Genomic DNA, 72089 nt, shown 5'->3' on the forward strand with positions numbered 1-72089 from the left:
GCCCTACTAACCCTATATACTTACCTTATATATATATCCCACTTACCTGTTTTGTTATCCTCCTTTCTATTTCTTTGGAGAGCCGGGCCCCTGACGAAGAGGAGGACCGGAGACCTTCCCAAGGCTGGACCGCGTTACTCACGGACTACCACCAAAACCCTGAAAGAGAAAAACAAGGGGGAACTTTTTTGTTAATTATTTCTGGATTGCAAGTGCGTTATCCGTGTGAACAAAACAAGGGATAAAAAGCCATCCTTAAAACCAAAACACGAATAAAATAACTAAAACCTACCTTCTGCGCCTGTTATCTTATTCCTATATCCCTTTTATGTGCTTCAGGGATAAAGAACCCATTACAGTGATGTCAGAAGTGGGATATTGGAATAACTACAGGTAACCAAAGACGATGGAGGGCACACCCAGCCTATCGGAGATGATGCAGCAGCTAGCCGCAGGGCAGAGGCATCTGCAAGTAGTATGGGAAGAGCAACAGAAGGAGGCTAAAGTGGAAAGGGAGGCCCTACAAAGCGCTCTGAAAAGTCAGGCCACTATCATGGCCAACAATCAGTTGGTCCATGAGACTGCAATCAAAAACCTCACGGACACTATTGCCGCTACCCGGGTACATCCGAACGTACCCAGTTCGGTCCTGCAGCGATATCAGGAAGGCGAAGACCCGGATGCCTTTTTCACGAATTTCGAGCGGGTTGCTACTTCCGCCACCTGGCCCCCGGATAGGTGGGGCCAATACATCGCCCCGTTATTGACAGGAACTCTCCAAGCGGCTTATCAAGCGGTAAACCCCGGCGGAACGACACCCTATCAGGATATTAAGAAGAGTATCCTGGAGCGGGTGGGGTTTGATACAGAACATTATAGGGTCCGGTTTAGGAAAGCCAAGTGGGGACCCTCTGAGAATCCCCGGGCCCTATATTTTCGAATTAAGGACTTAGGACTCAAATGGCTAGGTCCCATTGGGACCAATAGGGAGGATATCATTGAGGTTGTTCTCCTAGAACAATATCTAGATGCTCTACCTACCAATACCCGTAATTGGATCAAGCAACACCCAAATCCAGATACTAACACCACTATTGAATTAGCCTGCTCCCTCGAGTTCAAAATCCCTCCCGTACGGCCAACACTTAACCCCCTCCGACAGAACCTCGGACCCTCCCCATCCCTAGGGCGAAAACCAACCGAGGATCCGGGAAAATTACGAGGTCCAGAAAGACCCTATATGCAACAACCACAGTGTTTTAGCTGTGGAGAGTGGGGACATATCGCCCGGGTTTGCCCACTGAAATCAGAAAAGTCAGAGCCGATGGAAATAGGAGTCACCAGGGGGAGAGTCTTCTATACAGGGGGAAAGGAAACCCGATACAAGAAGAGACTTGTTATCAATGGAAGAACCACAGTAGCGCTCATCGACTCAGGGTGCAGCCAATCTGTAATTCGTGCTGATTTATTGGAAAAAACCCTTTTTGCTTCAGGGCTTACAGTATCCATATGTTGTATTCATGGAGATACAAGAGAATACCCCCTAATCTGGACAACTTTGTCCTGGGATGGAAAAGAAGTCCCCATAAGGATGGGGGTGGTGGAACGATTAGTCGAAGAAGCTATCATAGGAACCGACTTCCCTGACTTTTCGGAACTTCTTGACAGTACAAAAGACTCTGAAAACATGAGCACATGGTGGAAAAGAGCTCCTTTTTCTAGTACACCAATAACACCACCGGTGCTTAAATACCGACCCTCCCGAAAAGAAAAGAGAGAAACCCGAAGAGTCTTTGCCCAAGGAAACATGAGTCCAGATAGGGTAATTACAAAGGTCCTTACTCTTACTGACCTTCCCCCATTCCGTAGTTGTCAAAGGGAAGATCCGAGTTTGATCCATGCCTGGAAAAATGCCCGACCCCGGGAACCCCAAGACAAAAGCCCCTCTTTTACCATAATCAGAAACCTGTTGTACCGTGTCACTGGTAATAACCGAGAAGAAAAGAAGCAGCTATTAGTCCCCGAACCTTATAGACCACAAGTCCTACACCTAGCCCATAGCCAGCCAGGGGGGGGTCACTATGGCAGGGAAAAAACGGAAGAATATCTGTTGAGGAAGTTTTACTGGCCGGGGGTCTTTTCACAGATTAGGAGGTTTTGTCAGCAATGTCCCAAATGCCAAATGATTGATCCTGGTCCCAAAAGAAGAGCCCCCTTACAACCGTTGCCCATTATAGACATCCCTTTTTCAAGAATAGGAATGGACATTGTAGGTCCTCTCCTACCTTCTTCTAGAGGATACCGTTATATACTGGTATTGGTGGATTATGCCACCAGATACCCAGAAGCCATCCCACTCAGCAGTATTAACTCCAAGAGCGTAGCTCATGCAATGATAGGGTTCTTCTCCCGAATAGGCTTTCCCCGAGAAATTTTAACAGACCAAGGTACCCAGTTCATGTCCAACTTGATGTCACAAATATGTCAACTTCTGGGGATCAAACAGTTACGGACAGCGGTTTATCATCCTCAAACGGATGGTTTGGTAGAAAGGTATAACCGCACTCTGAAAACTCTACTAAAGAAATCTATTTCAGAGACAGGTAAGGACTGGGATAGAAAACTCCCCTTAGTGTTATACGCTATCAGGACCCATGAACAAGCTTCCACGGGCCATAGTCCATTTGAATTATTGTTCGGACGACAGCCCAGGACCTTGTTAGATATGGCTGCCGAGTTATGGGAGGAGGAGGACGGAGAAAAATCCCTCTTAGAATATACCCAGGAGTTAAAAACCAACATCCAAAATGTGTGGGAAAATGTAAGGGAGCATATGGAAAAGGCTCAAGAAAAGCAGAAAAGATATTACGACAGGAATACCCAATTAAGGACCTTTACCATAGGTGATAAGGTGTTAGTGCTTCTCCCTAGCTCAGACAACAAGTTGCTGGCAAAGTGGCAGGGACCTTATAAAGTGATAGGGGTAATAACCCCCGTGACCTATAAGATCCAGCTCACAGATAGTTCCAACCGGTCCCAGATCTTTCATGTCAATCTATTGAAAAAGTGGGAAGAGCCACAGGGAGAACCAACCAGGGGATGCCTAGTTAACACCGTTAAGGAGTTGGAGATAGGGTGGTGTCCCACTGAGCATCCTAGCGGAAACGAGGTGCCTCCCATAAATAGCAAAATCTCGATCCAACAGAGTGAGCAATTAAATCAGCTCCTCCATGTTCATGCCCATGTGTTCTCCTCGATACCAGGCAAGACCAAGCTGGTGCATCATCAAATCATAACCCCACCTGGCAAGGTCATACGCTTACGGCCATATCGTATCCCAGAAGCTAGAAAGATCCTGGTAGAAAACGAAATAGAAAAGATGTTAGACCTAGGCGTTATAGAGCCTTCCCAGAGTCCCTGGTGTTCCCCGGTGGTATTAGTGCCAAAGCCAGATGGGTCCATACGTTTCTGTATTGACTTTAGACAAGTCAATTCTATATCCCACTTTGATACTTATCCCCTTCCAAGGGTAGACGAACTCTTAGAGAAGTTGGGAAAAGCTAGGTACATGTCTACACTCGACTTGACCAAAGGCTATTGGCAGATTCCTTTGACGCCAGAAGATAAAGAGAAAACGGCCTTCTCTACCCCCTCTGGGTTATACCATTTTAAGGTTCTCCCTTTCGGGTTACATGGGGCACCCGCCACCTTCCAACGTCTCATCGACACCATTCTACGACCTCATACCAGATACGCTGCCGCGTATCTGGATGATATCGTTATCCACAGCGAGACTTGGGAGGACCACTTGACACATTTAACCAAAATCTTTACAGCGTTACGAGGGGCTGGGTTAACAGCCAATGCCTCCAAAAGCCGGTTGGCGTTCAATGAGATCTCTTATCTAGGATATCATATAGGGAAAGGTATACTTAGACCACAAATGAGTAAAGTTGAAGCCATCCTACGGATAGAGGCACCCACAACGAAAAAGGAGGTCCGCTCATTCTTAGGCTTAGTAGGCTACTACCGAAGATTTATACCCCATTATTCCACCGTGGCCGCTCCCCTAACCGATCTCCTGAGGAAAGGACAAAAAAAAAATATCACGAATTTAAACCCCGTACAATCCCATAGTTACCGTACCCTCCAAAGATACCTCACTACCCAACCGATTTTAAAATGTCCTGACTTCACTGTCCCCTTTCACCTCCAAACGGATGCCTCAGACGTGGGTCTGGGGGCCGTGCTTTTTCAGAAAGATGGGGAAGGTATTAGTCACCCCGTGGTCTTTATTAGCCGTAAACTGTTTCCCAGGGAGCGAAACTATCCCATTATTGAGCGAGAATGTCTCGCCATCAAGTGGGCACTTGAGAGCCTCCAATATTACCTCCTGGGAAGATCCTTTCTATTATATACGGACCACGCTCCCCTCACCTGGCTATCGAGGTATAAAGATACTAACAGTCGCATATTGAGATGGTTTATGGAGCTTCAACCTTTCTCCTTCCAGGTTTGCCATCTCCCTGGTGATCTTATGGGACAGGCTGACTATTTATCCCGGTTCCCGGGACCTTTGGGTCTCGAACAGCCCCATTCAAGGGAGGGGATGTGTAACCGGACGTCTCCGGACGCCGGTTTCCAGGACATTGTGCGGAACGGACGCGAGCCTGTGACGTCAGACGCCTTCGGCGTCTGGACGACAACCGAAAGAAAAGACGGACAAAAAGAGGACGAAGAGAGAGAGGAGACGGAAGTGGTATCTCGACGTGCGCGGCCGGAGGAGAAGGAGACCGGGACGCCGACGACAGAGAAGAAGAAACCCGCCGAAGGAACCGAGACCCCGAGAGAGAGAGGAGAGCCCCGGGGCTCTCCCGCCCCCGTCGGAGAGAAGCCGGGAGGCTGCCAAAGTGCCGGCCACGTCCCAGGAGGGGCGTGGCCACCTCAGGTACGTTCGTACAGCAGCTGGGGGTTTGCTAGAGGGTGGTTGTTAGGGAAAAGGGGAGGCAAGGGAAAGGAAGGGAGGTCCTGCCGGGAAGGGGAGGCCATATAACAAAGACCCCTAAAATAAAACCTAACCTCACAAAAACCAACCACCAGAGGATTTCTACAAGGAGGAGAAGGTCTGAGAACACCCATAGGGGGGAACCACAAACCAACGGGCAGTTAAACCCTCACTTCCCTTCACTTATACCTACCCCCCCCCCTCACCGCCCTACTAACCCTATATACTTACCTTATATATATATCCCACTTACCTGTTTTGTTATCCTCCTTTCTATTTCTTTGGAGAGCCGGGCCCCTGACGAAGAGGAGGACCGGAGACCTTCCCAAGGCTGGACCGCATTACTCACGGACTACCACCAAAACCCTGAAAGAGAAAAACAAGGGGGAACTTTTTTGTTAATTATTTCTGGATTGCAAGTGCGTTATCCGTGTGAACAAAACAAGGGATAAAAAGCCATCCTTAAAACCAAAACACGAATAAAATAACTAAAACCTACCTTCTGCGCCTGTTATCTTATTCCAATATCCCTTTTATGTGCTTCAGGGATAAAGAACCCATTACAGAGACTTTATTTTAATTAACAAAGTCCACATAAGAGACAGATACCTTGAGTTTGGTATCAAATTCCCTATTACAATAAATCCCACAATTTGCCATTTTTGAATTTAATATAACTAGTTCAGGAAAGGAGTTTTAAAACATCTACCTGAAAGTTGCCAACTTCAGCTCTGTAGTGCCCTTCTCTGATTGGCCAGCTTCTGGCAGCCTGTCCGGGCTGCCTTGATGACGCGTGAAGTGGCCTGGGCTGAAAACAAAAGATGTGCCTGGGGGAGGAGATTTGCCTCAGCAGATGGTGAAACAGGATGGGGGAGAGCAGCCAAACTGTTCTTCAAAGGCAGGGAAGGACATTTGGAGCAGCTCAGGACCTCCCCCATTTCCTGCAACCCCAGACAATAAGGTGCCCTCTTGATTATATTAGGCGAGGGCAGGAGAGGGGTATGTTTATGATTTTTTCCCACACCAGTGGATGGGCTCAGCCATATCTAACCTCCAAAAATCAGTTTCAGCCATGTTTGATTTTTGAAGAATGTTGCTCCCTGGGATTGGTTATTGCCACACTTCCCAGGAAGTGGTCATCCAAGTGGGAAGTGGCTTGCCTGTGATTCAACAGTCAGGGACCCCTGCTTTTCACCCCAAGAGCAAGGATAAATATGGCAGAGCTGCACCAATACCTCAGATCCCTACAAGGAAGAACATCAGAACAAGAAGGACTACCCTGCTGGACCCCTAACCTGCACCTGGACACTGCACTCTGAAGGACTGCACCAGCTACACACTTGGGCTTCACAACTAAAAGGAATTTGCCTGCCTTCAACTGATTTAAGAAGGCTTGCTACAGGTGAAAAATAGCTAACAAGAGTCCCCTGCATCAAATTCTGAAGAAATTGACCAACTGACCACTGTCCTTTTGGAGTTTGAGCTAGGTGCATTCTGGGAGTTGGAGTCCCAACCCTCAAAGAGCAACTCAGAGCTTTTGTAACCTTGGGGTGAGCTGTGGACTCCTGAAGGACCTTCAAAGACCTTCTGGAAGAAAATCCAGAAGTCTGGAGAACATTTGGAAAAAACCTCCATAAAGGGACTGACCCACCGTCGAGAGTCAAGCTGCAACCCGTCCTGACTTGCAGGTTCGTCCTGCTGTAAAGCACCGGAGCCCCAGACTTCCAGGATATCACCAGGGGCTCCTGGAAAGGCAATCAGATGACGTTGACTCAAAATCAGCTTGCTATGGAGGGTTGTTCGGAGAGACAAAACTCCAAAAATGTAACTAAGTCCAAAGGTAAAAAGTTGACTCGGTCTTCCCTCACAGCATATCCGGAGAGGGCTCTAGGGACGTCGGATCATGATTCAGCTTTCACCTGGATGAAGATTTTCATCCCGGAAAATCATCTAAGTCCGAACATAGAAATCTTCACCGAGACCTCCTGCAACACGTACCTGAAGAGGGCTCCAGGGAGGTTAGATCGGATTGGTACTTTGCCGAAGTCCTAATGGGCAGGTTGTAGCCAGTGCGGCTGTCCTCCTGCAGCATTTCCTCATAATAGAGCCGATGTCAACGCTGTAGTGTTTAGTATGTACCCGCACCCGTCGCGATGTTCACTGTTTGCAAGGCAACAGGATGGTCAGGGGGGCTCCTGCACTGCCCATGCCAACAGCATGGGCAATGCAGGGCCCCCCCCGAGGCCCTCTGCATCCTGTCTCCACCAGCCTTTACATGGCATAGAAGGGACTCGTAATCCCCAGGGCAGCGCTGCCCTGGCGGTCCGACTGTGGTGCTACTGCCGAGGTCGGAATTTGGCGGTCGGAAACTTGTTCATTGATAACAATGTTTCATTATTTGCCCTAGCTGTCAAACAGTACAAGAATCTCATGATTTGTATGTGAAACAGGTTTAGTTCTGTGAGAGAAGAACCCAATGTTGCCGGTTGCTAGAGAATGTAATATTTTGTCGGAACTGCATGAAATCACTGAATTGACAATGAACTTTTGCTAAGAAGATTTGGAATATTATCACAGTTGATGATACCATCTGCAGCCATTGGTCACTGAATTTGACCATGGATATTTTTAATTAGGGAGAAACCTTGAGATTTGAAGTTAGTTCCACTTCTGCCTTGAAGTTGTTTAGAACTCTGTCGGAGTCTGTCTATTCTTGTTATCACCCTCTGATTTTCTAAGTACCCAGATGAGTTTTCTCATCTTAGTCTGTGATGTGGTTCAGTACTAATAAGCCCAACTAATTCTGAACTGCTAAATTGCCCTATGCGCAGACCATGTTCTGCACTGCCTCGATGCTGCTCTCAACTGGCGCTGGAAGAAGGTGACCGTCCTGCCTGACAAATTGCTCTTGTCTGCTGTCCCATGAGGAGAGGTATAACTAAATGTGGTTTCTTGTTTCCTTTTCAGTCAGATAACAACTGCAGCGTAATATTTTTATAGTGAGTTTTCCTAGTTTAGATATTTTCTAAAATTATTTTTATCCTTCGTTTATTTTTGCTTTGTCCGCATGTGTTAGCCCCTTCCCACACATGCAAGTCCAAATTCATGTTAGTGATAGGAATGGCCGAGCCCTGAAATCTGAAAATGAATTTTGAACTATATTTTGGTGATTTACTAATGTCATCTTCATCTGCTTTGAAATTTATTGATAATTTACATATTGTGAAGTTGCTAATCTATATCATTCTTTTGGAGTGTTTAACAGGGTTGTTTAGTAGATGAAATCTTTTAAGATGTTTTGGTCAACCTATGGTTTTCATGCATGTTTATAATTTAGTTTTGAGAATCATATGTGTATGATTGATTTTGAGATTGTAATAAAGCTTTGGTTCAGTTTGGTGTTTCATTTAGAGTTAAATTGTTCATGGTGTTTAGAGTTGTTTATTCTATAATGTCACTGATTTGTGATTGAATGATTCTGACTACTTCACTCTTCACCAAGTCCAAAGATCTAGTCGACATTGTTAGGTGAGAATAGTGATGTGTCTCTCTTGCCCCCGTGTGATTTATGAACCAGAAGTGGGCCGTGAATCTTCCCGGCACAGCACGCCAACCGTTTTTGGTAGCAGAGTCATGGTTCTGCCTTGTGAGGAGGAGAGTCAGAATTTGCCCACATTGTGAGTTGTTCTTGTTGTGGTATAAGGGTTGATGAAATCTCAGCTTTGTGTTACTATTGTACAGTATGTGTTTTGAGTAGTGTTTGCACTTGCAGTGCTTTGGGTAAATCACAGTGAAGTGTGATGCATGAAGTGAGTAGGGAGTTTGCATACTCCAAGGTAACTGAGCAGAGAGTTTCCATAATGCAAGTAAGAGAGTGGGGAGTTGGTGTACTCCAAATGAATGTTGTATTTTGTGCTCAAACATCCCCCTGGTTGATGTTGTTAACGGGCTCTGTGACACCTGAGACTCCAAAGTATTGTACAAGTGTCTGGAGACACTTGGTTAATTTATTATCTGCAGGAAAGGTGTTGGCCGATTTAGCGCTGTCCACAATGCCAGTAGATTTCCTTTGAGTGTATGGGTTGTTAGTTGGTATTAGGTGAATCCTGAGTGGACAGGGAGAATCTGCACCAATCAGAGTGAGGTTTGCGTGTCAAATCTTACTCGCATTTGTGAGAAAGCTATAGCCGGAAGAGTAGCTTTTTGTGCAACAGGCCACAGTCGAAAGTTCTGTACAGCTTTCAAAACATTGGAATCCTACCCATAGTTAGCAGACAGGTTTTGTGTTTAGTTCTCGCAATATTTGCATTTAGGCTTTGCGTGAGAGGTGTATGAGACAGCTCTGAAGTGAGTCGCAGCTGCTGAGTGAAAAGAGTGTGACATTGTTTTGCCCACACTGTGATAGTTCGGTTGGTGAGAAAATTGGCACATGGATTGTTGAACAAGACTGCGCTGCCATAGGTTAAGAACAACTGGTGAAAAGGATTCTGGGGCTGACAAGTACTTCTTGGTTTTGTATATTTTGTGTTTCTGAATTTGATTTGTGTAAAAATGAAGTGTTTCAAAGCTTCGAGGAGTGGATTGAGAAGACATGTTTTTATTCCAGATAGGGAGGATGAGCCTACTCCACCTGAGGGTACATCCACATTCAAGGTAATGGAGGAGTTTCAGCATGTCTAGGGGTAAATCAATAGCACAACATAAGTGAGAAGGATTTCCTTTAGCTTTCCCTTGTTGCAGATCTTTTAATTTGAGAATTCTGGAGAATTTTAGGAGGGTGTTGTATGAACAAAAGTCCCTCCCTACACCTGGACAATTTGAAGCACTTGCCGTTTGGGAGTTAGTTGCGAGATTGTAGGAGGCTGGCTTGGTGTGTTGGGGTACCTATGGTACTTACATCTTATACCAGGTCCAGTTATCCCTTATTAGTGTATTGTAGGCAGTGTCTACACGCCAGGCTCTCAAGAGGTAGCTGTGGATGAGCAGACAATGCTTATCTAGGAGACATGCAATGCTCTTGCTTTTCCACTATAGTCACACACTACTCACACACACGAAGGAAATACTTAGGCCCTCATTACAACATTGGCAGTAAAAGCCGCTTACCGCCGTGCAAAAGGCCACCAACACACCGCCATGGAATTCCGCCACAGCTATTATGAGCCACATCTCAGAATCCGCCAAAATACAGACACCCACACAAGTCTGCCACACCAAAGGTCAGTGATAAACTGGCAAAAACAAAACCTCCACCGCCACGCCAACAGAAATACGCCCACACTATCACGACACACGAATCTACGCGGCAGTCTTTCAACCGCGGTATTCCATTGTCGGTACACACCGCCGCGCTCAAAATACACACACTCTTACAAAACACAGCCATATTGGACAATTCCAAATACACACACCTGATACACATACACACACCACTCCCACACACCCATTACAATATAAAACACACACCCACATCACCCACAAACCCCTGCGACAAATTTACAGAGAGAAGGCCAGAGAGAAACACCACCAGCAAGAACAACAGCATCCATAGGCACACAACACCATCACCCACAGAACTTCCACACACCTCACACAACACACCACTACATATCACCACACTTATCACCACACACTCCACCCCACACATCACCCACACCTCCCCATGGCACGGCAAAGACACCTCAGGTTCTCGGAGGAGGAGCTCAGGGTCATGGTGGAGGAAAGCATCCGGGTAGAGCCCATCTATTCGGATCACAGGTGCAGCACACCTCCATTGCAAGGAAGATGGAGCTATGGCAAAGAATAGTGGACAGGGTCAATGCAGTGGGACAACACCCAAGAAATCGGTAGGACATCAGGAAGAGGTGGAACGACCTATGGGGGAAGGTGAGTTCCGTGGTCTCAAGACACCACCAGGCGGTTCAGCGGACTGGCGGTGGACCCCCACCTCCTCCCCCACAACTAACAACATGGGAGGAGCAGGTCTTGGAGATTCTGCATCCTGAGGAATGGACTCTGGTAAGTCAAAGCTTTACTATTACATCCCCCACCCTACCTGCATGCTATCACATACCCCCACCCTCACCCTCACCCCCAGCACCCCTACTCCTCACAAATGTCCCAACATCCCAACACCAAGCCCTGCATGCAACAACAAAGCATGGACACACATCACCAAAGCATGCCCACTGCACATACCCATACACCCCTCTAAACCATCATCACACAAGCTCCCACACAGGAATGCTAGCACTGGGGTACACGGTCACCCACCCATTGCACACCATTACACACACAGATGTAATAAACATCCTTTTATACCCCTGCAGGACCCCTACCCAACGTCACCGGACAGGAGGGTCCACACATGTCCACACCACCAACAGAAGAGGCCCACAGTGATGACACCACCTCTGTCCAAATGGATCTAGATGACCAGCCCGGACAATCGGGGACCTCTGGACAGTCGGTTCCCCTCACACAGGCACAGGCCACCACAGACCTTCCCCCCTCTGGAAACACCAGCACAGCACCCACCCAGCGGGCCCATACCTCCGTCCCCAGGACACGTCAATCAGCTGTGTGTCCACCACTACAGGGAACCCAGGATAACCCACCACCCCAACAACACCAGGGACCTGGGGGCAGTGGTAGTGGGCACACGGTCCAGGGGACGGAGGCACAGGAACACAGGGGAACTGGGAGGGCTGCCATGCGACAGGGGGCGGACAGGCCAAGGGAACCCACTCTCCACAAGGCCCTCTCCTCCATCATGGGAGCGTACCACCACTCCCAGGAGACGATGGCAACGGTACTGGCCAAGTTTCAGGAGACCCAGCGCATGCAGGAGGAACAGTATATGGGCTTCAGGGAGGAACTCAGAACCATCAGCTCCACCCTGGGCACCATCGTAGGGGTGCTGAAGGAAGTACTCAACACCAGGAGGGACACTGTAGCACAACAAAGGGCCCCTGACACTAGCCTGGACGATGAACTGCCCACCACCTCCGCCGGCGCTAGTGGACAGGACGCCCCGCCACAGGACCACCACACCAGCACCCCACACCCTGCAGAGGGAGAACCACCCCGCAAACGGTCCCTGAGATCCAGGACAAAGACAGAGAACGATGCCAAGACCCCCGCCAAGAAATGAGACCCCCTTGATTGTCATCTTTTTGTCCCACTTTGTCACCCTGTCTATCCTCAAACTGACCCAGCTCCACTTCCTATGATCATTTGTGCAATGCACCTGTGAGACTAATAGACTGGACTCTGCCATGGACATTGCTTTGCCATCACCCCTCACCATTTCACTACCCCCTCCAATTTTGAGCATTTAAATAACCACACCTAAAGCACAAAATGATTTGGAGTCTGTCTTTGATTTCGAAATAGTGTATTAGCAATTACAGTGACAAAATGTTTTTTAAAATAGTAATGTCAACATACCTATGTCATACAGTTCTAGTCCATGAGGAATCTAAGCAGATGTCACATAGTGGGACCCAAATCTGTGAAACCGTAAGGGAAAGTGACAATTCAGTGACCATACACTGGGTGAAAACAACAGACAGTAGAGAGGTAGTAGTGTTAAAATACATGTAGTAGGCAGGTTTGTATTCTTACCTGTGTCTCTCTGGAAATATTGCAGGATCACTGAGTCCCTGTTGTGCATGTCTTCTTCCTCTGCTTCCTCCTCATCACTGTCCACAGGCTCCAAAGCTGCAATAACACCTCTATCTGGACCATCCTCCTGCAGAAAAGGCACCTGGCGTCGCAAAGCCAAGTTGTGAAGCATACAGCAGGCCACGATGATCTGGAACACTTTCTTTGGTGAGTAGAATAGGGATCCACCTGTCATATGGAGGCACCGGAACCTGGCCTTCGGGAGGCCGACGGTCCGCTTGATCACACTCCTAGTTTGCCCATGGGCCTCATTGTAGCGTTCCCCTGCCCTGGTCCTGGGATTCCTCACTGGGGTCAGTAGCCATGACAGGTTGGGGTAACCAGAGTCACCTGCAAGTGGTGAGGGGCAACTGTTAGACACACACTAACCTGGAGGGATAACCCCAGACCCAGACAACCACTCCCACTGACTTGCTTCCAGGTGCTCACACAATAGCCACACACGGTGCCTCTGGAGTTGACCCATCACATAAGGGATGCTGCTATTCCGCAGGATGTAGGCATCATGCACTGAGCCAGGGAACATGGCATTCACATGGGAGATGTACTGGTCTGCCAAACATAACATCTGTACATTCATAGAATGATAACTCTTCCGGTTTCTGTACATCTGTTCACTCCTGTGGGGGGGACCAAAGCCACATGTGTCCCATCAATGGCACCTATGTTGTTGGGGATATGTCCCTGGGCATAGCAATCACCTTTCACTGTAGGCAAATCCTACACCTGAGGGAAAACGATGTAGCTCCGCATGTGTTTTAGTAGGGCAGACAATACTCTGGACAATACGTTGGAAAATATAGGCTGGGACATCCCTGATGCCATGGCCACAGTTGTTTGAAAAGAGCCACTTGCAAGGAAATGGAGCACTGACAGCACCTGCACTTGAGGGGGGATTCCTGTGGGATGACGGATTGCTGACATCAGGTCTGGCTCCAACTTCCTGGATTGTGGCACGGTCAAGCCTGTAGGTGATTATCAAATGTCGCTCCTCCATTGTCGACAGGTCTACCAACGGTCGGTACACCGGAGGATGCCGCCATCTCCTCACATGTCCCAGCGGACTGTGCCTATGAAGGACAACAGCAAGCACAGAGTCAAACAACTCAGAGTTACGTACCCACAGTTTACCCAGAAGACCAATCATACACAAAGGGTGGCCTGTATATGTGTTGAGTCTAGGCTGAGGTATGTGTGACGCAGTTGAAAATGAAGCCATGTGGGCCCCTGAAATGGCGGCTGCCTGACCTCTGAAGTGGGACAATGGGATGTGAGGTAACTGCGCTGGCGTTGTACACCGTTGCGGTAGGCGGTCAAAGACCACGGCGTAATGCTGCATTGGTTAACATTGGACCCTATGGGTCCCAGGAGCCAATGCCGATGTACGCCGGCAGTGACGGTACGCACCGCCGCGGACGTGACCGCCATTTTCTATCTGTTCAATCACTCAATACCTGATCTTCGACAGGAGAGGACCTACACTGCAAGTGCTACTGTGACCTCGGTCTGGAAGAGACAATGGCTCGTGCGTCTGGGGAAAGGGCCCCTGCCTTCACATCGGAGGAGTTGGAGAAGCTCGTTGATGGGGTCCTCCCCAGTACACGCTACTCAACGGTCCTCCAGACAAACAGGTAAGTACACAGGGAGCATGTTGTATGGGTTATGCCTGTGTGGAGAGGGCTGGATGTAAGAAGGAAGGGGGCAGAGTGCTGCGTGCATGAAAGACGGTGAATGCGTGTGCCACATGGCAAGGGTAGGGATGGGGGCCACTCACTTTGACGGTGCAGTTGGTAATGACTTCTCTTCTTCCCCTGTACATTTCATGTAGGTCAGCGCCCACCAGAAGAAAGATAGGGTCTACCACAGACGGAGCACCCACTGCCGGAAAAAAATGGGAGGACATTCGCCGCTAGAGCAAGAAGACGGCGGAGGCTCAGCTGGGGATGGCCTCCCAACGTGGGAGGGGTGCCCGTCGCACCATGACCCCCATGATGTTCAGGATCCTGGCGGTGGCCTACCTGGAGTTGGATGGGCACTTGAGGGCATGACAGCAGACACAAGGGGGAGAGTACACTTTCATTCTCCTGACTTTGCGCGCAGTGGAGTTGTCTGGGTGGGGGAGGAGGGCTGTGGGTTTCCCTAGGCCAGGGCGAGTTCCGTAGGCTAGGCCCCTCCGTAAGGCAGGCCCTGTGGCACCCCACCCCACCTCTGTAGAGTGCCAACTACAGCTATTCATGCCCCTGTGTCATCTATGTGGGCCATTTCCCAGGAATTGAACTGTGGAGCCCAAGAGCGCGGCGTAGTGCAGGGGGCTTCTGTGTCTGTCTTGTCCGCCAACGGTAGCGGTAATCCATGCACTCAACATGTCTTTCTTCTGTCTCCCCCCCCTTTTTGTGGTTTTCCTGTTCTTGTGTGCATTAGCATTATCAGGCAGAGGAGCAGTGGCACCGGAGCACGAGGGAGCTGCATCCCACATGGCCCTGGAGGGCGAGACTACAGACTCACCAATGGGACAGAGGGCGAGGGGAGCTCCACGGCGGGGACAGGAGCTGAGACCAGCGAAACTGACTCGTCCTATGATGGGAGCTCCCTCGTGGTGGTGGCAACATCTGTGCCCCCCCATCTACAGGTACAGCCGCCACCCCCCCACCAGCACCGCCCTCTCTGCAGCCCCTCAGCCTTTGCCCCGTGCCCACCCAGGAGGGTGGGCATCACCTTCGCCCCAGGCACCTCAGGCCCTGCCCCAGTCACCCCTGCGGCCCTTAGTGAGGAGGCCATTGACCTCCTCAGGTCACTCACTGTTGGGCAGTCTACCATTTTGAATACCATCCAGGGTGTAGAAAGGCAGTTGCAACAAACTAATGCATTCCTGGAGGGCATTCATTCTGGTCAGGCGACCCTTCACCGAGCCTTTCAAACTCTGGCCTCAGCACTAATGGCAGCCATTGTCCCCGTCTCTAGCCTCCCCCCTCCAACTTCCTCCACCCAGAACCAATCCCCTGTACCTCTGCCTATCCCAAGCACACCATCAAACCAGCCTGCATACACCTCACCACACAAGGGAAGCTCAGGCAAACATAAGCACCACACATCACACAGGCACTCACACAAGCAACACACACATGCAGACACACCAACATCCACTGCCTCCACTGTGTCCCCCTCCTCGTCGTCTCCCTCCTCCCTCCCAGTTTTGTCTACACTAACACCTGCATGTACTACCTCTACAGCCACTACGTCCCTCACCAGCACACCCACCAGCACACCCTGCACACGTGCAGTCACCACCCCCACTACCATTCACACGTCCCCTGTGACCTCTCCCAGTATGTCTGTGACGCCCTCTCCCAAGATACACAAACGCAGGCACACACCCACCCAACAGCCATCCACCTCACGACAGCCTCCAGCGCATGCACCTGCACCCAAAGTCACCAAACGTACACCTCCTACTACCACCACCTCTTCCTCCACTCCCAAACCCCCTCCAGCTACCCGTCCCAGTGTCTCCAAAAGAATTTTCCTGTCCAGCCTTGACCTTTTTCCCACACCTCCCCCACCCTGTCCATCTCATAGGTCCCGAAGTAGCACCTCAGCCACAACATCTCCGGTACCAGTGGTGCCTGTAGTCACAGGTATGTGGAGTGCACCGGCCACCAGGACAGCCAGTGTGGCACGGAGCCACAGCACAGCCAGTCCCCCACCTGTGAAGCATCAGAAGTTGGCCAGTGCCCGTCGGGAGAGGGGGAAGACTCCAGCCACCAAAGCAGCTCCCAAGGGTAACGTTGGGAGTGTGGAGTCAGCTGTGACACCTTCCAAGGTGGGGAAGGGCCACAAGAAACCCTTCAAGTCTGGGAAGGGCTGCACGGCGGAGAAGACCGCCATCATCCCCGCTGCCCAGGAGGCCACAGCCAGCCCAAGCCCAGCTGCCCAGGAGGCCACCGCCAGCCCCAGCCCAGCTGCCCAGGAGGCCCCCGCCAGCCCCAGCCCAGCTGCCCAGGAGGCCACCGCCAGCCCCAGCCCAGCTGCCCAGGAGGCCACCGCCAGCCCCAGCCCAGCTGATCCATGAAGGACCGCCAGCACAAGCCCTGCTGGGCCATGAAGGACCGCCAGTACAAGCCCCGCTGGGCCATGAAGGACCGCCAGCACAAGCCCCGCTGGGCCATGAAGGACCGCCAGTACAAGCCCCGCTGGGCCACGAAGGACCGCCAGCACAAGCCCCGCTGGGCCATGAAGGACCGCCAGCACAAGCCCCGCTGGCCCATGAAGGACCGCCAACTCAAGCACCACCGAACAGGGCTCCGCCAACTCAAGCACCGCTGAACAGGGTACCGCCTACTCAAGCACCGCTGAACAGGGCACCGCCAACTCAAGCACCGCTGAACAGGGCACCGCCAACACAAGCACTGCTGAACAGGGCACAGCCAACTCAAGCACCGCTGAACAGGGCACTGCCAAATCAAGCACCGCTAGCCCATGAGCGGCAGGGGCACTGACACAACTGGGTCAGTCACGGGGTGAGTAATGCACTCTGGGCACCAGTCCCCATCCAGAACCAGTGGGGACATCCATCCACTACCTCTGTCCTTCACAGGATGAAGCACTCTGGGCACCAGTCCCCCTCCAGAACCAGTGGAGACATCCATCCACTACCTCTGTCCTTCACAGGATAAAGCACTCTGGGCACCAGTCCCCCTCCAGAACCAGTGGAGACTGTTATCCACTTGTGAGACTGTGGCTTTGCACTCCCCAGGATGTTACAGTGGGCAACCCACCCACTGTAGAGACTTGAGAGACTGTGGCTTTGCACTCCCCAGGATTGAACAGTGGGCAACCCACCCACTGTAGAGACTTGAGAGACTGTGGCTTTGCACTCCCCAGGATGTTACAGTGGGCATCCCATCCACTGTAGAGACTTGAGAGACTGTGGCTTTGCAATCCCCAGGATGTTACAGTGGGCATCCCATCCACTGTAGAGACTTGAGAGACTGTGGCTTTGCACTCCCCAGGATGGAACAGTGGGCATGTGGCCCCCTCGTGGATTTGGCGTTGTGCACTCAAGCGGCTGAGGTGCCCCCCCTTTCCCTCCCCCTGAGGTGCCTGTTTTCTTGGTATCTGATGCCCCTGCAGTGTTCTCTCAGTCATGGTCAGGGATCTTGTGTGGGCCTCGCCCATACCGTGTGGTCCCAGTGTTCCACTGACTTTCTTTGTGCAGTACCTGGACTTCTATGCCTGGTATATATTTTGTACATGGTGTATATATATATTTCTGCCTACTTGTTTGTAATATATTCCGATGGTTACACTCATTTTCTTTGGTCTTTGCATTCTTCCGGGGGGTGTTCGGGGGGTGTAACTGTGATGTATTGATATGCATTAGTGTGTGTGTTGTAGTGGGTGAGGGTGGGGTGGGGGAGGGGGTGTTGCGTGTGTGTGTCCCTGTTTTTTGCCTCCCCCCTCCCCTGTGTCGCCCCTGGCGTTCGTGCTCCTGGTAGAGGAGCAGGAAGACTATCGCAGGTAGGATTTGGAGTTCCGGTTCCATGGCGTCCTCGTGGAGTGTGTAGAGGTGAGCGTTTTCCCTTCGAAATTCCTGTTTCCGCTGTGTTTTTATCCACGGTCTATCCGCCCCAGAAAAGGTGGCGGATTGGCCTGTCAAAATAGTGTGGGCGGTACATTGTCTCCCGTCTGTATGTTGGCGGTGACCGCCGCGCTGTTAGTTTGTACCGCCATGGCGGTTGGAGTGTTAAAGTGGCTGTCTTTGTTGGCGGTTTCCGCCACGGTCGTAATTGCTATTTTTTTACCGCCAGCCTGTTGGCAGTCTTACCGCCGCTTTAACACCGTCCGCCAGGGTTGTAATGACCACCTTAGTGTTACAGAAATAAAGGTACTTTATTTTTGGTGACACAAATACCAAAAATACCATGTATGCCAGATAGAGTCTATACTTCCTTAGGAGGTAAGTAATACACAAATGATATACACTAGTATGCAGAAATATGCATAAAACAGTTAGAAAACAGTGCAATTAGTGAAAATAACAATAGTTAGAAATGGGCCTGGGGGAGCAAAAACCATATAGTAAGAAAGTGGAATGCGAAAGTCAGTCCCCCACCTAGGCAAGTGTAGTGTGTAGAGGGGAACTGGGACTACTAGAAAAACCCAAAGGTAAGTACCACAACCCATCCCAGCAACCAGGAAAACAGGAGTAAATCACAGTAAGTTTCCCAGATCACATAGGAACGAGAAGAAGAATTATAAAAAGCCCAGAAGAGACTGCAAGACTCCAACAGTGGATTCCTGGACAAGAAGACCTGTGGAAGAAGAGGACCAAGTCCAAGAAGCACAGAATGGTCCAGGAAGAGCAGGAACCCCTGCTAACGTGGATGAAGGTGCAAAAGTTGAACCACCGGTGAAGAAGAAAAGTCAGCACTGCACCCAAGAAGATGAAGTCGGGTTCCAGGATGGTGAAAGTGATGTCCCACGCCAGATGGAGGATTTCAGTTGACTTTGCATTGTTGGAGTCCGCCAACAAGACTTGGCACACGCAAAGCTCACGGTTAGTGGAAAATGGCGCTGCCAGGGACCAGGAAGGACCAGGTGGACTCTACCCAGGAGGGGGAACCAGAGGGGGCTCTCAGCGACACAGAGGGCCCACAGAGCACCACGCAGTGCACACAGGACTTCCATGGAATGGAGACAAGAAAGTTGCAGAAGAGGCCCATGCAGCACTATGACAAAGGCTCCTATGCCGCTGGGGAACCACTCAGGAAGCTATGCCTAGCAGGACAGAGTGCTGGGGGCCAGGGCTACAATATGCATAAAAGACTTGGAGGAAGGATGCCTACAAGCCTTGGCAGCTGCAAAAGATGCAGTGCGCTGGGATACTGTCTTGCGTGGGGAGGCGAGGTCTTACCTCCACCAAAGTGGGACAGCTGAAGAGAGGACCATCAAGACCACTTCAGTCCACCATCCGTGATGCAGGATCCACTCAGCTCAGAAGGAGAGGGGATCCATGCAGCCAGTCATGGTCACAGTTGGTGCCTTTACCCCAAGGGAAATTCCTTCATCCTTCTGATGCAGGCTGAACACGGGCTGTCTTCAAAGAATGCACAACCGGGAAACTGTTGCAGTTGCTTCTGTGTTGCAGCTTGTAGGTTCCTGGAAGGTCCAGATGCAGTTTCTTCAGTGAGAAGACAAAGTGGAGGATGCAGAGGATTTCTGCTGGAGTCTTGCAATCCAAATCTGAGGAACCATCCAAAGGAGAGACCCTTAATAGCTCTGAAAGGGGGATTGGTCACCCAACCAGGCAAGCACCTATCAGGGAAGGGCTCTGAAATCACCTGCTGGCACTGGCCACTCAGATGCTTCCAGAGTTCCCTGCCAACCTTGAATCCAAGATGGCAAAACCCAGAGACCATCTGGAGGAACTCTGAGCACCACCCCTGGGGTGGTGATGGGCAGGGTAGTGGTCACTCCCCTTTCATATGTCCAGTTTCACCCCAGGGCAGGGACTGGGGGTCCCTGAACCGGTGTAGACTGGTTTGTGCAAGGAGAGCACCAAATGTGCCCTTCAAAGCCAACGTTCCCCAGCCTGTAACGCCTATTTCCAAAGGGCGAGGGTGTATCACCCCCCTCCCAAAGGAAGTCTTTTGTTCTGCCTTCATGAGATCGAACTTCTCAAGCAACAGGAGGGCAGAAACCTGTCTGTGAGGTGGCAGCAGCTGGGGCTATCTGGAAAACCTCAGAAGGCTGAAATGGCAATACTGGGGTCCTGTAAAGGAGCCGCCAGAGTTAATGGAATCATACAACCAATGCCTGCAAAAGCCTTTGGTTATGATTCCAAGATGTTTGATACCAAACATGCCTATGTTCAGAGTTACCATTATGTAGCTGGACATAGGTAGTGACCTATGCCCAGTACACGTGTAAAATGCTGTCCCCCACTCATGAAGCCAGGGAAATGGACCTGGAGTTTGTTGGGGCACCTCTGCTAGTGCAGGGGTGCCCTCCCACACAGGCACTTTGCACCCTGCCTTCTGGGCTGGAAGGCCTGCCATAGGAGTGACTTATAAGTGACCTGGTGCAGTGAAAATGGCAGTGAAAGAGTGCTTGTACCTTTTCACGCAGGCTGCAAAGGCAATTCTGCAGAAGCCTTTGCATGGGCTCCCTATGGGTGTCAAAATATATGCTGCAGCCCAGAGGGATCCACTGGAACCCGAATACCCTGAGTACCTAGGTACCATTTATTAGGGACTTATAAGGGGGCACCAGTATGCCAATTGTAGGTTAAATACAGACTTTTGGGAGAGAGAGAGCATAATCACTCGGTCATGGTTAGCAGGATCCCAGTGAACAAAGTCAAATACACTGACATCAGGCAGAAAATGGGGGTAACCATGTCAAGAAAGAAGGTACTTTCCTACAGAGATAAAAAGAGGCTCAGAAATTTAAGAGCAGAATGAGGAAAGCAGAAAAGTCATTGGCAGAAGCTAGATGGGATGCAGAGCAGAGAATGTGGAGAACAGATACATTACACACAGTAATGCTGTTTCCAGCAATTACACAGGAAGCTGATAGAAGTGTTAAACATAAAGCCAAAATGAAACCTGAGGAAGATACAGAATAGAAATTAGGTGAAAAGAAAAAGGTAGCAGATGTCTAGAGTGATTCAGATGATTAATTTATAACTCAGCTGTTGCAAAATCGAACCCCACCATATAATGCAGTTGCATCAGTAATCCATAATGTAGTTTAGATTGTCGCCACATTCCAGGTTATACTGAGCCAGGCTCAGGAAATTCCAAATGTGCCCTTTGCCAATGTTGCACAGGTGCCAGTTATTTATCCAACAGTATCAATGTTATTACATTTCAGAATGTTCCAGTTCCATTTATGTCACAGCCAATTCAGAATGCAACTTGACTCAATTTGAGTCAACACCTGCTGCACAGACACCTGCACAATTTGTGAATCAGAGACAGACAATGCCTATGTATATGTCCCCCATGCTCAGAGGGATTATCTGTGATGACTCAAGAGTAGGCTAGGAGAGCCCCATGTAATATATCACAGTTTGTGCCCCAAAACGATGGTAATAAAATGCGTTTACAAGGATTGACAGCCCAGCAATTGACTGAATGGCTAGATAGCTGAAGTGGAGCACCGGTCCTAGGAAACAGTCCAGAGGGAGAAAAGACATTGAACATTGCCAGAATAAAATTGGAATTAAATGAAATGATTGAGAGAACACTTGAATTAAATCGATTTGATTCTTATAATGAGAATGAATTGTAATTTATGTGCAAGGATTTTACTCTTCGAACAGGACAGCTGTATGAGAAATTTACTAATTTAGCTGAGAAATAATGAATTTGAGATGAATAAATCAAAACAGTTGAAGAATAGTCACAGGTTAAAATTGACTCAAGAAACATAAGATCACCTGGAATGAAAATTCAAATTAAGGAGTTGATTCAAAGGCACATATTTATACCTGGTTTGCGCTGAATTAGCGTAATTTTTTTAAAGCTCGAATTCAGCGCAAACCTAACTTCATATTTATACTTTGGCGCTAGACACGTCTAGCGCCAAAGTAATGGAGTTTAAGTCATGTTCTGGAGGGGAAAACCTACCTTGCATCAATGAGATGCAAGGTAGGCGTTTCCGACCAGAAATGGACGATGTGGCCTTTGCACCATATCTATCCCCGTGTGCTAAAATCCAGCGCAGGGGACGGGGCCTTAAGTAATGGCGCTAAGTTTTCTGAGCACCATTATTTAACACCTGCATCTGGGCAGGTGTAAGGGGACCTGTAGGTAGATTTCCATGGTCAGAGGCCATGGAAATTGCCCACAGGTGCCCTTCCCTAGCCCCAGGGACACCCCCATCGATCCCACACCCACACCAGGAGGACACCTAAGGATGGTGGGCCCATCCCAGGTAAGTCCAGGTGAGTGTTTGTATTTTTGTTCCACAACACCGCTCCGGGGCCCTGACTTGGGGCCCCTGCACGGCGCTGTCCCCTCGTCCCCTGGGCATGGCCATTGGGGTGGTGGACATGGCTCCTGTCTTTACGAAGGCAGGAGCCATGTCCATGGGGGTTGTGCGCCAGAAAATGGTGCTACACAGCTAAGAGGCAATTTATTTGCTTTTAAACAGTGTAGCGCCATAATTTGGTGCACAAGCCCTGGTTTCCCCTACGCCTCCCCGGCCTTAGCACCAGCTAGCACCAGTCTATATATATGTCGCCCGGCCGGCGTCTTGGAATGGCGCTAACAGGCGCTATATGTTTTGTCACAAACCTGTGCTAACACAGGCTTGCATCAAAAAGTATAAATATGGGCCAAAGTATTCAAACATGGGGAACATTAGATAAATGGGGTGGCAGATTGGCAAAGAAAAGAGATCCGAAGAAGAAGCCCACTACATCTTCAAATGATGTACAGCAGTCTGAGGGAGCTGTACAAATTATGCCAATGAGAGAAATTCTTGAAGGCAATTTTGTTCATGTTCCTTGGAGCATAAGTGACATACTATCATTTACAAATGATTGCCCAAAGTATATGGAGAAACCAATGGAATGGTACCAGCACACAGAAAGGTTTGTCAAGCTTGCGAAGTGCTTGTGGGAAGATCCAAATACTTTATTTGAGATTGTGGTTCCAGCAGATTTGTGGGTTGAGTGCAAGCGGAGTGCTGATTGGCCAACATGTGAACTGTCAAAGGACACAGTAATAGGTGCAGCATCTGAAGAGGTGACGAAGAGCTATTACAAGGTGATTGATTTCCTGAAAACTAGAGTTTCCCCTAAAGATATTGACTGGCAAAGGATTGACAGGACATCTCAGGAGTCAAAGGAGTTTTTTCATGTTTATTATGAGAGATTGTTGCATGCATTCAAGCAATAAAGTGGCACAGGCATTATTGAGAAGAGAGACATAGTTCATTTTGTGTTTAGATTTGTTCAAGGATTGAAGCCTGAAATTAGTATTATGATTTGGAATCATTTGATTTGTTGGTAAGGAAAGCCGATTGATGAAGTATGCATTATGCAAAACACTGTAGTGATGAAATTGAGTTGAAGCAGAAAAGGTTGAGGGAAAAGGCAATGGTGATGCAAATTAAGTCTGCCAAGCATCAGGTATGCAGGGTTCACAAGCAATGGTGAATGCAGGAGGAATGCAGGGAACACAGCAGCAAGGAAATATGCTGCCTCAGTTCAAAGGTAGAGGTCGTGGGATTCGATTAGATGCAAATGCGAATGTGGCGGATGTTCAGAACATGGAAAAAATACTTCCTTGTCATGCGTGCGGCAACATCGGACATTGGAAACAGGAGTGTTCATTTGGTAATGGAAATAAATTGGTGCAAGGTGGTAGTGTTGCCCAGATGGTTGACAGTAGTCAGTTCTAAAATCAGAGAGTTCAAAGGCCTCAAAATCAAGGCATGAATGTTCCTACAGGAGCAGTCCAAATGCAAGCACCCCAGCAAAAGGTCAATTTTCCCAACAGCAAATTCATGCCCCGCTGCAAATACAGATACCATAAACTCCAATAGCACAGCAACAGGTAATAGTTCCCAGTAGAACATGAATCAATGAACTAATGAAATGTAAATCAGTTAATCACACAATACCCGTTGATTGATTTTAGTGATGATGAGACGAGTGAAGAATACATGAGTGAGCGTTCAGAAGAGGAGGAATGTGTGTTGGCTGCCTCATTGGAGATAGATGAGTGTGGTCCTCATGTGAATGCAAGGGTTGTGGGTCATGATGTTTCATTCATGGATGACAATGGAGCAACTCGTTCCACTGTTAGATCTGCAGAAGTCCCTAATGTGCCCCTTTCAGGAAGGGCAATCCAGGTTATAGGAGTAGCAAACCAGCATTATACATATTCCTTCACATAGCCCATTCCAGTTAAGATAGAAACATTTGAGGGTTTACATCGATTTGTAGTTTGCAAATCAAGTCCTGTGAGTTGACTAGGGAGAGATTTACTGTGCAAATTAAAACGTTCCATCACATGTACACATGAAGGGATAGCAAATTTGGACGAATAGTGATGATGAAACTCCCAGTCAAACTGACAAGATGTATCCTCTCATTGCATTGTTTCCTGCCATGACAGTTAAAGACTTTCCTGGTGAATAACAAGAGACAGTAATGCTGAGAATTTGGGATCTCTCTGGAAAGGATAATGAACTTATTTGTGTGTTGAACCAGTCAAAGTGACTATAAGCCAAATGCAGTTTTCACCAGAACGCCACAGTATAACATGACTCCAGATGTGATTGAAGGTATTACTCCAGTAATTGCAGATTTTGTCTAGCAGGGAGTTCTCAAAGAAGTAATGGGCAGCCCATGTCATTCACCAATTATGAGTCTGTGAAAGTCAAGTGGGAAATATCGCACAGTTCAGATTTGATAAAGGTGAACAAAATTGTGGTATCCTGTTGGCCCATATTGCCAATTCCAGCATTGATTTTCTTTCAGATTCCATGTGAAGCAGATTGGTTTTCAGTGATCAATTGGTCACAAGCATTTTTCTCTCTGCCTTTGCATGATGATAGTCAATTCCTCTGTTCATTCCGATTCACCAGCCATGTGTTTTCATGGTGTGGCACTCCACAGAGGTTTTCAAAGTCTCTCTCCATTTTTATCCAGATATTGAAGAAGAACTTAGAGTCTTTGATCATTCCATTTCAGTCTGCTTTGGCGCAGTACATTGATGACCTGATGGTTGCATCTAATAAACGTGAAGCTTGCAGACAAGATACTTTAATGTTATAGAATCATTTGGGTGAAAACAGACTCAAGGTATCCCCTGCCAAGTTCCAGTATTGTCAGACAGAAGTAAAGTATTTGGGTCACCAAATTCAATCAGTCAATCAATCAGTATTTGTAAAGCACGGCTACTCACCGGAGAGGGTCTCAAGGTGCTGGGGGGGATGGGAGCGGCCTCATCTGAAGAGCCACATCTTGAGGTTCTTCCTGAAGATGGTGAACAACGGGCTTTGTCTGTCTGAGGTGCATAGGGAAGTTGTTCCAGTTCTTTGCTGCAGAGTAGATAAAAGATCATCCTCCGGCGGTAGTTTTGCGCATGCGAGGGACGGTGGCCATGGCCATCTGGGCAGAGCGAAGGGATCTGGCGGGGGTGTGGAAGGAGAAGCAGTGGTTCAGGTAGGCTGGTCCTGCGTTGTGTATGGCCTTGTACCTGTGGGTGAGAAGCTTGAAGATGATTTGCTTCTCGACAGGTAGCTAATGAAGGGTCCTCAGGTGTTGGGAGATGTGTTCTCGGAAAGGGAGGTCCAGAATGAGTCTGGCGATGGTGTTCTAGATGAGTTTAATTTTTTTGATGTTCCTAATTAAGATGCCGGTGTAGAGGGCATTGCCGTAGTCGAGCTTGCTTGTGACTAAGGCATGGGTGACTGTCCTGTGACAGTCTGCTGGGATCCATCTGAAGATCTTCCGGAGTTTGCGGAGAGTATGCCAGCAGGAGGAGGCAACAGAGTTTACCTGGCGGGTCATGGATAAGGAGGAGTTGGTTTGAGAAAGGTGCAAGGAAAGTGTCCTGAGAAAGAGTTGCAGCAATCATGTAAATGAATCCCCCAGTCACACAGAGAGATGTAAGAATGTTTTTGGGCTAGGAGCGCTATTGTCGCCAATGGATCCCAAAAGTTTCAGTAATTTCCAAACCGCTGCAGAAGTTGACACACAAAGAAGTCACAGATCCACCACCCTTCAATCAAGAATGCATTAAAGCTTTCACTGAGCTGAGATAGAATTTGTGTAGAGCTCCAGCTTTGGGTATGCCTGATTAAACAAAAACTTTTGCAGTGTTTTGTCATGAACGTGATGGTTGTGCTCTTTCTTTTTTGATGCACTCACATGGAGGAACAAACAGGCCAGGGGCATATTTTTTCGCTATATTGGGTCCCATGGCTGCTGCTTTGCCTGGCTGTTTGAAAGCTATGGCCAGTGCTGGTGTGAGCACAGAGCTAATGTGAAGGCATTGTGATGGGACATCCTTTAACTGTTTATGTCCCACATTCAGTTGAGGTTCTTTTAACCAAGTCTAAGACCCAATATTTGACTACTGCCCCTCTTACCATTTAGGAGTTTTACTGCATTACAGTCACCTTAGAAGATTGCTATTGGTAAGTGGAAAACTTTGAACGTGCACCATAAAGTTCAGAATAATTGAATCAACTTAGTCCATGTTGTAGCAAACGTAGTTTAGTCTTTTTATTAGAGTATCCTTGTATATAAAAAACAAAACAGCCAACGCGTTTCTTCCTTATTGAAGGACTTCTTCAGGGATGTAAACACAATAAAACCAAAAACAGTGTCTAAATATATATATATAAACATATATAACAATAATGACACGGACATAACATAGATGTAACGGCAAGGAACAACTACAACCAACAATCAAAAGGAAAGAGGAGACACTGTCTATCAAAAACGGAGACACAGTGATGACCAAAAATTGCCCATGATTGTAAAAACTTACTGCGAACTGTGAGGCAGTATCATAATGACCCGGTTGCTGCCCGCGTTCTCACTGCCGAGCGCCAGCCAAATAAACCGAGTGAGAAGGAATCCCAGGTATACATACTGAAATCCCAAATTGCCGATAATGCTGACGTCTGAGTGTCGCCATGGAGACCTATCCGGCTGAAACACATCGACTAAAAATAGAAACAGGGAGAGAAGACGGGCGCGGCCATCTTGAACCAAGTTCAAAGAGGTCAGAATAAGCCCAAAAAAGAGTGCGGCCATCTTAAAGTGGCAAAATCACTATATATTTTATAGTAAATTGTATATACTCAGTGAAAAATGAAAATATAATAAACACTACAACAGTCACAAAAGAAGAAAAAATAAATAAATAAATCAAAAGTAAAAAAGAAGCGAACTAGAATCAAAATATGAAGATAGAATAAAATCTAATAATACTGAAAGTCAGACAAACAGCACCACAAGACAATACAAATGAGACAACCAAAGTGATCATCAACATGTAAGGAACATATGTAGGAAAGTACCATCTTGCCTGGCATGTTACCCCCATATTTCACTGTATATATGTTGTTTTAGTGTATGTGTCACTGGGACCCTGCCAGCCAGGGCCCCAGTGCTCATAAGTGTGCCCTGTATGTGTTCCCTGTGTGATGACTAACTGTCTCACTGAGGCTCTGCTAACCAGAACCTCAGTGGTTATGTTCTCTCTGCTTTCTAAATTGTCACTAACAGGCTAGTGACCAATTTCACCAATTCGCATTGGCATACTGGAACACCCTTATAATTCCCTAGTATATGGTACTGAGGTACCCAGGGTATTGGGGTTCCAGGAGATCCCTATGGGCTGCAGCATTTCTTTTGCCACCCATAGGGAGCTCTAACAATTCTTACACAGGCCTGCCACTGCAGCCTGAGTGAAATAACGTCCACGTTATTTCACAGCCATTTACCACTGCACTTAAGTAACTTATAAGTCACCTATATGTCTAACCTTCACCTGGTGAAGGTTGGGTGCTAAGTTACTTAGTGTGTTACTTAGGTGCCCCCACATCGTTCAGGGCAAATTCCCCGGACTTTGTGAGTGCGGGGACACCATTACACGTGTGCACTATACATAGGTCACTACCTATGTATAGCGTCACAATGGTAACTCCGAACATGGCCATGTAACATGTCTAAGATCATGGAATTGTCACCCCAATGCCATTGTGGCATTGGGGAGACAATTCCATGATCCCCCGAGTCTCTAGCACGGACCCGGGTACTGCCAAACTACCTTTCCCGGGGTTTCACTGCAGCTGCTGCTGCTGCCAACCCCTCAGACAGGTTTCTGCCCTCCTGGGGTCCAGCCAGGCTTGGCCCAGGAAGGCAGAACAAAGGACTTCCTCAGAGAGAGGGTGTTACACCCTCTCCCTTTGGAAAAAGGTGTCAGGGCTGGGGAGGAGTAGCCTCCCCCAGCCTCTGGAAATGCTTTGATGGGCACAGATGGTGCCCATCTCTGCATAAGCCAGTCTACACCGGTTCAGGGATCCCCCAGCCCTGCTCTGGTGTGAAACTGGACAAAGGAAAGGGGAGTGACCACTCCCCTGACCTGCACCTCCCAGGGGAGGTGCCCAGAGCTCCTCCAGTGTGCTCCAGACCTCTGCCATCTTGGAAACAGAGGTGCTGCTGGCACACTGGACTGCTCTGAGTGGCCAGTGCCAGCAGGTGATGTCAGAGACTCCTTCTGATAGGCTCTTACCTGTGTTGCTAGCCTATCCTCCTTCCTAGGTAGCCAAACCTCCTTTTCTGGCTATTTAGGGTCTCTGCTAAAGTAGTGGCTAAAGAAAATAATAGAGCTCATCATCAGAGTTGTGTCCCTTATCAACAGCACGTAAGCGGCATATTAAGGAGGCTGCCAAAAAGAATTATGAAATTATGGACAAAATCCTGGAAGACTACCAACTGTACTTGCGTGACAAGAAACTACGTAAGATCAAACGAGATGATCTTGATTATAAAGAAGGAAGAATCTACACCTTTGCACGCAAGTATGACAACCTAAGGCCAGCGGCACCTAATAAAATCATACGTACTGAAAGAATTTATACTGATTCAGAGAGTTCTAGCTCTATTTGCTCTTTTGACAGTTTAGCATCCAATGAACAATCGACATCAACTATGCCATCTAACAACCCTTCACCTTTTTTAGTGGAGATGCAAAGACTCCGACTTGGCAGCAAACGGGTGCAAAAAGAAAGATCAGAAGGGGGGGTAAAAGATGGAGAAAAGAACACAAGTTCAAGTGCTCAGGGGGTCCAAACACGCTCCAAGAAAAATTTATTACATCAGATGGGGCCCAGACGTCTGGTGCTATACAGCAGGATAAATTGTTGATTGTCATCTTGTCAAACCTTATACTTACTAAATATGAATGTGAAATTCTTAGTAAAGGTCTGGGGTTCTGTCCTTCTCAAATGTATGACCCTATTGATGTATTTGTTGATCTGTTCAAATTTGTACGTTTGCTCAAATGAAAGGACTACTACAAGATGTCATGCATTCCAGTGATCCCACCAGCTGACCCGCCCCTTAGTTCATCCCATTCTGTTTCCGACCTTCACAACTTACAACTTGTCATGTCACTTATGGATAATGATCACACTGATATTGAAACTCTTAGGACAGAGTTGGGCATTCAGGAGAACACATGTATCAAAAGTGGTCTAAGAATTAGGTCCAAATGTATTCTCAAGGAACACACCATAACATTGATCTCTTTCGAGTGTGAGTCTCTAATGGTTTTTATAAGCTCTTTGAGAGGCCTGTTACTTCCAAATTTAGGAATGACAATCTCACCAGATCTGAGAGGAATGCATTGCTTTCCCTAAAACTGGATTCTACGATAGTCATTAGGGAAGCTGACAAGGGCGGTAATGTGGTGGTAATGGAGAAGTCAGATTACATTGAGGAAATCAATAGGCAACTATCTGATAGGGTCTGTTATAAGCCCATTACTGAAAATCCAATACAACCTTTGAGTAATTACATCAATATGCGACTTAATGATTGGCGGGAAAGTGGCTTTATCTCTGATGGTGAATACAAGTATTTGGAGGTTCACGACCCGCACTTTCCATGCATCTATGTATTGCCTAAAATACATAAAGGAGGGAAATTTCCCCCGGGTAGACCTATCATTTTGGGCAATGCCTCACCTACTGAGAGATTGTCAGAGTATGTTGACGTGTTCTTACAATCTTTTGTGCGCAACCTCCCGTCCTATATACAAGATAGCAAAGATATACTCAACAAATTTGACGATTTTGAGTGGTCGGAAGAACTTTTGTTTGTGAATATGGACGTTACTAGTCTTTACACTTGTATACATAAACAATTTGGTCTGAGGGCGATTTAATCCTTTTTGGGCATGAGAACGGCTGACCATTGGCAGCATAATAATATGTTGATGGGAATGATAGATATCATCCTTTCTAAAAATTTATTTTTGCATGATGGACAATGGTTTCAGCAGACACAGGGGACTGCGATGGGTTCCAGGTTTGCTCCTTCTTATGCCTGCCTCTTCATGGGGTGGTATGAGAGGAAGGATGCCTGGGCCAGACATGCCAGGCAATGGACAGATCTATCAGTCTTTTGGGGCAGATACATTGATGATATAATTCTATTGTCGAAAGGGATTGTGGATGAACTATTAGCATACCATCACTTTTTGAATGATAACCCATACAATGTGAAATTAAACTTACAGTATAGTAAGGAACGGATTGATTTTTTGGACATAGGCTTCTTTGTTGAAAATAACAAGATAAAGGGTACTCTTTTCAGGAAAGCCACCTCGTGCAACAGTATCTTGCATGCCAGTAGCGCCCATCCCAAATCAGTTATCAACAATATCCCTCTTGGTGAAATGACACGCATTAGGCGTAATTGTAGTATGAAAAATATCTTCACTGCCCAGATTGATGAAGCCAAACAAAGATTTAGGAACCGGGGATATAGTGAGGCAATTCTTACCAAGGCACACAAAAGTATTGAGACAGTCCAAAGACACACAACACTTGTTACTGGCCACAAGGACAACAAAGAAGGCAAAGACAGTGCCAGGTGTTTGAGGTTCACATCTCAATTTTCAATTTTGAGTAATAATATATATAGAATTTTACGCAAACACTGGCACTTGTTACTTGAGATACCGGGTACCAACAATTCCATCTCCAGAAATCCGCAAGTGACTTATCGCAGGGGATGCACCTTCCGTAATCATCTTTGCCCTAGTTAAGTTACTACCAGCAAGGTACAGACATGGTTACCTACAGGCCCGAAAGGTTTTTTCACCTGTTGTGAATGCAGTGTGTGCAATTATGGAATTGATAAGATCTGTAATTTCAGTTAGAACACCACATAAAGGTATGCAATTAGACACTCTATCAACTGCAAAACAAAATACATTGTATATATTTTGGGCTGTCCATGTGATATAATCTATGTGGGTAGTACCATCAAACCTCTCAAACTCCATATACAGGAACATATCAGAGCAATCAAAAATAAGGATACCAAATATCCTCTGTCCCTCCATACGATGGAACAACACCCCAATGATACTAAAATCTGGTTTCATGGGGTCGACCAGATACCTGTCAACCGCAGAGTAGAGGACAGAGAATTGGCCCTACGACATAAGGAGGCGGCATGGATATGCCGCTTACGTGCTGTTAAAAAGGGACACAACTCTGATGATGAGCTCCATTATTTTCTTTAGACACTACTTTGCCCTTAGTCGTTTTCTGCTTCAATGTGCCATTTTCTGCCTACTGACTTTTCAATTGACATGACATCTGTGTCATATGTTCCTTACATGTTGATGATCACTTTGGATGTCTCATTTGTATTGTCTTGTGGTGCTGTTTGTCTGACTTTCAGTATTCTTAGTTTTTATTCTATCTTCACATTTTGATTCTAGTTCATTTCTTTTTTACTTTTGGTTTATTTTTTGTCTTTTTTATTCTTTTGTGGCTGTTGTAGTGTTTATAATATTTATTTTTCACTGAGTATATACAATTTACTATAAAATATATATAGTGATTTGCCCACTTTATGATGGCCGCACTCTTTTTTGAGCTTATTCTGACTTCTTTGAACTTGGTTCAAGATGGCCGCGCCCGTCTTCCCTCCCTGTTTCTATTTTTAGTCTATGTGTTTCAGCCGGATAGGTCTCCATGACGACGCTCAGGCATCAGCGTCATCGGCAATTTGGGATTTCAGTATGTATACCTGGGAATCCTTCTCACTCGGTTTATTTGGCTTGCGATCGGCAGGGAGAACGCGGGCAGCAACCGGGTCATTATGATACCGCCTCACAGTTCGTGGTAAGTTTTTACCATCATGGGCAATTTTTGGTCATCACTGTGTCTCCGTTTTTGATAGACGGCGACTCAATATAGTTGTTTTTCTTTTTACTTCATCAACGATTCTTTCATTTGCAGATAGTCGTTCCTATTCATGCTTCACAACGCGAACCAGAGAGCATGTGTGGCTGTTTGTTTAATTCCTTAGGGTGTCACATGGTGTGAAAAGATTTTTTTTTCCATTAAACATACTTTTGTTTTTGCTTGGTGTGTTTCAGGCATAATATCGTTTTCTGTTCTGTATGTTGACAGTTAATTGATGACAATAGTTTTTAGACTTAATATATCTTTACCTGTTATTTTGCATATAGTATGGGATAAGCACTTTAGTATGAATACTACGGTTTAAAATATGGTTGAAGCACATTATGGATTCATTGGACAGTCTGATGAGGGATTGGGAGGGGCAAATCCGAAATTTCCACCCTCTGTTTTTATGATTATTTGTATATTACTTACCATGCCACAGGTAATTAATGTTCCTCCGTGTCCCCACTCGCCTGTTTAATAGCTTTTCATTCTTAGTTTTATTTTATTTTGTTATCATTTTGTTATTATTCTCTTCTAGTTTATGGTTACTGACTGCTTGTAGACATGCTGTTTACAAAGAATTACCATTAATGTGTGGAAAAATGAGTGACATTTATATTATAAGGTATGGCTTTTTGGATTTATTTATATCTTTCTATACATTGGAATCATGACCAGAACGTACAATTTCTATTATTATTTGTTGCCTATTGTCTGTCTCCTGGTACAAATGTATTCATCATGTCAGCTATGGTTGCCTCACCTTATCTTGACAAAGATTGTGGCGTTGAGAGTTTCCTCAGTAATGGGGAGTTTTGTCTCCTCTTTCCTTTTGATTGTTGGTTGCTGTTGTTCCTTGCCGTTACATCTATGTTATGTCTGTGTCATTATTGTTATATATGTTTATATATGTATATTTAGACACTGTTTTTGGTTTTATTGTGTTTACAGCCATGAAGAAGTCCTTCCATAAGGACGAAACGCGTTGGCTGTTTTGTTTTTATATACAAGGATACTCTAATAAAAAGACTAAACTACGTTTGCTACAACATGGACTGAGTTGATTCAATTATTCTGAACTTTGTGGTGCACGTTCAAAGCTTTACAGATTCAAAACTCTCCTGAGTTAGTACCTTGGCGGCAGGTACTGTGTTCAGTGCACACATTTCATGATGGATAACAGTTGTCTATTATAAATATTTTTTACAAGTTGGTGATAGGAATAGGTGCATTTTCTTTGTCATTTCGAACCCGCTGCCAGTTTTTGTCTATATTGCTATTGGTAAGTGTTTGGCTCATCAACGGTCATATGATTGTGTATCATTGGGCAATGCCTATGCTGACCAAATTGCCAGATATTGTGCACTCCACTGTGTCACCTTCTATGAAGAGTGGAGTAGTGGAAGTGACACCAGTGAGACAAATCAAAATTTCTTGATGTCAGTGGTTGATACATGGGATGAACTTGAGAGGTTGTAGGAAGAAGCAGTAGAGGAAGAACATAGAGGTTGATAAAAGCAGCTTGTGCTCAAAGAGAGGGAGATGATGTTTACATTTCAAAGAAGAGAAAGTTGCGTTGCCAGACTGTTTGTTGAACTCAATGGTGAGATAGTATCTTTGTCAGGTTTATCTTGGAAGAGGCACATTCAAACAGACATGGTACAACCCCAGATGTAGATTGACTGCAGAAGGGGTCTGTCAAAGATGTGTCATATACCAGCAAATGAATGTATGGAGTGCACAGTGGTTAATGTGAGCCTCATAGGGAGATGGGGAGGGCCATTTAACAGAGTGCAACTTGATTTAATTGAGATACCTCCCTGTAATGGATCGAGTATGTATTGGTCATTGTGTGTGAGTTCTCTCAATGGATTGAGGCTTATCCAACATGTAGGAAGGATAGTCTCACTGTAGCTAAACTGCTGCTCAGGGAACTGATACCCAAGTACGAGTTCTCATCTTCTTTGGAATCAGATCAAGGAACTCATTTTAATAATGAGATCATAAAGTTGTTGTGTATGGCACTGAACATTGAGCAGAAACTGCAGCTACAGACCAGGGGCATCTGGATTGGTGGAACAAATTAATGGAACACTAAAAGCTAGATTGGCAATGGTTTGGGCCTTTACAGCGTTGTAATGGCCTGATGCATTGCCACTTTTCTATATGTAAACATTGCTAGACATGACACAGTCACCTTTGCACTATGGTGCCGAGGTGTGTGCTGATTGTGTACCAGTGTTAGGGAGAGAGCAGGACAATACTAAATCTTAGTAAATATGGCACTGCCCTGCTTAACCCTTTCCTGCAACACAGCAACCTTGTGTTAGACCTTGCAGTTCTTGGTGTGGTGTCCCTGTCCTTGTTGCCTCTGACCTTCTGTTTTGGGGTCATGTGCTGTAATTTGTTTTTGCTTGTTTTGATATCCTGGGCACTTTAATACTGCTAACCAGTGCTAAAGTGCAAGTGCTCTCTGCCTAAAAGATATTGGTAATTGATTTTCCATGATTGTGCTTCCCACATTAATTAGCCCTGTAAACATGTCTCTGACCTGCCACTGCAGTGTCTGTGTGTGCAGTTTGGCACTGCCAATTCAACCTTGCAAGTGTACCCATTTGCCAAACCCAAACCTTCCCTTTTACTACATGTAAGTTACCCCTAATGTAGGCCACAAGGTAGCCCCATGGATTGGGTGCAGTATATAAAAAGGTTAGGACATGTACTGGTGTGTTGTACATGTCCTGATAGTGAAATACTGCCAAATCTGTTTTTCGCTATTGCAAGGCCTAGCTCTCCCACAGGTTAACATGGGGGCTGCCTTTAAGTGGAGTTTCCCATTGAGAGCAGATAGAAATGTGGAGTTTGGGGTCTCTAAACTCACAATTTAAAAATAAATCTTTTGAAAAAGTTGTTTTTTAAATTGTCTGTTTGGAAACTCCACTTTTAGAATGTGGGCATTTTCTTGCTTAACCATTCTGTGCCTCTATCTGGCTGCTGAATACACTTCTGGGTCATGCTAACAATTGGGCTGTTTGTGAGTTCACTCTAGACAGTTACACACAGGGAGCTGAGGTGTGCCCTGCATATCCTTATGAATCTTCCTGGGCTGGAGTGGGAGGGAGAAGCTGTCACCTGCACTAGAAAGGGGTGTGGCTATCCTCTCACAATACAGTCTCCAACCTGCTGGTGTGTGTCTGGGGCAGGGCAAGGAAAAGACAGGGTCTTGGGCACTACAAAGATTTTCCTTTGAAGTTTGTATATTTCAAAGGCAGAAATTAGTATAAGTAGTGGACCCAAACCCCAAGCCTTTTAGATTACTTCTGAATTAAGAGGAACCTCTGCCAAGGAGAAGAGCTTGAAGCTTGAGGAGAACCTGACACTCTGCTTGTTGCCTTGCTGTGCTGGCCTGCTGCTGCTGGGAAAGGAATGGACTTTGCTTTCTGAAGTCCTGCTTGGAGCGTTTCTCCAAGGGCTTGGACTGAGCTTGTCTCCTGTTCTGAAGTCTCATGGACATCAAAGATTTCATCTGCCAGTGCATGGGCTCTTCTGCTGAGATTCCTGACTTGCTACGTGATGCCAAATCCAGTCCCTGGGCCCTCAGAAGTGGAAGCTGGTTACCTGCGGGTGGAAATCCATGCACCACTTGGTGCGTGTCAGAAAAATCAACTCAGCACCTGTCCCACAGCTGAAAATTCGATGCAGTGCATGCCTCGCGGTCAGAGAATCAATGCATCACCAGTTCTCACGCGGACCCTTTGCACAGCACGTTGGAATTTTTCATGCACTGACCCTGGGCGCCAAAATCTTCACCATCACTGCACAGACTTGAGACTGCTTGTCTGAAAACTGATGCATCCCTTCCCCACGAGGAAAAAAATGGCACATCGCTTGCCTGACGTAGAAAGAATCGACGCACGGCTACACTTGCTTGTTTTTTCAATGCATGCTCCCCTGTGCAGCTTTATTTTTGACGCATACCAGGTACAGTGTGCAAAAACAATACATCCATTGCTTTCTACAGAATTAAGACTCTTTTTACTTTAAAAATTAATATCGCTGCTTGGGTATGTTGGATTTTTGTTGTTTTGGTCTTGTTTGATTTAGATAAATATTGGCTATTATTCTAAACTAGTGAGGAGTCCTTTTGTGATGTTTTCACTGTGTTACTGTGTATGTTTGTACAAATACTTTACACATTGCCTCTGAGATAAGCATGACTGCTTGTGCCAAGCTACCAAGGGGGGGAGCAGGTGTTATCTGAGCTGTGTATCTCCCTTACCCTGACTAGAGTAAAGGTCCCTACTTGGACAGGGTATAAACTGACTGTCAACTAAAGACCCAATTTCTAACACTTTGCAAGAGTTTTCAGTGGATTAGCCCCTTAAAATGTTAATTCATCATGTATTTCTTGCACATGTCTTGCAGCTTACGTTATGAAAGCCAAGGAAATAAGTTTTTCCATTCTCTGCTGCACAATAGCTATACATTTCCTTGCTTGACCTTGTGAGAGTTCAATGCCACCAGAATCTTATATACAGCACAGCAGCTTTGTATGCTTCTTAATGGACTATCAGACAGATTGTCTTTTGTTTTGCATAATAAGGTGGAAACTGAGTGAAAAGGTTCACTCTTATTCCATAGACCTTGATGCATTGAAAAGGTATAAAAGATAACCACAATTAGGACAGCTGAAGCAGACTGACCAGTTTCTTGGGAGAGATTAAGAAAAGTGTGATTTGCATTTAAGGCCTGCTGGCATACAGACAGGGTATGTGGGGTCAGTATGTGGGGGGAACTAAATAAATCAGCATGTATTATGTTAAATGAATACATCAGCCTATGAACCACCTGAATATAGTTTAGCTAATAATGTATACTTATAGTTTAGGAATGTGCAATGAACATTTGTGGGGTGTATCCACATGAGAAATTGGGTTGAAGTTTCACTGGGGTGTGAGTGCTGCTTAAGCAACAGTCACAATTTCTTGCAGGGTGAGCTGAACTTAGAGGCAATGTGTAAATTATTTATGCAGCACACAAACAGCAATACAGTGAAAACACAACACAATACAAATCCAAAACTAATTTAGAAAAATAGAAAAAATTATAATAAATAATTAGACACCAAAACAATCAAAATCCAATTAGTAAAACCGGAGGACTCAAAATCAAAAATCACCAACCGCGGAGATTTGGTTGTACTTGACTGGGGCAAAGTCAAAAGTTAAGGCCGACAGCGATGAAGCTTGGTTCAGATACACAAAGTGGATTGGGCCCAATCAGCACTTACCTTCAGACTTAGAAATGTTTCAAGAAAAAGTCTCTGATAAGGTAGACGTTCGGCAGAACAATGCTGCAGTAGAGTGTCCAAGGAGGGAGCATCATCACAGGATAGCTATGCAGCGAAGCTGTAGTGAACATTTTTACTTTCAGACTTAGTCGTCAAGATGGAACCCGAAAATGTCCAGCAAGACGAAGTAGAAGACTAAAAACAAAGACAGTTCCACGATGCTGGATAGCCTTTTCACAAAGGACCTCGAAAAATTACTTGTTGCTGTGGGGAAAAATTCAGTGGGAAAAGACAGGAAGTTAATCTGACTGACGATATACCTTGAGCGGATAGATGACCAGGTTAGTCCCAGTCACTTGGTTCTTCATGCATTTTTGGACCAAATTTTCTCAGTTTTCGAAATTGGCCATCTGGGCACCTTCAGCACCACAAACACGGATCCAGAAGTGGATGGAGACTTCTTGGGTGTTTAGGACTCAATCAGGCTGAGTCCAGGTGCAGGTTCAAGATGGTGGGAGCCTGTCATGCCTGTGTGGCTCTGAACAGGAGGCCTGCAAACTAGCCCCTGTACTCACTTCTGGAAGTCCTGGGTGCAGGTGAAGATGCAGGGCTCAACAGCAGGGTTGGGCTCTCAGGAGCAGGCTCCAGGCAGCAAAGCAGTCTTTCCATGTGCAGCAGCAGAGATTCCTTCCGGAGATCCAGTATTGAACTGGAGAGTGGGTCTGAGATCCTTATTTTTATACCCTGGTGTTGTGCTCTTAGAAGTGTTGTATATGTATTTTAGCTATGTTTTTAGACACATTGGCCCTCATCACAATCCTGGTGGACGGGGGAGAAGCGGCAGTAATACCGGCAACAGGCCAGCGGAAAACAAAATGGAATCATGACCATGGCGGTTACCGCCATGGTCATCCGCCACTTCTCCAGTCCGACCGCCAGGGCGGTGATGACCGCTGGGCTAGAGACTTCAGTCTCCAGCCCTGCGGCCGTCAACAGACCGCTGGCAGTATCACGACCCTGCATACCGCCATGGATTTCGGGTGGTTTGGAACTGCCACGAAATCCATGGCGGTAGGCACTATCAGTGCCAGAGAATTCCTTCCCTGGCACTAATAGGGGTCTCCCCCAACCCCCTCCCTCACCCTGAGTCCTCCCCCCACCCTCCTGCCACCGCCAAAGATGGCAGGACCCCACCCCTACCCCCAACATGCACAGACACACACACCCTCCCCACCCCCACCCCCAACATGCACAGACACACACCCCTACACGCACACAAACACTGCAACACATACTCGCACACATACAAACAGACAAGCACACAGACTGACCCACACACATTTCCCATACACACAACACCCCCCGCATGCATACACGAACTCACACACCCCCTCTACATATTCACACGTACACCCCCATGCACGCACACAACACCCCCCTATCCTCCTCCCCTAACAGACAATCAACTTACCTTGTCTGTTGATCCACCGGGAGGGGACGGGATCCATGGGGGCTGCTCCGTCGCCAGCACCCCGTCACCAGAACACTGCCACACCGACTCATGGGACATGATTCGGTGGGCGGTGTTCTGATGACGGGCGGTGGAGGTGGATCAACCTCCACTTTCCCGGCGACCGCCAGTATGGCTGCTGGCGGCTCTCCGTCCGAAAAAGGATGAGGGCTGCCAGCAGTCATAATACGTCGCACGGAAAACCACCTGCACTGGTGGTCTTCAGCACGGCTGTTCCTTGGCGGTCTTTAAAAAAGACCGCCGAGGTCGAAATGAGGGCCATTATTTTAGCACCTGGGCCTGCCGTTTGCGCACTTTAGCCCAGTCACATTTTATTCAGCTTCATTTTCATTTTATTATGTTAGCACAGGAAACATTTGCGGTTCTGATTTAGTTTCTTTATCTAGTTGTTCTTTCACTTTGGAAAACATTGTGTTTCTAGCATGACATTCCTTTCACTTTGTGTTTTCCTCAAGGCCTGATAGAGTTGCCGGCAAAGTAGTACACTGTGGGGGTCATTCTGACCCTGGCGGTAAATACCACCAGGGCCGGGGCCGGCGGTAGCACCGCCAACAGGCTGGCGGTGCTCCGCCGGGCATATTTACCGTGGCGGTACAGCCGCGGCCAGAAGCGGAAAGCCGGCGGTGTACCGCCGACTTTCCGCTGCCCATGGGAATCCGCCATGGCGGCGCAGCTTGCTGCGCCCCCATGGGGATTCTGACACCCCATACCGCCATCCTGTTCCTGGCGGGTCGCCCGCCAGGAACAGGATGGCGGTATGGGGTGTTGTGGGGCCCCTGGGGGCCCCTGCAGTGCCCATGCCAATGGCATGGGCACTGCAGGGGCCCCCGTAAGAGGGCCCCACAAAGAATTTCAATGTCTGCTTTGCAGACACTGAAATTCACGACGGGTGCAACTGCACCCGTCGCACCTTCCCACTCCGCCGGCTCCATTCGGAGCCGGCTTCCTCGTGGGAAGGGTGTTTCCCACTGGGCTGGCGGGCGGGCTTTTGGCGGTTGCCCGCCAGCCCAGTGGGAAACCCAGAATGACCGCCGCAGTCTTCAGGCCCTGTGTCTCCAACATTCACAGAAACATATACACCCTTACGTGGGGATATTTTTTCAAAACATAATCTGTTTTATTATTAAAACACTTCTTTGTCCCATACACATTAGAGGGAGATTCCAGCCAGATAGCCACAACCGCATGCTGATTGCTTATTGCCTTTGCTACAGCTGCTTGCTTAGTCTACAGGATCCATGGCCTACATGGGAATGATGTCTTTCTAAACAGCAGGCTTCCTTACCGAGGTATGGGGGATGATGTCTTCCCAGAGGGGAAACCTGAAGGACGGATTAGGGCTTATCATGCTGTGCTCTAACATAGGCTAGGTAGGAACCATATATATTACTCCTAGTGACAGTATGGTGGGACTTTTCCTGTGTGTCACTCTTCGTGTCACCTTTTTGCTTTTAGCATGTTTTATCATCCTAGGTATTGGAATTCATGCGATTTTATCTAAGATGCAGCTAATTCAAGAAACCTTTTTGAACTATTATCTGCCTCTGTTTGTCTTTGCAAATGTGAGACTAATGTAGCTGAGAGAAAAGGATGAGATCTGATCGACCACGATTTTCCTGAGGATGTGCCAGGTTGCCACTGACATCCCTGCTCTGCCAGTTAGCCAGAAAACTGGATTAGGCCGACAGTTGTCGCATGGTGTGGGATTGGACTCAGTTTCCCATGTTCTGCCACCTGAATCCAGCAGCCTCTTTAGGATAATGAGAGCCTACGTGACAGAAGGTGGGAAAAGTTTCCAGAAGGATTCTTTGACGTTTCAGGAGCTTCCGGCCTCCTCTGCCCTGGCTGCTAGCTGGCTGCACTGACAATGCAGGGTTGTTAAGCCTATTGTATGGTGGCCCAGCATGGCATAATCAGGTGCAAGTGGGGGGGTGCTGAGCTCTGCCCCCTCATTGTGCCAGTGGAAAGGCATTCAGGCTCTGCTAATTCCACTATTGTGTGACTGTCTGGGGTGAATCCACAATGTCTCAAACTTGTCAGTTACACCCAGTCATGTGTTCTAAAGCAGGCTACAGGCACAGAAGGCTAAGGGAAGACGTCACCATGAAATAGGGTTTATCTTAAAAAGTTCATAGATACCAAACATGAAATAACTACCTCCTCTGGTTACAGCTTATTAAATGTAATAAGGAATCCGCAAAGTTATCCTATGGGAGTGGTAGGCTTCACAAACGTGAAATACAAATGTGGGTGTTTTTCACTACTAGGACATGTAAAACTTAAAAGTACATGTCCTACTTTTTAATGACATAGCACTCTGCTCCATGGGCTACCTATGAGCTACCTGAGGGGTGACTTATATGTAATAAACGGGGAGTTTAAGGTTTATCAAGGGTTTTAAATGTCAAGTCGACATAGCAGTGTCACACTGCATTGAGGCTGCAATGGCAGGCCTGGGACATGTCTTAAAGTGCTACTTAAATGGGTGGCACAATAAGTGCTGCAGGTCCACTGGTAGCACTTAATTTACAGGCTCTGGGTATATGTTGTATATGACTGTACAAGGGTCTTACATGTAAATTAAATATGCCAATCAGGCCAATAAAACTATGTTTTTGGGTAGCAAGCACAAGCACTTTAGCACTGGTTAGCAATCCTAAATCCAACAGAGCCAAAATCAAGAACAATGGAGGCAGGCAGAACTTTTTTTTAGGGGAATGCCACCCTAAGGCTGACATACCTAATAGTGCCCCCCCCCCAGCTGAAAGTGGGAACTACTCAACCTCCTGGGAGTTATCATCACTGAGGTGGAACAATCTGAATAGACCATCAGCGTGGGCGTGGTCTGACCCAGGTCTATGTTCTACCATAAAGTTAATTTGCTGTAGGCATATGGTTCACCTGAACAATTTTGGATTCTCACCCTTCATTTGCATTAGCCATCTGATTGGCCTGTGGTCTGTCTGAAACTTGAAGTGAATCCGAAACAGGTAGGGTCTCATGCTGGTCAAGGCCCTCACCATTAAGGTGTTAAAGTGTTGCCTTTATTCCATGCTCTGAGGGATCTGTTTGTACTATGACTTTTGGGAAAAGTCAGGGGCCTTGAGCACAGAGGTTGTGCACATGGCCTGCTTCAGAGAGTCAAAGGCATTCTGGCAAACCTCCTTCCAGATCACCTTTCTTTGATGATTCTTGAAAATCAGCTCAGTCAAGGGAGCAACAATGGTGCCATACCCCTTGACAAACCTCCTCTAATACCCTGTGAGGCTCAAAAAGGCCCTCATCTCAGTTTGGGCTTTGGGGGGCTTCCAAGCTAGAATGGACTCTATTTTGGCCTGGAGGGGAAGCACCTTACCCCTGCCCACGAGGTGTCCAAAGTTGAGCACAGACCCCTGCCCGGTGTGGCACCTACTGGCTTTGATAGTCAGGCCTGCATTCTGCAGAGCCTGAAGCACTTTCAGGAGGTAGAAGACGTTGTCCATCCAGCTGTTAATGAAGACAGCTATGCAATCCAAGTAGGCAGCACTGAAGTCATCCATCCCAGACAATATCCTATTTACCTGCCTCTGGAAAGTGGCAGTTGTATTGTTTAGCCCAAACTGCATCACTTTAAACTGAAAGTGGCTCTCTGGAATGGTGAAAACTGACCTCTCGTTAGCCCCTTCAGTTCGGCAGTCTTCCAGTAGCCTGATGTCAGATCGAAAGTACTCAGGAACTTGACAGCCCCAAGCCTATGAAGGAGGTCATCAACTCTTGGTATGGGTTGAGCCCCCTGTAGTCCACACAGAACTCGAATTCAAGGGCACCAACTATTGAGGCAGCTTTTGGCCCCAAGGCTAGACTAGGGGCTACCGGAGCGCTCAATCACCCATAATGACAGCATTTTAGAGACTTCCTCTCTGAAGCTGGCCCTCACTTTGTCAGATAACTTGTAAATCTTGTTTTAGACAGGGGGCTATCTCCTGTGTCAATGTCATGGGTACAAAGATGTATAAGCCCAGGAGTAAGAGAAAACAGAGAGGCAAACTGCCCCAACAATTGGCAACAGTTCCTCTGCTGTTCTGGGGTCAGGGTGGAGGGAGGTTCACATCCTCCTGTGTCTCATCTTTCTCTTTTGATGACAAGAGGTCAGGGAGAGGTTCACTCTCCTCCACCTTCCCATCATCTGTCACCAACAGCATGGTGATCTCAGACCTCTCAAAAGGGGGTTTTAGACAGTTGATATGAAGGGCCCTTAAGAAGTGCCTGTGTGTCTTGAGGTCTACCAAGTAGGTGATGTCCCCTTTTTCTCAACTATTTCATAAGGCCTGGTTGAATGGTCTTGGAGGGCCCTGGGCTCCACTGGCTCCATCACCCACACTTTCTTCTCAAGCTGGAATTCTACAGGGGTAGCCTTCTGGTCATACCACTGCTTCAACACCTTCAAGTTTTGGAAGCCTTTTTTCAGAACTTGGCCATCTGGTTCTTGATGGTTAGCATGTAGCTAACCACGTCCTGGGGAGTCTTCTTGGGAGCTTGCTCACAACCCTCCCTGACCAAGCTGAGAGGTCCCCTCACAGGGTGACCATACAGAATCCAACACCCTTCTGTGGTACCTCCTTGTAAGTAAACAGCAGGCATGGAAGAGGACGTCCTTCTTCCGCCTCATGGTTCAGGCAGGCCCATAAATATGGCTTTCAGGGTCTTCTTGAAATGCTCAACAAGCCCATTGGTTTTTGGATAATAGGGTGAGGGAAACTAGGTAACACCACACCCCTTCCACATTGACTGAAAATATAAAGACATAAAGTTGGTGCCCTGTCAGACACCACTTCTTTGAGGAATCCCACTCTGGTTAAAATCCCCATTAAGGGTCTGACCATTGCAGGTACAGCTGCAGTTTGCAGAGGAGTGACCTCTGGATACCTTGTAGCATGGTCCACCAAGATCAGGATAAACCTGTTTCCAGCGGCTGTCTTGGGGTCTAAGAGCCCAATAATGTTGATGCCCACCCTTTCAAAGTGAGCGCCAATGACATGTAAGGGCTGCAGGAGAGCTCTCAGCTGTTTCCCTGTCTTGCCACTGGCCTGGCAGGTCGAGCAGGTCCTGCAGAATGCATCTGAGGACACCTTCATCCTGGGCCAGTAAAGGTGGGGGACAAGCCTAGCAAAGGTCTTGTCCTACCAAGGGAATCATCTCATGCCAGCCCTGTAGCATTGGTGGAACAAATAGTGTCCTTGTTGCCCCATGTATAGGTGCCTTGTGCTCACTGTACAGGAGGTCATTCTTCTAGTATATGCTGAGATCTTTAGAGGTGTCACCAGCTACCTGGGCCTCAGCTTGCTGCCTCTCGCCCTCCAGGGTTGGGCTTTCTTTCTGTGCTTTACAGAACTCATCCCAGATGGGTCCCCCTTCTGGTTGCCATGCAGCAAGCTCAGGCAGGTCACCAAGCGAGGCAATGTCCTCCTTAGTTTGCTCCGGGGTGGCCTCCTTTGGCACCCCATTCACCTCCTCTGGGAGAGTCATGGGCTGCTTTCCCACGCCCCTTGTCCCTTCCATTCTTGTTAACTGACTGGGCCATTTTTGTAGGTTCCAGACCTCGTTGACTCCCGTTCTGGTGACAATGGACCTGGAGGTCTAACAAACCCACTCAGGCATCCCCAACATTCCCAGGTGTGACCTGAGCTCCACTTCCAGACAGTGTGCTGTAGGTCATTCCCTGGCAAACAGTCCACAGGCATGGCAGGGCTCCTTCAGAAGACCTGAGACCACCACCCCCCACTCAAAGGTAACTAGAGCCATTGAGTAGTGAGCCACTGAGTAGTGGCTCTCTTAATTGTCTGCTACTACAACCTGGTAGAATGTGTTGTGACTCACTTAACCTGTGGACACCAGGTGACACCTTACCGTTGTCATACTGGCTCCTGTGTCCCTCAGAGCCCCCACCCTGTGCCCTTTGATGGTGACCCACTGCCTATACACCTCAGTGTTAGAAGGCATGTGGGCTTGGACACCATCTCTGCATCAACCAGCAACACTAGGGAAAGCTTACTAACTTTCCCCTTCTGACTGGGGCCATCGCCTCCCCAAGCACTACACTAGCCACCCCATGGGATTTACCTCCAGTGGGAGGCTGTGCCCTCTTGTATGATTTGTAGTGCCCATACTCATGACACCCAAAGCACTTAGGGGTAGACTTGTGATTCCTGTCAGAGATGCCGTTCTTTATTAGCCACATTGGGACTGGGACCCTTTCCCTTGAGTGTGTTTTTTGGGGGCCTTTAGATGTCTCCCCTCTCTTTCTTCTGGTGGGAATACTGACCACCATTTTGGGAGTCCCTCCCCAGATTCCTTTTTATACACCCTGGTGCTGGCCCAAGGTCCACCTCCTCATCAAGCTACCTTGGTTCAATCAGCTTGTCATTTACCATTTGTTGGCACAGTTCTGTAAAACAGGTTTTGAGCATGTGCTCTCTCAGAATCAGGTGGTAAAGCCCTTTAAAATCATCTACCTTGCTGCCCATCACACAGCCCTTCAATGCCTTGCTGGCATGATCTATGAGGTCCACCCAATACCGGTTTGGGAGTTTGTGGCTGTCCCTGAACCTTTGCCTGTAGTTCTCAGGAGTCAACCCAAATTTGGAAAGAAGAATGGCCTTCTCAGGGACATACTTAGGGCCTAATTTAGGTCTTGGGGGAGGGGAATACTCGGTCACAAACGGGACGAATTTCCCATCCGCCTTATTACGATCTCATGATATCCTATGGAGATTGCAGTACCACGGACAGGATATCTATCATGTTTGTGACAGAGTATTTTCTCTTCCAAGATCTAAATCAGGCTCTAAGCCTGGTCTTCTAGGTATAGTGTCAGGAGTTTGTCCCTCTCCACTGTGGGCATTTGCCTCCACAAGCTAACTACCCCCAGTACTCCTATGGAACCCTGTGTACCCTCAGGGCTTCCTCATAGACTGAAAACCATTTATTGATATCATCTCCCACCCTATTCCTGGGCACTAGATCTTTGGGTATGAAGACTCTCCCCTCTCCAGTAGACAATAATGATTCACTGCCACCATTATTGCTGGACTCCACTTGATTGACTTTAATATTCAGCTCCCTCATGTTTTTCACATGCTCCAGCAGCAGTTTATTTTCAGCCAAGGCCCTCTCAGCCTCAGCTTTCTCCTTTGCCCAACTTCAGCCTGGCCTGCTCAAGCTCCAACTTGAACTTCTTTTCCTCCCTCCTTTCCTCCAAATCCACTTGTGACAGGCCTCTGGAAGACACACTGCTCCCTTAACCATCCCGGGTATCCTGATTCTCCTCCTGGGGGCAGTGGGCTTCTCCCTGCAGCTTGGGGTTCTCCTCTGTATCCTGCTTCTCATCCTCATTTGGTCCTAGGTCCCTCTCATTATCCTCATCATCCTCTGGAGCTGCAGCTTGCATCCTCTTGACCTCTTCATAGGCTCAGAGGGCTACCTGTAATTCCACTTTGAAAGGTTTCTTTCTCAAATTTAGCCACCTCTCCTTACGGAGCCTTTGCAGCTCAATCTTAGTGAGGTTGTCAACATCCATCAGCTCCATCTTCATGGTAGTAGAGGAAGGCAGGGTTACTTAAAATTAGAAAAAATAAAAACAGCCAATGGATGCAAAGCAGAATTTAAAAAGAGGTCAATCTGATGCTGTTGGAAATGGGGTCTCTGGTTGGCAGTGTTTGCACTCTGTCCAAGCAGGGACCCTCATTGTAGTCAGGGCAATTGAACTAAACACTCGAGATAACCCCTGCTCACCCCCTTGGTAGCTTTGCACTAGCAGTCAAGCTTATCTCAAAGGCAATGTGTAATGTATTTGTACCAACACACACAGTAATGCACTGAAAATACTACAAAATGGACACCACACCAGTTTAGAAAAATAGGCAATATTTATACAAATCAAACAAGACCAAAACAACAAAAATCCAACATACACATGTCAAGATATGAATTTTCAAAAGAATAAGAATCTTACTCCATAGGAAACGATGGAAACGTTGTTGTTACACAAAGTACCTGGTTTGTATAAAAAATAAAGCCACACGAGCGAGCATGCGTTGGAAAAGTAATTGACGCGTCAAGTCCTTACTCGCACATGAGGCAGTGACTTGCTTCTTCTCTGGTCAGATAGGCGGATCGTCGTTTTCCTCCCTCGCAAGAGATCGATGCTTCGATTTCTGGACAGGGCACCTTGTATCGGTGCAGGTGCACAATGTTTTTGACGCCCAGCGACAAGGCATGAGAAATCCGGTTACAAGGTATTATAAAATAGTGCTACATTAGGTTTGCATCATTATCAGCAGCTGCAAGTGTGTGTTGCTTCGTTTCTCCAGCCTCAATGCGTCAATCTCCCAGCTACGATGCAGGTGGAGCGTCTATTCTAGCCAAAAAGCGGGTGGCACATCGTTTTTCAGCCACGTTGCAGATGGTGCATCAAACGCCATGTGTGGGTTTCAGTCCTTGTTCTGCCAACCTCACCTTTCATGGGCTCAGGGACTGGATTGGGCACCACTTGGCAGGGCAGGAGTCTCAGCAGAGACTCTAGGTGAGGACAAAAGAAGTCTTTGATGGCCCTGAGAGGCAAGCAGGGCTGTCAAGTTCCTGAGCACTTTCGATCTGCCCTCAGGCAACAGGAGGCAGGCTCAATCCAAGCCCCTGGAGATTCTTCGCAAGCAGGAATACACAACAAAGTCCAGTCTTTGTCCTCTTTCACAGGCAGAAGCAGCAACTGCAGGATAGCCCAACAAAGCACAGTCAAAGGCAGGGGCAGCACTTCTCCTCAGCTCTTTTTGGCATAGGTTCCTCTTGAATCCAGAAGTGATCTAAAAATATGGGGTTTTGGGTCCAGTACTTATATCCCTTTCTGCCTTTGAAGTAGGGAACTTCAAAGGAAAGTCTCGGTTTTTACAGGATCCTGCTTTGCCCCAGACACACACTACAGTGGCAGGTCTGAGACATATTTACAAGGCTACTCACGTGGGTGGCACAATCAGTGCTGCAGGCCCACTAGAACAAAAAGAACAGATGATGGACGGAATGCTGAACAATGCAGACATTCACCCCCAGTCACAAAGATCTGGGTTTAATCCATTGTTTTTTTGCTCACCATGCCACCCCACTTTGGACCCAGTCATATGGAAATCAGTCTTGGCCCTGTTCCTCATGGCAACAGTCCAGCCCGAACTGCCAAGCCAGGTCCTCCCTGAACCGGAAACAAGCATCCTAAAATTGGTTTCAAGGTAACACCCTTCATCAGCTAGGCTAGCTTGAATCCAGTGGCACAGCGAGCACAGGACCCAGGTCTGGGCATGCCTTTCCCACTTGGGGCGACAAATGCAGAAAGAACAGATGATGGATGGAATGCTGAACAAAGCAGACATTCACCCCCAATTACAAAGATCTAGATTTAATCCAATGTTTTTTTGCTCACCACGCCACCCCGGTTTGGACCCACCCCAATGCAAATCAATCTTGACCCTGTTCCTCATGGGAACAGTCAGCCTGAACTGCCAAGCCAAGTCCTCCCTGGACCGGAAACAAGCATTCTAGGACCGGTTTCAGGGTATCACCCTTCATCAGCTTGGCTAGCTTGAATCCAATGGTGCAGTGAGCACAGGACACACGTCTGGGCATACCCTTCCCACTTGGGGCGACAAATGCAAAAAGAACAGATGATGGACAAAATGCTAAACAATGCAGACATTCACCCCCAGCCAAGATCTGGGTTTAATCCATTGTTTATTTGCTCACCATGCCACACCAGTTTGGACCCAGCCATATGCAAATCAGTCTTGACCCTGTTCCTCATGGAAACAATCCATCACGAACTGCCAAACCAGGTCCTCCCTGGACCGGAAACAAGCATCCCAGGACCGGTTTCAGGATATCACCCTTCATCAGCTGGTTAGCTTGAATCCAGTGGCACAGTGAGCATGGGACCCACGTATGGGCATACCCTTCCCATTTGGGGCAACAAGTGCAAAAAGAAGAGGCAATGGATGGAATAATGAACAATGCAGACATTTACCCCCAGTCACTAAGATCTGCGTTTGATCTGTTTTTTTTGTTCACCACGCCACCCCAGTTTGTAGCCAGCCATATACAAATCAGTCTAGAGCCAGTTCCTCATGGCAACAGTCCAGCCCAAATTACAAAGCCAGGGCCTCCCTGGACCGGAAATAAGCATCCTAGGACCGGTTTCAGGGTATCACCCTTCATCAGTAAGGCTAGCTTGAATCCAGTGGTGCAGTGAGAACAGGACCCACATCTGGGCATACCCTTCCCACTTGGGGCGACAACTGCAAAAAGAACAGTTGATGGACAGAATGCTGAACACTTGAGTAACTCACATGTACAGTAGAATTTGTGTTACAGTACCACCACTTCAGTTCCAGCATGGCCTTACATAGCTAACGTACTGCACTGTTTGGTGTGACAACCAGGACTGTACACTCCCCAAATTCCATCTGACCTCGTAAATCCCAAATCCAGTAAGGGACACAGTAGACAACCATGCAGAAGTCACCTAAGCGTCTACACTTTCCCCCTTGTGGCTGCTGTGCTGCCCTCAAGCGCCCATCCAACTCTGGGTAGCCCACGCCAGTATTTGGCCATTAGGGAGATCAGGGTCCGACAGGCACCCCTTCTGCGCTGGGAGGCCATCCTCAGCTGGGCCTCTACGGTCTTCTGGGCCCAGCGTCTCAGGTCCTCCCACCGCTTCCTGCAGTGGGTGCTCCACTGGCTATGGACCCTCAGGGTCAGCACTTCCTTGGCAATGGCTCTCCACAATCCTTTTTTCTGATGGGCGCTGACCTGCTTGGAAACATTGAGAAAATGGGGGACATGATGTAGATTATACCTATACAGCTGCAACCTTTGGCGACACACAACAGACATGGCCCATGCACATTTCCAACACACCAAACACCACATACCTCATGTGCATGCAATACCCCAAATCAGTTATAACATGTCAATGTGCATACACATTCGCCATCAAACACCAGTCGAAATGGGAGACAAAGGACATTGTACTGACCTGTTGCCCTGGAGCCTCATACAACCGCCCATGCAGGGGGAGGACCCCTTCCACCAGTTTATCGAGCTCCTCAGCAGTGAAGGCTGGGACCCAATCTCCTGCAGTGCGTGCCATTGTGGCTCCATGATTCAGGGCACAGCAGCACATGAAGTGGAGGTCTTCCAGGAGTCAAGTGAGCTTGGCCACACAAAATGGCGGTCACGACCATCAGCTCCAGCGGTGATTGCCATTGGTCCCAGTTTCCCAGAGATGTGAATGTTAAACAATGAGAAGTTGCACGGCGGTTCCGACCACCTTCTGCCATGACGACTTCTGACTGCAGAATGAGGTCACTTTCATCTATCCCCTGCATGCGGGACAGCCTGCTGCCATTTTAGAATGTTACATGACTGTCCTGGATTCACACTGCGTCATTACATGCATATCGTCACAAAATGCTTAATGTAGTTTACATTTTGTCAACCATCACAAATATAGTGGGTGTCAGGTTACATTACCACACTTGTCACTACATATGTTTGTCTTGACAATCCATATAGTGGAACATATGGAAAGTCTTAGTTTGTATATCACTACATGTCCTGATGTCCTGTACACATCCCTTATCACATGTATGACATTATGAGGCATTGTCTGTGTAGGAATGGAGTGTGGAGTAATGTGTCTTTTCACTACATGATGGCCAACTTACATGACCAATACTTCCTGATTGTCATATGTCATACATGGGCCACTATATTGGGAGATGTATCCAGATTGTTGTATGTCTCCCTGCCTAGATACCGCCAAAATGGAGTGATGAGGAATGCACCAGTGTACCGGCCCCTACTACGTCTTGAAACCATGAAAGAGCACCACATCATCATGGCCTCCTGCCAACTTTGAGAAATCCCCATGCCATCCCTCCAACAGTCTGGGTGTTGTCAGCCCTGCATATTCTGGCCAGTGGCTCATTTCAGGTGACTGTGGGACTGGCTGCAGAGATGTCACAGCCCAAGTTCAGTACGGTGTTACAGGATGTGCTGGATGCCCTACTCAAGCATGTGAACAGGTACATAAGGTTCCCACAACATGCTGAATTGAACACTGTTAAGGCTGCCTTTTACAATATTTCAAATGTCCCATATGCAATAGGGGCCATTGATAGGACTCACATCACCTTGGTACCTCCAAGAGACAAAGAACAAGTCTACAGAAACCGGAAGATTACATATTTGCTCAATGTACAAGTGGTGTGTCTTGCAGGTGAGTACATATCACATGTAAAGGTGAAATTCCCTAGTTCGGTACATGATTCCTACATCCTCAGGAATAGCAGTGTCCCTGCATTGATGTTACAGCTACAGGGAGAAAGGGCCTGGCTAATAGGTATGTGTACTGCTGTCCATGTCAGACGTTCAATATCCCTCCCTACACAGTCTGCACTATGCCTAGCACTGTTACCTATAGTCATATCTCCTTTTCCACACAGGTGACTCCGGATACCCCAACCTGCCCTGGCTCCTGACACCTGTTAGACATCCAACTACAGGAGGGGAGAACAGGTACAATGAGGCACATGGCCAGACGAGGCAGTGAATGAGAAGACGTTCGGCCTCTTGAAAGCTAGATTTTATTGCCTCCATGTGTCCGGTGGTGCCCTCCAATACTGACCAGGAAAAGTCTGCAAGATCTTTGTTGCATGCTGCATGCTCCATAATCTGGCCCTCAGAAGGCACATCCCACTGTTGGAGGAGGGGCACATTGATGCTGGAACAGTGGTTGAGGCCGGTGATTCTGATACTGCGGAGGAGACAGACGAGGATGAGGCACATGACAACAGGACTGACCTGATTCATCACTACTTTCAATGATTTACAGGTATGTGTGATTTGGATGTCATGTGCACTTGGACTATGTATTGGAAAAGCTAGTCTGTACTCAAATTTTTGCATGCATCAAGGTGTGTGTGGAGACTACTACCTGCCATCTTGGTTTCCAACTCTGAAAGGTAGCTGACTTACCATGAGGGGTAGTAGAAATGCATTGCTGCCAATGACATGTGTTTAATGCTGGTGCCATGACGAAACATCCTTATGGTTGCACCCAAGTTTGTTGATCCTCAGTCTGACTGTTTGGGTAAAAGTAAGAGACACTCATCAGTCTTGTCCTGTTGTGTAGGCCTATCATGCTGCATTGTCAGCTGCTGAGTGGCAACTACCTGTTCCTGATTCTGCAAGGAGGTGATCATTAGAGGATGTCACCTATTAGAAATCTTTACATTACTACATGTGTGTGATTGACAATGCAGGCCTTCACATATGTGGTATGATAGCTGCTGGGGTAATCATCCTGTATTTTTGTTCTGCTGCTGTTGATGTGTGGATATGGACGACATGCCTTACAACATTACATGCTATTTGCCATCTTCATGTCACATGTCTGTTTGCAAGCTGATTCACAGATATGCGAATTTGATTGTTGCTTCTAAACAGAAATGCCACTGTAAACAATGAAGACACATACACCATAACTTGTGCTAATTGGTGTTTATGGAATGTTTCACTTCACAGTCCAGAGGAGTGGGGACATGGTTTACGTGATGTGGGTGATCCAGCTATATGTTTCAGAGGTCCTGTATATATTAGCCTTGGGATGATGGGAACTTGGCATTAGAAAGCCAACAGGGTGTAACAGTGGCACACAAGGGTGACAATTCAGAAGAGGGATCACTTCCTGGTAGGGGGATTGGTCTTTGCCTCAGGTCCTGCAGGATGTCTGGATGGTCAACCTCTTTTACAGGGGTAACCCTCAGCTGCAGGGGTGCTGGTGGCCTGTGGGTCCTACTGCTGGGCCTCCATTCAAGTAGCACGTGCTGATGTAGAGTACAGAGGTGTTGTGTGACTTCTGGATGGGGCCTTCTGTTGGGTGGAGGACATACGCAGGATGGTGTTGACTTCTTTGAACTCCACTAACACGGAGACCATGGTGGTATTGAGTACCCCCCACTGCTGCATGGCCTCCTGGTGGTATTCCCCCTGCAGCCTTTGGGTCTCCTGCAAGGTGCTGAGTATCTTGCCCATCTTGTACTGGGATTGCCAGTAGGCTCCCAGGACTCTGGAGATGGCCTCCTGGCCAGTTGTGTCCTATTGCTTGCCTTGTCCTTTGGCCCACAAATGCCCTCCCACTTGCCCCCTATGCCTGTGCCCCTCGTGCAGTGTGCCCCCTTCCACTGACACCAGGACCATCATTGACTTGGGATTGCAATGTTAACTCATGCCCCTGTACTGTGGGGCACACTGATGTTTGATGTGACCTTGGGACACAGGTTTGGGAAGGTGGGATCTGCTGTGCTTCGCTTGACCTTCAGATGGATCCCCATTGAAACCAGAAGAACGGTCACCCATGCCATAGTCAGCAGTGGACTGGACTACGGCAACGCGCTCTACGCGGGAACATCGGCAAAGCTCCAGAGAAAACTTCAGCACATTCAGAACACCTCAGCACGACTCATCCTTAACCTCCCTCACGACAAACACATCTCAGCCCACCTCAGAGACCTCCACTGGCTCCCCATCAACAAAAGGATCATCTTCAAACTCCTGATCCACGTTCACAAGGCTCTTCACGACGCCGGCCCTGCCTACCTCAACAAGCGTCTCAACTTCCACATCCCGACACGCCAGCTCCGCTCCACCAACCTCACCCTTGCCCCCCCACATTCACCGTACCACAGTCAGCGGCAGATACTTCTCCCACATCGCCGCCAAGACTAGGAACTCCCTCCCCGTCAACCTACGTCTGACCCAGGAACTTCTGACCTTCAGGAAGTGTCTCAAGATGTGGCTTTTTGAGCAGTAGCACCCCCCCCCCAGCACCTTGAGACCCTACCAGGTGAGTAGCGCGCTTAACAAATGATTGATTGATTGATTGATGGATGTGACCTTGGGACACAGGTTTCGGAAGGTGGGATCTGCTGTGCAATGGATGCCATAGGGGAGGGGTATTCAGTTGTGGGCTGGGTGAGGTAGGTGGTGGTGGACTGACCACTCACGTCTCACAGGCCAGGTACGTCATCCCTATCCAGACATCCAGGGGATTCCTCCTCTATTGACCTGCTTCCAGGGCTGAGCTTTCTGTCACTGGCATCCTCTGCTGTGTGGCGGTACTTGGGAGACCTGTGGAATGAGAGGTATTGTTTTACATGATGTTTTTGTACAAGTGTTACACATGGTTGTATGCCATCATTGTCTGGATTTGCAGAGCAGTAATGGCATTGACAGTTACTTGACTACTGCTTATGTTTGCATCAGTTGAATATTGCAATGGCCCTATTTGATCAATAGTTGGTATAGGTCTTGCTACTGTCATTGCCATGTACTGATGTGCATTCCAATTTCTTGTTGGTGAAGGGTGGGTGACATGGTTTTACATGCAGATGCACAGATGTGAAGTGGATTTAGCAGGCATGCAAGGGTAGGGAGTGTTGTGTTGTGGTAGTTGTAGTACTTACTGCAGTGTGGGGAATCAATGCACTAGGTGGCCCATGAGGGAATGGTGTTAGTAGGGAGCTGTAGCATGCAAGGGTGGGTATTGGGTCCATGATGATTTTGTGCATGTGAGGGTGGTGTGAGGAGGTGACAGGGTGGTGGGGGTACATGCTGTGCAGGAGTACATGTTGATCGGGGAGTGTAGTTGACTTACCAGTGTCCAGTCCACCTGGTATTCCCGTCAGCCCCTGTGGTTGTAGGGTGGCCAAGACCTTCTCCTCCCAAAATGATAACTCTGGGGGAGGAGGTGGGGGCCCACGGCCAGTCTTCATGACAGGCAATTTGGTGTTGTGATGCCTCGGCCCGTACCTCCCCCGTAGGTTGTTCCACCTCTTCCTAATGTCTTCCCTTGTGCGTGGGTGGTTTCCCACTGTGTTCACCCTGACGACGATCCTCTGCCATAAGTCTGTTTTCCAGGCTATGGATGTCTGCTGGACCTGTGCTTCAAACAGTTGTGGCGCCACTCTGACAATTTCATTGACCATGACCTTCAGCTCCTCTTCTGTGAATCATGTTTTTTTTTGTGGTGCCATCATGGTTGTATTCTGGGTGGTGGGGTGTGTGATGTGCAAGGATGCTGTGTATTCTGTTTGTTGGTGTGAGTTTGAGTGATAGGATGTGCGTGTAGTTTGTGGTGTTTGTGCGCAGTGGTGATGTGCGTGTTGTGTTGCTCTCGTGTGATGCGTGTTCACTGTGATGGTGCCTGTGATATATAGGTGCAGGGTCTTCTGTAAGTGTGATCTTGCCTCGCTATGTCAGACTTTCTGGGTGGAAAGGATTCTGGGTATGTGTGGGGGGGTGTTTTGTAGTGCTTTAGTCAGGCATGTGTGGTGTGTGTATGAGTATCAGATGTGGGGTATTGGTATTGTCCAATGTGGTGCAGTGTTCTGATGGAGGTGCTTTTTTTCTGCAACGTTTCAGACCGCCAATGGATTGTACCCGTGCTAAGACCGTGGTGCTGATTTGTGATTTTGAGGGTGGGATGTTGTTGGCATGGGGGTGCTGGTGGTGGAGACGCCTCTTTCATGCCATCGATCAGGCCAATGGTGTCGGAATTTTTATATTTTTCTGGCGGTGTTATGTTGGTGACTCGTAATACTGTGGTCTTCAGACCACCATCACTGGCTTTCTTTCAGCGCCTGCTTACACGGCGGTCTTCGGTAAAGCCGCCAAAGTCAAAATGACCACCTTAGTCTTTCATCTAAATGGCCACCAAAATGACAAGTAGTTTAGAATATCTTCTTATGCAAGTTCACATATCCTATGATGTTAGTAACTTTCTTCATTTCATTTTCTTCTATCCAGTCCTTTGCATGTAGAGTTCCAAATGTTATATGCTGATGGAGACTCTAGATTTAACAGGTTGTGCAAATGAACAGATAGACAAAAGAAAAAAGTACCTTTAGAGCCTCAACAATTGTATGGAGCTCAATATAATTTGTTGTAATTTAATACAATCACCTGCATCAACATCAGAGCTTAGTAAATCTTACAAACTCAATCAACAATGGTAGTGGTCAATTACAAGGGAAAAACAGAATCAGACAGCAGACACTTTACATCAGTTTTACATTCTGAGAACTCACACAGCACTAGAAATAATATAAAAAAGCTTTTAGGATAGATAAAGGTGTGTCTCTATGAAAGTCATGAAATACCAAACATAGCAGTAAGTTCTCTCTGGAATGAAAAATAAGAGATAGGAAACAAATGGCAAAATAAAAAAATGGGTGGAACAACATACGGCTATGTAAACTATCCACATCTTCACCCCAGAAGAATATGAGATACAGGTAGATTTCAGGTTGCTTAGTTTCTGCAGGTTGTGTGGTTCTTCCTGTCAAAACTTGACATGGAGAAGCAGGATCACATAAACCACATAAATTGCCTGATTTGCCTGTGAACAAGGCAGTTCATGGATAGTAGGTGAGTTACCAGCTTCATTCTGTCATTTTTCACCTGTGCAGGTGGAAACAGAGAGAAAATGTACATGGATCTGCACCACAGTTTGCTTCTTCGAATGACAAAAAAACACTGCCAAAATCAATAAGTCTCTGGAACTCAACATTCGCTCAAAAAGTAGCTAAGCATATATTTTAGATATGCAATCAGTTTGCAGTTCCTGAATTATACAACTTTCAACATGAAAAACATTATAATATTTTCAATAAATAAGCTGAAATCCTTGGAAAAGAACCTTGACAATTTCAATGAAAAAAAATATTTTTCCTGCAGTACTAGATTTTTGTTTTTAATCAATACACGTGTTAGCGCGTTGGTCCTTAATAAGTAAACTTACAAGGTGACGCGTATAGGTCGATGAACCTTTTGATTCGCATGGACTATCCTAGCTATGATGTGACCAATGTTCTCAGTAATCAGTGCACAAAATTCAATAACCATTAGACAAATTATTAATCAATAATTAATAAAACAATATGCATCACACCATGACTTTTCAGCCATGAATAACCACACCTCAATATACGTTTTAGTAATTTTATTTCCCTTTTGTTACAATACTAAGTCATGAGATTAATTGAAACTCAATTTAATTCAGATAAAAACATCACTGATTAGATAAGACGGCAAAAACTTAACCTAACCAAAGCTTGTATCAGAGTATATTCTTAAGCATCAGCAAAGTCAATAAAAGAATCAAAAGCAATAAATAATTTCCAGTTATGAAGTTCAGCAAATTAGTCTGTCAAACATTTGTCCCTGTAATCTGTCAATCGTCACGTAAGGAACCCTCATTTTACCCAGATTAGCATCAGCAAGTGGGACTTCATGTAAAACAATTTAGAAAGAAGAATTTAGAAAACATCTAGCTAAGAATACTATTTAGACAGCACAGTTGGTACCTAGAAAGGAAAGGCACAAAATATAATTCAGTCATGTTGTTATATTTACCTATCCGCAATATGGGTCAGCAACAGAGTCGGTCTTCATCCTCAGGTCATCAGTCGATCAGCTTCACATCAGGCTCTGAGTCAGAGAGTATGAGCCCAATGACAGAATCTCAAATTTCTTCTCCCCACTATTGCCTCACAACTTCAGTATATGGTCTGCACCCCTAACATCTGACTTCTCTTCCCTCTATCACGTTGTTATATCAAAGTCACCCAGACTATCCCCCAATTTCCTGGCAATTAATCGTATGTTATTACCCTATCCAATAGAGTCTGTAAATCAAATCTATGAATTCTATTATTTCACAGTTCACATGTGGTTGATTGGTTCGCTTTATGATGTTCTCATCTTCCGGCTCGTCAGGTATAAAAAATGTTGCATCTTCTTCTTCAGTCAGGGTCTTCATTGTTCGAGTCCTGGGAAAGTACATCTCATGCACATAACACACTATTAGATACATTGCTAGAGACATCATCTCCTGTCCATTGGTTCTCATAGAGAGCTTCGACTAAGCATTTTATTAAACAATAAGCAGTTCACGTTAGTTCATTTTGTCAGCATTTTCCATTGAACGTTAAGAAATACAACTTCTGCATGAAGCCTGGCAAGACTAGGCCAAGACACTCGCTAAGTTAAGGCCGACAAAATTATTAATGAACATAGGTTATAACCTTTCAGTATGACAAATTACTACATTAATCTAATAAATTTTCAATAATTCATATATGTTAATTACTCATTTAGTACATTTCGTAAATACTGGTGGTCATTCTCCAAGGTCCCAATTTCAAACGTGCACATTATTTTCTATGTTAATCCATTTTCTACTAAATTCATTATTCAAAATACATAAACATTCATTAATAATTTCTAATTAAGACATTTGCGTTAACACACATCGGATCTCCAAACATGAACTTGTTACTGTCACAGAACACTCACATTTGCTACAGTCATACGTGGACAGATTCTGTGTTTTGAATCCATTTATCATCAAATACCAGTGATGATAAACATATGGCATGAATTCATTCCCTGTCACCTGTAGAAGGCTCCCCCACCCCCACTGCAAGCATTAGATCCCCTATCCCCCCTTCAGTCACAGCGCCCCACTCCCCCTACCCCGCATACATGCACACAGACACCCACACGCACCACACATACACCCACTCACCTACACTTACAAACATGCATACACTCACACATATCCATACACGCATTCACCTACACATACTTTTATGCATTCAGGCACGCATACTCACACCCACCCAAACACGTATACTCACACCCATCCAAACACGCATACTCACACCCATCCAAACATGCATACTCACAGACATCCAAACAGGCATACTCACATGCATACACACTTACATGCAGACACGCACTCACTTCAGCATTCAGACACGCATTCACTCACACGCATACACACATGCATACACACACACAGACACCACACACTCATACACACACACACAACACCCTCCACCCTCCACTCCCCTTCCCTGTCTGACAATCATCTTACCTATTGCAGAGAGAAAGTTGTCTGGCAGGGAAGGGGAGCTTCCACCACTGGCAGCGCCCCGCTAGCAGGACACCGCCAGGCTGTATTATTGTTCATAATACAGCTGGTGGAGGCCTTCTGGTGGGGCAGGTGGTAAAACCACCAGAGGGCTACTGCCAGCAAGCACGACTACTGCTGGATTTCCGCCCAAAGAGTGGTGGAAATCTGTCAGTACCCATAATATGGCGGGCGGTCTTCTGGCACCCGTGGCTTTGGCGGTTTGGTAAAAGACCGCCAAAGTTATAATGAGAGCCTATGTTTGGTGTAACCACTGCAGTGTCTGTAAAATCACTCCAAGACAAAGGGAAGACAGAATTGTCCTTATTTCAGCAACTTGCTCCAAGAGTGACACTATAGGAAGTGTGGTAAACGCCTTCGATTTCAATGCAGCTCTTTTGCATTAAAAGTTCCCCTTATATTGCTCCATTTAAAATGCAAGTGAGGTTGAGCTCAACAATGAATTTGCAATAACCAGAGAAGGTGGCTACTAAACCAGTGTAGGATAAACGGGAAATACTCATGGGCGGCTCCCACACAATACCGAAGGAACGCTGCCCCACTGGCTGAGCCAACAGCTGGAAAATAAAACAATATGTTAATACTGCTTTACTTTTCAGCTGCTGGCTCAGCCAGCATGTGCAGGGAGGGGTGGCCTCATCCATGAAAGGGGGGAGGATGAGTGGAGTCAGTCCATCTAGTGTGTATGTCAGTTTGGCTGGCCATCTTAGGCCCGGCAAACTGACATGCGCACTTAGGTTTCTCCAACCTGGCTGTGCAACACAAACTGTGCTTGCCAGTTTTTTTCAGATAATAGTTGACACACTCTAAACAACTAGATTTACTGGCTATATGCAGGCAATTAAAACAAACTGCAAATTGTATTGGTCATTCTTCTCATCTTCTCTTCTCAATTAACATATGTTAGAAATTAGGTCTTTGGTTGGCAGAGGTATGCACCCTGTCCAAGTAGGAACCACAATCCTGGTCAGAGTAAGTCAGATACATTCCCTAAATTAATCTGTGCTCCATCTCTGGTAGCTTGGGACAGAGAAGCCAGGCTTAACTTAAGAGGCAATATATAAAGTATTTGTGCAACACACTTAAAATATAGAAAGTCAATGAAAACACCAGAAAAAGAAACCACACACATCCAATACAGACAAGTCTAGATATTATTTGTTAAGGATTAAATGTGAAAACAGTGATTAGAAGTCACTACTGGTTAAAAGGTTACTTGAGGTTGCGAGAGACCGATGAAAAGTGAAAATCCAGACCAACTGCAATGGAGGGTAGGCCGACTACAGAACCCATGCAGGGCCCATCTAGAGAGTACATTTGGAGGGGCAAAGCATCATAGATGAAGGCACAATGCGTCCGTTTTCCTTCCACAGTCGAAGCAATGCATCATCACCGAGACTTTCAGCGTGTCGTCATCAGGCCATGCAGTCGGTGGATCCACTGTTGTCAGGCAGCTGCTGCATCGCTAGTAAGGATACAATTTGTTTCTTATTGCCACATTTGGAGCAATGCATCAGTTTTTGCAGATTTTAACTGCAGAACCCACTTCTGAGGCCCAGGACTGAAGAGGGACACCTCAGGCAAGGGTAGGACTCACAAATAGCAGAGTCCAGCAGCACCAGGAGTGTTGGCAGCAGTGTTTGATGTCTCTGAGACTACAGATTAACAAGGAACAAGTCAGCAAGTCCTTGAAGACACTCAGGTTCAGCAGGATTTTTGTTTGCAGCAGGGCAGAGATTGGTAGGCAGCAGGGCAGCTTAGCACTGCAGAGGAGCAGTTTCTTGGAACAGTCAGTCCAGGCAGAGTTCCTTACAGCACAGCATTCTTTACTGCAACAGACCTATTCCCAAGCCTAGAAGTGATCTGATTTCAGGGTCCCAGAGACCCAGCACTTATATCCAAAAGTGCCTTTGATGTGGGGGTGACTTCAAAGGTCCCCTTGTCAGGCCAGCCCTGGCTGCAGATTATCAGTGGGGTTAATCAGCCCCTTTGTGTGGGTTCAGCACAGTACCCTTTAAAGTGTACATGTGAGTCATTACCATCCACCTCCCGAGGAAGACCTATGAGTATGCAGATGAATGCAGATGTAGTTGAGTAAACTGTGTTGTGGGTGTCTGAAGGGAATGCGCAACTGTAGCTGTCACCCAGCCCAGGCCAGATGTGTATTCGAGACAGGCTGTAGGCACAGAGGGCAGTGAGGTGAGAGCAGAGAAATGCCCACTTTCTAAAATGGCATTTCTAATATAGTCATAATAAATCTGACTTCACCAGTAAAGAAAGTTATCAGTGCTGTTCCAGTTATATCAAACATGATGCAGCTACTCCTTTCTGATCAGCAATTACAGTTTAAAAGTATATTAATGAATCCTCAATATTGGCCTATAAGAGGAGCAGGCCTTACAGTAAGGAAAAGGGACTTTGGAGTTTTTCATTGCTCATCACTCATTAGCAGTGGTAAAGTGCTCGGAGTCCTAATATCAACAAAAAGATACTGCAAGGAACAAGAGGTGAAAGACAATAAGTCAGGGTTATGCCTACCCTAAGGATTCCAGGTCTAACTCAATACCCACCCCCTGCTGAAAGTGGGAAGAGCAAACGGACCTCTAGACAGTTCCTATCGCTAAGGCGGAAAAACCTAAATAGGCCATCAGCATTGGTGTTGTCTACCCCAGGTCTGTGTTCCCTGTGTACCCTGTAGGTAAATGGGCCACCTCAACAGTTTTTTTGATTTTTACCCCTCATTTGCATGAACCACCTGAGGGGCCTGTGATCAGTCTGAATCAGAAAGCGAGTGCCAAACAAATATGACCTTAATGTCTTCAGGGCTGAAACCACAGAAAAAGCTTCTCTCTCAATAGTACTCCACCTCTGTTCCCGGGGAAGTAACCTCCAAGAGATGAAGGCTACAGGTTGGTCCAGGCCTTCTTCATTGAGCTGTGATAGCACTGACCCTATGCAAAGCTCTGAAGCATCTGTTTGAACAATAAACTCCTTGGAGAAATCAGTGGCCTTGAGCATAGGAGTTGTGCACATGACTTGCTTCAGGGAGTCAATTGTTTTTTGGCATGCCCCTGTCCAAATTATATTTCAGGGATACTTCATGGAAGTCAGCTCATTCAAGGGGACAACAATGGTGCCATATCCGTTGACAAACTTCCTAGAGTACCCACTGAGGCCCAAGACTGCTCTGACCTCAGTCTGGGTTTTGGGGGGTTTCCAGCCCATGATAGTTTCAACCTTGGGATGCACCTTAGCCCTGCCCACCAGGTGTTCCAAGTACACCACTGACCCCTGCCCTATCTGGCACTTACTGGCCTTGATAGTCAGGCCTGCTTGTTGCAGGGCCTGAAGCACTTACCAGAGGTAAAAGAGGTGGTGTTCCCAGTTGCTACTAAAGACACCTATGTAATCCAGGTAAGCAGCAGAAAAATCCTCCACCCCAGCAAGGACCTGGTTTACCGACCTCTAGAAGGTAACAGGGGTGTTCTTTAAACCAAAGAGCATCACTCTAAATGGATAATGGACCTCTGGAGTGGCCAGACTGACCTCTCCTTTGCTGTTTCAGTTAGGGCAATCTGCCATAACCTGATCTAAGAAGAAAGGTACTTAAGTACTGGGCAGCCCCTAACCAGTCAATCAGATAATCAGCCCAGGATGGGATGAGCAACAGTCCTGGTCACAGAATTTAGTCCTCTATAATCAACACAGAACCTCAGTTCAACTGTGGTGCCGGTGGAGCACCTTTTGGTACCAGAACCACAGGGCTGGACCAGGAGTTACTGGAGGGTTTGATCACCCCTAACTCCAGCATCTTAGTGACTTGCTCTTGATGCCAGCCCTCACCTTATCTGACAACCTGTAGGATTTGTACTTGACAGGGAGATTTTCCTCTGTGACCACATCATGGGTACACAGGTGGGTAGTCCTAGGATTAAGGGAGAAAATGGAGGAGTATTATTCCAACACATAGCGACAGTCCCTCTGCTGTTCAGGAGTCAGAGTGGGGGAAATGATCACTCTTTCCACAGACCCAGCCTTCTCCTTGAAAGCCAAGAGGTCAGGCAGAGGATCACTCTCCTATTCATCAGCTCCACCAGTCACCAACAGCATGGTGATCTCAGACCTCTCGAATTGTGGTTTGAGGTGATTGATATGAAGCACCTGTGTGATTGCCTGGAGGTCTTATGATCCACCACATAGGTAGCCTTACCCATTTCTTCAATCTCTTCAATCACCTCATAGCGCCCCGTCTAGTGGTCCTAGAAGGGTGTGGGTTCCACAGGTTTCATCACCGACACTTTTGGCCCAGATTGGAATTCCACAGTGGTAAAATTTTAAACATACCACTCGTTCATCACAGCTTGGCTAGCATCTAAGTGGTCAGAAGCATATAGCTTACAACATCCTGGGGTCTTTTTTTGGGAACTTGCTCCTAACCCTCCTTCAACAAACCAAGAAGTACTCGGACAGGGTGCCTGTTTAGAAGCACAAAGGGGCTCAAGCCCACTCCCTTTTGCGGTCCCTCCCTGTAGGCAAACAACAAACAGGGCAAGAGGATATCCCAAATTTTCCTCTACAGACCTACTTCTGATCATGCCTTTCAGGGTCCTTTTGAACCTTTCAACAAGCCAATTGGTTTCGGGGTGGTAAGGAGTAGATAATTTATAAGTTACTTCACACTCTTTCCACATGGACTGCATATAAGCAGACATGAAGTTGGTACTCCTGTCAGACACTACTTCCTTGGGGAAAAGGACCCAGGTAAAAATCCTCATAAGGGCTCTTGCCACTACAGGTACAGTGGTGGCCCTCAGAGGGATGGCCTCTGGGAACCGTGTGGCATGAACTACCAGAACCAGGATAAACCTGTGACCAGAAGTGGTCTGAGGATCCATAGGCCCAACAATATGCTAATGATGGGCAGTGGTTCCAGGGAAGCTTCAGCTTTTCCCTGTTTCCTAACTGGCCTGGCAAGTCACACAAATCCTGCAGAACATGTCTGAGGAAGTCCTGATCTTAGGCCAATAAAAGTGGGGAAGAAGCCTTGCAAAGGTCTTGTCTTGACCCAGGTGTGCTGCCAGGGGAATCTCATGAGCCAGCTCTCGTAGGGAGGCCCTGCAGCATTGGGGGACCACCCGGGCCCTTGTTGTCCCATCCACAGGAGCCTTAGGCTCACTGTAAATGAGATTGTCCATCCAGTATACATGATAGCACCCAGAGACATCACGTGCCTGCTTCGGCTTTGTCCTGTCACCTCATGCCCTCAAGGGTTGGGCACTCCCTTTGTACCCTACAGAACATTCCCTGGTGGGTCCTCCTTTCACATGCAAATCAGTAGGTGTAGGCAGGTCACCAAGGGGAGCAGTGCTCTCCTCAGAGGACTCTGGGGTGACCACCACAGGCCTCCCCATCCATCTCACTAAGGGTACACTCAGGGGCTGGGTTACCATGCCCTCTGCCTTTCCCCTTTTTACAAGGCCTGGGTGTAGAATTCCACTCTGCCAGTGGAGTTTGTGAAATTTGGGCACTTGGCGCTACGCAGAGTAGCACAGAGATCCCGAATTCTGTACTGTGGCACGGAGCAGAGTTTGTCCACACTCGCAAGATTGAGTTTTGGCACTCTTTCACAAGTGCAACAATACTCCTAGGCCGCTATCGAACGTACACAAGACTTTGCTTTCTCCTGCGTTGCTTCCAGCCAGGTCAGCGGCCAAAACAGGGCTGCTTGTGAGTGCAAACATACTTCTGAAGTAGATTTGCTACTACAGAGCTACTAAATCTAGTCAAAAAGAGATTTTGACTAGATTTTCTTCTCCAATGGACCCTGCTATTTGTTTTTCAGATTGAGAAGTCTCTTGTTTCCAAACAGGAAGGAAGTGTGCCAGAGACTCCAACTTCCTGTTCCTGTCCAGCAGGCTCCTCCCAGTGCTTTGTCCATCTCCTGGTCACTTTTCACTTGGATTTCAAGGTGGAAGGATCACTCTCTTTGTCTCCTGGATTTACCTTTGGATAAGGACTTTGCTTTTGTTGAATCACACAAGTAAGTTCAAAAACTGTTGTATAAGGGTATTGTGTTAGTTTGCTTGGGCATGCACCAGTAGTTCTTTTTTACTTTAATTCGATAGTTGATATTAAAATTGTATAGTGTTGGGTGGCCTGAGGTTTAAGTATAGGCCTGTTTATAATTTATTTTGCATTTCATTGATTTTTCACCTTTTGTAAAGCAAAATTGTTGCAGAACTCAGTACCTTTTCTACACGTTTGTAACATTTGCAATATTATTTTAGTATGTGGCCTAGATTTCCAAAGGGCCATTTAGGCAGTCGGCCAAGTGCTAGTAGTCAGCAGTGTATGAAATAAATGTTTCAGTAGTATATGTTTTTAAAACTTCATTTAGGGCAGGGATGGCATTGGGTTAGGTTTAAAATGTTGGCTATTGTTTGCATTTCACTTGTTTTGCAAAAAGTGTATACATTGTGGGATAATAATATTTGATCTCATAGGAGGATGTTGCTCCTTGCTGTTGTTTGACCATGTGGCTGGCAGTCATTTTGTGTGTGCAGCCAGTGTCCCTTTACCATAGGTTTGCATGTGTTCTTTGTTTACCATGCCCCCTTGCTCCTTGTTGTTGTTGTTTGACCATGTGGCTAACTGGCAGTCATTTAATCCTTCCAGTCAGTGTCCCTTGCCACATGCTTTCATGTGTTCTTTGTTTGCCATGCCCCCTTGTTCCTTGTTGTTGTTTGATCATGTTGTCGGCAGCAATTTTTTGCAGATAGTCAGTGTCCCTCCCTTTACCATAGGCTTGCATGTGTTATTTGTTTATCATGCTTCTTTGCTCTTTGTTGTTGTTATTCGAACATGTGGCTGGCTGGCCTTCCAGCCAGTGTCGCTTGCCATTGGATTGCATGTGTTCTTTGTTTGCCATGCCTCCTTGCTGTTGTTGTTTGACCATGTGGGTGGCTGGCAGCCATTTTGTCTATCCAGTCAGTGTCCCTTGCCATGGACTTGCATGTGTTCTTTTTTCTCCATGCCTCCTCCTTGCTCCTTGTTGTAATTTGTTGTTTGACCATGTGGCTGGCTGGCAGTCATTTTGGGCATGCAGCCAGTATGTCTTTGTCATAGGCTTACATACAAACATTATAATTGTTGAGCATTTGTTTTTTAAGTTTAAAAAAAATCTATTTACATTTTTACATTTTTAATTTTAAATTTAACATTTTTATTTTATTTTATTTCAATTTTGTATTTCATTGTTATTTTAATTTTATATTTTAGTTGTATTTTTAATTATTTGTTTTATTTTTTATTTATTTTTATTGTTAATTTTAATTTTATATTTTATTATATTTTATTTTGTATTTTTTTCGTAAAAAAATGTTATATACATTTTTATTTAATTCTGCATTTTGCCTTCATCCACCCATCCACATCCATCGGATCAATCCTCCATCCATTCATCCATCTATCCATCCACCAAAGTTGCACAGCTGCACTACAGCATTCAGTTTCTTTAGGTGTGAATTCCATTTCCTCCAAGACACCCTGGCTGTGGAGCACAGCAGACAAATTAACAGCATAATTAATTTTGTTAATGATTATTCCATTTCCCCTGAACCACCTTGCTGCCTCCTTTAAAACAGATGGAGATGAAGCAAAGAGCTAGATCTGCCTACTCTGCTGTCTGATTTGAAATGTAATTTGTTTATTGTGTGGTGGTGTGGTGTGCCTATACAATGTTTATTAAATAGGTATATTACATAAGTACCTAATTGCACAAAGATTGCAGTTCTCTGTACTGTTTTCAACCTGCAACAATGCCACATTTCACTAACTACATGTTTTTCTTGCTTGATTGTTTTTAGGTGCACAAGAGAAGAGACCCAACATCACCTACAGTACTGCCAAAGAGAAGGCCTTACAGTCACTTCGGTCCACAGGCTCCAAAAGTTTTCACTTGTGCATCTCAGTGCCACTGCCAACCTAGAGCTTGAGATGGCCCCAAAGAAAGTTGCTCCCAAGAAAGTGGTCAGTGAGAAGAAGCAGATTTTCGCCAGTAGTGTGTCAACCACAACTTTTTGGGGGAAACGTAGGCCTGCCATACCAGCTTCCTGGGAGCAGCACTTCGGCATTAACAGAATCTCCCCTGACCAAGCCTAAGACCATGTCTGCCAGTGAGGCAGCCATTGCAATCAGTGATGTTGAATTTGATTTGTCCTTTCGCAAAGTAGTACCCAATTTTTTCAGAAAACAGAGCAAAGTGGACAGCAGCCGCAGCCAGATCTTCCAGAAGTTGGAGCAGAACAGAAGGTTGAGATTTCCGTGGAGAAAAAAACACCTTCCTCTAGAATCAATGGCTCCCAGATCTCCAGCAAGAAAAGGGAAGGGTACTACTCCACCATCTTCTCCAAGCACCACTTCTGATGACGATGATAGGGACACGTAGTGGACTCCAGCAAAGTCCGGGAGATGCCAGGAGAGGCAAGGGAAAAGAAAAGTTCCAGAAAGCCTAGAAGCATGGAAGAGGATGATGATGAGGATTATAATGACAAGCCAGTCACTGTGGCACAGAGGAGTCTGACTTTACTATCCAACCTGCTCCAAGGGACGTGGCACAGGCAGCACCGCCAGCTCCATACTTGTAAGGCCCCACCAGAGACCTGCACCAACTTGTACCCCAGTATCAGTATGCACTGCAGAGTGGCTATTAACACACCCACAACTACCTACATCCAGTTCTTCTTCATGAATTGGCAGTGACCCAATAAGAAAGTACTCCTCCACAGTTTGGCACTTGGAGGGGAACATTGTCATATGCTCCATTTGCCTCACAAGTTTTTGTCGAAGTAAGCTTGGCTCACATTATGATACTGGAGGCCAGGCGACCCACATGAAAAAACATCATGCAAACCAGTGGGAGCAGCTCCTTAAAAAAATGGCTCAACATGGTGGTGAAGGTAGAGAGAGCCAGGAAGCGTCAGCTACAACTGGTCAAATCACGGTGGAAGGTGAGGAAGAAGAGGGTGACATCCTCATATGAAGCAGCCCTGTCTCTGGCAGTGCACCAAAATCACCCGTGTCAGCAACATCACAATGGTACAGGGAGTCGCAGAGTCAGATGGAGACACCACATCATGCGGTGACTGCACCACCATGACGCGCATTGAGTCTACCACCACCTACATCTCAAAAGTAGCCTCTGTCAGTGGCCTCACAAAAGAAGAAAATCCAGGCCACAATTGTGAACATGTTTTAGGCAGGAGGGCCCTACAACCACAACCACCCAATGGTACATTTCTATAATGGGAATCTGGCAAAAATGTTTGCACTGAACCTGCTCCTTTTTTCTTTTGTGAAAGGAGTGGGATTTTAAGAGTTTGTGGCAACCCTCTGTCTGAAATGGAAGGTCCCAAGCTGGACCTATTTTGTCAGAGTTGCCGTTCCAGTGCTGCATCCCGATCTGCTGAAATTGGTTAGATAAGCTTTGCAGCAAAAGTGTTGTCGAAAGTATTCACCTTACGGCAGAGATGAGGACCAGTTGTCAGGCAACTGATTACATGTGCATCACTGCACACTGGATCTCTTTTCCGTCGGCAAAGCAAAAGCGTTTGGCGGCATTGAACAGTAGCCATGTTTACCACAGTGAAATCACACACAGCTGAAAACATCTTGAAGGAATTTAACATCAATGTGTCTGAATGGATGCAACCCAGAGGTCTTCGTGTTGGATTTGTCACCACGGACAATGGCAGTAAAATAGTCAAGGCAATGTCAGAAAGTTGCTATTTCAGGGTCCTGTGTTTGGCAAAATGCATCAACTTGGTCATGCAAGATTTTCTTTAAAAAGAAGACATAGCCAGCAATATATTGACCACCTGCAGATGCATCTGCACTCATTTCAGCCATTCTTTTAAAGCCCGGAAACAGTTGTGGATTATTCAGCATGATAACAGAGTACCAATTAAATGCCTAATACAGGAGGTACCAACACGTTCGAGCTGATGAAAATAGTAATGCTATGACCATGGATGCGGACAAATGGGGCCTAGTCAAATGCCTCACAAAAATGCTGCTCCCTTTTAAGGTTTTCATGCAAGAATTTAGCAAGGAGGACAATACAATGGGCCAAGCTATCCCGTAATTGCATCTGCTACAGGAGCAGCTAAAGAAGGTGTCTGAAAGGTTTACATTGGGCAGTGCAAACGAAAACCCAGAAACGCATGCCTTGGTTAATAGCCTAAGCTATTGCTTGACTTGTAATGCAAGGCTGCAAAATGACATCATTTTGTCCAAACAGTACACCTGTGTTGGCCTACTTGATCCACACTACAAAAAAAAAAAACTTTCCACTATTATTCCTTTTTCTGAAAGGGATGTTTCACAAGAGGTTGATTGTTGAGCAACCAGGAGAACTGGAACAAGAACGGCTGGAACTTAGAGTCCCACTCTGCAGTTCTGGGGTGCCGCCTTCAACTTCCAGAGAGGGCAGTCTTGTTTCACATCCACCAACCCCACCAACAAGAAAACTGACAACAACAATAACAGAAGAATCAGAACCAACTTCTGCATTGACTTGGTTTCAAGTGGCAGGTCTTAAGTCCAGTGCAGAGGCACAGGAAAACACAGTCAAGCAGGTGGCAGCACCAATGACCATTCAGAGGATGTTCCAGGAGTATCTGGATGACCCAAAAAAGGTGTATGTGGGTCAAAACCCATTGGTACATTGGTATGGGAAGATGTGCTAATGGCAAGAGCTCAGCAGGTAGGCAATAACATTTCTGGCTTGTCGTGTAGCCAGTGTATCTGCTGAACATGTGTTCAGTGTAGCTGGTGCAGTTGTTAGAGTGAGATGGATCAGTCTCTCACCTCAAAACGTGGAGAGATTGACCATGATCAAAATTAGCCAGCATTTTATACCAGCTGATTACACCATTCCTGAAACACCACAGGAGGAAGAAGAGGATGAATGGTCAGAATCAAATGTGTTAGCTGACCAACTTCTGGGAGAACCATGAGAGTTTGAGGACAAACTCTATTTCCCAGATTGAGTATGCCAGTGCTACTATAGACCTTCTTCATTATTTCTCATTCAGTCTATTTTTCTCTTTCTTTCTTTGCAAAAAAAAGAAAAGTATACTAATGCAACATTATGTTAGTATTGAGATATGCTGCCCCACCATTGATTTGATTTACAGTCACATTCCAGCCTGGATTTGAGTTGGACCCATGTGCATTGAAGAAGTCCCCACATACCTTTCAGGACAATTGAGATGATACCTGGCTTCCTCACATGCCATTGCCTATCCTACTTTTGTATTACCTGACCGGACTGCCCTAGAAGATCATTGATTAAAAGATTGCCAGTGCCAATGCTTAATTCCAGTGTGTGGATACCATCAAAGAGGAGGTGCTCAACCACTGTGCTTCGATTGGAAGACGTAATTAAGTAACTATTGCATCAATGAGTGGTAATATATTGATTGATTGTGATTGTGAATTTGTGAGTGATGACTGATGTATGTGGTGTCTGACAGTGAGGGAAGGAGTTCAACAAATTTGTAAACATGTTTCTGATGATTTGCAATGTTTGTGGGCTGATGGGTGATTTTTCCTGAAAAGTGATTGGCCTTTCAAAAGTAGTGACATTTTATTGCAGAGTCTACTCCTTTTTCCTGGTTCCTCATAACAAACCAGCCACTTTAGTTACCAAACACAAATCTACACAAAAATATACTCAAGTTCTGTTTATCTATTTGTTCTTCAACAGTAGGGCACTTCACAGGTCCACCTTGCTCAGTTTGGGACTAGGACGGAGTTGCCCTGAATCTGGAGGAGGAAGATGGAAGGACTCAGGGCAGGACTACCTCAACAGCTAGAAAGGAGAATATTTTCGACTTCAAAGAGAACCCATGATGATGGCGAAGACTCTGATGCCTAGTACTCACTCAGTTCTGTGAACTGGAGCGACGTGCATTGATTTAGAAATGCTGCTGAGTATGTTGTTGCTGCATTGCTAGCTCAAAAGTGAAACTCATCTTATGTTCTTGCTCTGCCTCTGAGTCTTGTTGGTACACTCCTGAGTCCTCCTGACTCCTCATTAAGCTTACCTTGCTTTCTTTTTTCCTTTTCCCTTACTCTATAATACAGCTACTGTTTTTATCAATACACAGTCCTTCTCCTAGTCCTCTCCTGCAAAACAAAACTTGCAACACTCAAGACGCCAGCTTACCTAGCGGACAGGTTCAGACAGGTAGCAGAGTGATGGACTTGCGGAAGAACGGAGATGCATCACCCAATTTGGCAATAGAGTATAATTTTCCTTTTTACAAGCCCCTAGTGCCACTAGTGCATCACTTTTAGGGATGTTCCAGTGGTGCTGTACACTGCACCATATTTACAAGGCAGCGCTAAGCCACTTTTTGTGGTTTAACTCCGCATTGTTAATATGGGCCCCTCCAATGCAGTTTTCTGCTACAGAGGGACATGCAATGGGTGTTGCTGTGGGCGTTCCACCACAACACCTGTTGCT

This window comes from Pleurodeles waltl, chromosome 5, assembly GCF_031143425.1.
Source record: "Pleurodeles waltl isolate 20211129_DDA chromosome 5, aPleWal1.hap1.20221129, whole genome shotgun sequence".
NCBI lineage: Eukaryota > Metazoa > Chordata > Amphibia > Caudata > Salamandridae > Pleurodeles > Pleurodeles waltl.